This window comes from Cricetulus griseus (assembly GCF_003668045.3).
Source record: "Cricetulus griseus strain 17A/GY chromosome 1 unlocalized genomic scaffold, alternate assembly CriGri-PICRH-1.0 chr1_0, whole genome shotgun sequence".
Lineage (NCBI taxonomy): Eukaryota > Metazoa > Chordata > Mammalia > Rodentia > Cricetidae > Cricetulus > Cricetulus griseus.
Genome location: NW_023276806.1, coordinates 23,670,758 through 23,742,846, shown reverse-complemented (window position 1 = coordinate 23,742,846; position 72,089 = coordinate 23,670,758). Strand labels below are relative to the sequence as shown.

General features: G+C 41.0%; 1 protein-coding gene and 2 pseudogenes across 5 annotated transcripts in view; 2 read left to right on the top strand and 1 right to left on the bottom strand.

Moving 5' to 3' along the window:
- Positions 1 to 2,001: 2,001 nt before the first annotated feature.
- On the bottom strand, positions 2,002 to 2,494 carry LOC100768797 (annotated as a pseudogene).
- A 21,081-nt stretch (positions 2,495 to 23,575) lies between these two features.
- On the top strand, positions 23,576 to 53,788 carry LOC100765107 (annotated as a pseudogene).
- A 12,842-nt stretch (positions 53,789 to 66,630) lies between these two features.
- The window catches only part of Slc39a8 (solute carrier family 39 member 8), a 65,555-nt gene continuing 60,096 nt past the window's right edge, over positions 66,631 to 72,089 (top strand). Inside the window, exons 1-2 of one of the 5 annotated variants that reach the window (XM_035450870.1) lie at positions 66,631 to 66,808; positions 67,636 to 68,089. In XM_035450870.1, coding sequence (XP_035306761.1) covers positions 67,871 to 68,089 — 219 coding nt within the window. In that variant the 5' untranslated portion in view covers positions 66,631 to 66,808; positions 67,636 to 67,870. The other 4 variants (XM_035450867.1, XM_027395770.1, XM_035450869.1 and 1 more) reach the window with 4 other exon arrangements.

Sequence of the window (72,089 nt, the reverse complement as noted above, 5' to 3'; positions counted from 1 at the left end):
AATAGTGCCACTCCTTATGACATTATGGGGTCCAATTACATTCAAACTATTGTGGCATGTAAGTAACATTTATTTCTCATGGTTCTGAAAGATGGGTACTCCAAGATTAAGGTGCTGGTAAAATCCAGTGTCTGTTCAAGATATTTTCTGTTTCACAAATGGGGCCTTTTCAGTGACTCCTCAGGTGGTGTGAGGTCCAGGGGAGAGCTCTGTGTTCCTTATATAAGGGTGTGTTGTGCCCTTATAAGCTGGGTAAATGAATGAATGGATTGGCAAGGCATGAATGACCTAAGCACTTACCAAAGCCCCCTCCATTATTCAGTGCCAATACCATAGCATTGAGAATTATGATTTCAAACTATGAAGCCACAGAGCATGCATCCTACAGCATAGCAGTGTTTTGTCACAAAGCAGACAAGGCAGCATTTGTCCTAGTGACGTTTGTTTTAACTTTTGTCAACCATCTAGTTAATTAACTAAGAATTCTTTTTACTATGTTTATGTATGTACAGCTTGCTTTAATCCCTCTGAAATTAAGATGACTTAGAAAATTCCTTGATATAACTTAATAAGGAGAGGAGAACAAAGAGAAAATAATATATATATATATATATATATATATATATATATAAATATAAAGGGGAAGGTGGAGATGTTATCAGTGTCCAAGAATGCCCAGATAGGTGCTTCTGAGGCAGATCTGGGGGTCAAGTTTGTCAATCTTAATTCTCAAAGACTCTTGAAACTCAGGTCAAGAGCTGGGGGTCTTGCATTTGGAGCCTCTTTGTAGTGCATCTGGACTTGGATTCCCTCTCTTTCTTTCTTTCTTTCTTTCTTTCTTTCTTTCTTTCTTTCTTTTAACTTTAGAAATGGTTTTATTTATGTATAAATAATAGGCAACAGTCTATCCATAAATTCTATTTTCCATAAACAAAGAGTTTTGTTTTGTTTTGAAGACAATAAAAGATGCTGGGTATGATGGCACACACCTTTAATCCCAGCACTCAGGAGACAGAGGCAAGTGGATCTCTGTGAGTTCCAGGCAGCCTGGTCTACAGAGTGAGTTCCACGACAGCTGGAACTACATAATAGAGAGACATGGTCTCAAAAATCCAAAAAAGAAGCCAGGCGTTGGTGGCGCATGCCTTTAATCCCGGCACTGGGGAGGTAGAGGCAGGTGGATCTCTGTAAGTTCGAGGCCAGCCTGGTCTCCAGAGTGAGTGCCTCAAAAAAAAAAAGAAAAGAAAAAAAAGAAAAGAAAATCACATAAAAATTTTTAAAAGGCACCAAGATTTTTTTGCTTCTAGACCATTACTGGGCTGCAGAGAATGGGGGGGGGGGGGGGACGACAGGCGGTTGCTGGACCAGAAGACACAACTTGGAATTGAGCGTTCTCCAAAACTGTAATAAGATACTATTTAGGCAAAGTTTATTCAATCTGTCCCATTCCCCAACACCCACAAGCTGCCTATTAGAATGGCTGAAGCAGGGCAAACAGCCCGGCATAATTAAGCTACATTGTAGCATTGTATACAGCCAGTATGCAACTCTAAGGAGCTACTTAACAGAGGAAACCAAAACAAGAGACTAAGGTTGTCATGAGAACGGTTAGTTCCTTGCTGTGATCTCTGCTTCAATAACCCTAATAAGTAGGCAATTCTAGTACAAGGAAAATATTACATCATAACAAATTTCACACTAGCAAGACAGTCGGGACAGTCATGTCACCTGGTGCCATTAAGCAATGGCTCAACCATGTTATGCCCAGAGTTCATGCTTTCATCTACACACAAACTTTCATGTTTTCTGAGCATAACACAGCGAAACAAAACATTGAGCTGAGCTCTAACTCCCACGACGGATGCTTTTACAGGCTGCAATATTAGAGGGAAACATGTGCATCCCCTTTGTCTGAGGGACCTTATGAAACCAATCAAAAACTTGGGATCAACAGTCTACACTGGTTTCCAGTGTGCCCAGGGCTGGTTGCAGGCGGCACCATTAGGAAGCATCCTGCATGTCCACATCCTCCTGTAACCGCTGTACCATTTTTTCCTCCAGCTGCTTTCCTTTGCCGGCAAGAGGAGCCTGGAGAAGGTGGATGTTCTGCTTGACTTCTTTGATGCCCTGAATCTTTTGCAGCTCTTTGTTTTTCTTCAACCTGTTCATTATAAACTTAGCCTGGCGCTTCTGTTTGATCTCTTCAACTCTCTTCATTGCATCAATAGTTTTATTCCATAGCTCTTGCTGGTAGCTAGCTCTTCACAGGTGCATTTCTACATTTTTCAAATTCAAATGAGTTGTCCCCCGTGAGCTCCTTGCCAGCTGCCTTCCGGAAGGCTTTAGTCCACCTGACCTTGCATGGGTTCGGCTTCTTCTTGAAGTTTTTATGACACTTGGATTTGCAGAATTGGAACACCTTGTAATCCTTGCGGACGAACATCATGCCGTGGCCAGGGTAGATCTGCCCGGAACAAAAATAACATTTCTCCATCCTAGTGTTGACTCCGCGTGGGACCCACCTCCCAGGAGCGAGCTTAAGAGGAAGTTTTTTCTTACAGACAACAAATCATTGCTATCGCAAATCTGAAACATGGAATGGAGTGAGGAACTTGAACAAGACTAAGCAGAGAAAGTTTCCCTTGTACAGCTGGGATGGCTCACTTGGTGGGTTGACTTAAAGACTGCTGTTGGAGGAGTTCTTATTTCAGAAGCCTTCTTCACCAATGGCACCCTTCTGGGATGAGATGGCTGAACCAGGGTTAGCTAGGATGGTGCTTGCCTGTGCCCCTCCAGCACCGTGCCCTCAGGGAAGTCAAAAGTCTTCCATGCTGGCTTAACTGGATCTAACAGAGGGCAAAAGCCATAGTCGCGAGGGGGAATTAATGAATCTTGGAGGTCACGTGGTATCGCTCCCTCTGTATTGCTCCATCCAGGAGATAGGGAGGAAATGAGGGATGGAGGGAGGGAGAGAAAGAGAGGGAGAAAGAGGTAGGAAGGGAGGGAGAGAGAGAAGGGAGGGAGGAAGAGAGAAAGAGGAAGGGAGGGAGAGAAAGAAACAAAGAAAGAAAGGGAGAGAGGGAGAGAGAGAGAGGTTTCATATGTCAGTATGGGGTGATTGAATTTATGGCTTCTTCACAAGAACCCTTATAGGAAATATTTATCTCAGAAGCTCACATTTACAATGTACCACAGAGGAATACCAAAAAGCTAAATTAATGCTATATCAGCCCATAATTTTTAGTAAGTGTTGTTCTTTTAAAAATGATGCTTATTGTATTCTGAGTCTGACAAAAACAAAAAGAATTTTTTTTTATTAAGTACCTCATTCACTGAGAACAGTTGTTCAGCCTCTAACGGCAAAACGTTATTGTACTCAACGTCTCATACTGGGACATAAAATTGAGGATCATTGCTCTAAAAATAGGACTGAGAAAAGCCATTGGAAACGACTAGAGGTCATGTGTGATTTGGACCCCATCATAGACTTAACAGTTGATGCTATGAACTTTCACCCCGAAACCAGCGTCGCTGGGGTGACTCCAGTGAGGTTGACCATCTGCACAAACATTCACGTGTTTACGTTACATACACTCCAGGGTTTTCTGTATCATAAGGTATTTATAGAAAAGCATTGCCAAGCAGAGGGCATGACGTCAGGTGCTGCGCGGGGGTTACACAACAGGGACAAACAAGCTAAGGTAAGATGGCTTTCTTTAAAAGGGCAGGGGAATTGTAACTCAGGATATCACTTTAAAAGGGTTATGTGATGGAAGGGGCTCTTATCTACCAACCTGGGTTCAGCCTGGATAGGCATTTTTTTAATCACTTCCTCTCTCCACCCTTCAGCCTTTTAACCTTATCTCCTATCTGGCCTTTCCTCGTGGCTCTTCTGACACTTCAAACTCAACTATCTCACTGCCTGGGTCTTAATTATTTTGTTTGTTTGTCTAATGACTGGAATTCCTCCATGCCTCCTTCTTTAACACCTCTCTGCTATCTGATCTTGAGCTTGAGGCTGTTTCTTTGCAGGGAAGTTTGAGAGCCAGCAATCTGTAAAAAGAGTAGGGCAGATGTCAGATGCTGAGGATGGAAGAGAAACCAGAGAGCTTAGGGTAAAAGGTAGGAGTCAGCAGCTGTAAGAAGCTCGCCTTGACCACTCATTCCCAACAAAGCGATTCAAAGGACAAGTGATGGGGCAAGCAGAGAAAGGAGATTTATTCAACATGGCCACACTGGGAAAAGAAATAGAAAAAGGAACTTAGTGACCACCAAAGTCCATCTTCAAGGTATCTACATGAGCTGTAGGTTTAAACAGAAGAATTTGGAGAGTGAAACAAGAGGTATACAAAATTAAACAGCCCCCATCAAGGCATATTCTGGTTGATCACTGTCTCCTCCATATAGTTAAATGAAGTCCTTGTCCCCATCATCTGTTGTGGGGATCAACCACAAGATGATTTATCATGGTTTTGGGGAGTATTCATCAAAGAGGAGGTCTATCTTCAGGGATTTTGAAGTTTATGTTCATCTGGGAATCCCAAGGTGAGAGCAGATTTAAGATCACAACATATAGCCTGGCACTAACGAAGCAGAGGCAGGTGGATTTCTGTGAGCTCAAGGCCAGCCTGGTCTGCATAGTGAGTTCCAGGATAGCCAGGGCTACAGAGAAACCCTGTCAAAACCAAAACCAAAACCAAAACAAAAACAAAAACAAAAACACCAGGACATATCTATGTGTCTTCAAAGAAAGTAAAGGAGACTGATGCAAAGTGAAGGCAGATCAGTTATCTTCAATCTAGTCACCCTGTGGCCCAAGTAGAAGTTAATGACCTTTAGCAAAAGCATCTTTTACATGTCTCTTTCATGGGGAGGGGGCATTCTGATAGAGTCTGCAAGAGGGGATGGGATACATTTTGAGGGATGAACACTTGGAAAGCCATCAGTGTGAACAACTTGAAGCATAGTAAGGCCAAGAAGATGAGATAGGCAAGAAGGGGTCATTGGGGAAGTAAGATGATACCAAATTTTGTTTTAGAGACTTGGACACATAAGAGGATATAGTTGGAGACTTCAAGAGAACCCTGCCTAAAAAGGATGAGTAAATGGGATGGAGTCCCAATAGCTGTGGAAGTGGCAGCCTATGAAGAGAAGGACAGGCTAGGCTCCTTGGAGAGGAAGAAATGTCAAATACTGAGGCTATTCCTTGGTGGTTGATGAAATTCTGTGAGAGCTTAGGTCACACATTAGCCTGAGAACTAAGGATAGTGACTGTCAGCCCTGCTGCTTGGAAAGGCACCGTTGACATGGCACTAAAGGTTATACTTGAGTGGTCTCAGGTTGGAGTTAGGATGCCCCTGAGGTGAGCCTCCCTCCTGAGAGTAAATGAAAAGCAGATTCTTGCATCTTGGGAAAGATACTAAGACATTAGCTTTAACTTACGCCAGTCTTTCCATTTCTGTGCTTACATCCCATTTGCCCAGTGGGGTGGCTTGACTGAGAATTGCTTTTGATTCTGACAAGATGCTCCTATGCAGTTAAGGACATGCTTGATTAGATAGACACATTATGTAATCCTATGGTGGAAAATAGCCCAAATTTTCCTAATCGTTTCTTCTCCAAAAAAAAGTTATCAGAATCTTCTCCTTCCTCATTGGACATATATACAGAAGCCATCATAAAGAGAATTTTTGTTAAAATGTTATTAGTTTCTATGGTTCTCTTATTCATTTAACTGCTAATAGAAGGAGTATTAGTTCTGAATGTCCTATTGTTAGTGATGAGTTGTCTAATTTGCACAGCACCTTGCTAGAAGTGTTTGGTATAAAGTGTCTAGTCTTGGTTTAGATGGTGAGTGACACTGGGGTGTGGCGGAGTTAAGTAACACTGATGTTGGCTGAGTGCCGTAGATAGATCATTATACAAGAACTGGCTTAGTTAGGCGGATGAAAGGCCCGATTGTGGACTAAAGTGGGGTGCAGTGACAAGGAGATCTTGAAACGTTAGGAGAAGAAGAAAGTCACCATAAAACCCAACCCAACCAAACCCATAGTCTCCTCTAGGAAAGTTCCTGGGAACAGGCTGAAGGGAGCCTTGGATCCACTCTCAAGATGGTTTCTTCTGCTTCATTAGGAATAGCCTTTCATTTCTCCCAAATGATTAGATCTCTGTGGTGACTCCTTATTTCTCTTCTAAAATTAATCTCTAATCAACAAGTTAATTGAAGCTTTCCTGTTAGGCTTATAAATTAAAGTGCCTATTAAACATTTAAAAAGATTTCTTGCAGATTGTAATCTCCGTTGTGAAATAATAGTGTGAATCATCCATCTGCTTACAAGCTGTACTTTAAAAAATTGACAGTAAGTAACTTGAAGCCAGGAAATGCTAGCTTTTCATCAGTTCATCAGTCCGTCCATTTGTCCATCCATCCATCCATCCATCCATCCATCCGTGCATCCATCCATCCATCCCTTGAGTGTTAGAATCCCAGCATGTTTCAGGTACTATTGAGCTTGGGATGGAAGGCATAGTCTTTCCCTCTAGGACTCAGATCAGTCAGGGCAATGACTCCCACATGTGCTGTGCATAAGAAACACTTGGGGAACCTGTTCCACTTGTAGGAATTTTGTCTTTCCCATGATGGAATCTGATCTAAACACCTGGCATATGGTGTAAGAGTTTTCAAGGTTTGTCTATTGGTAAGCTAAGAGTTACTGAGCTAGGCTAGTGGGACTCTTCTATTTATTTTGCAAAATTCAGATCAAAGAACTGGGGAGATGGTTCAATGGGGAAGAGCATTTGTTGCACAGATGTGAGGGACTGAGCTCAAATCCTCAGGACCCATGTAAAAAGCCACATGTCAACAATAAAGCCTCATGCAGTTTGCAGAAAAAAAAAAAGCCACATGTCAATAGTTCTGTGACCCCTGTACTGTCGGGGAATGAAGACTGGAGGATTTCTGGGACTTGATGGCTACCAGCCTTGCTCCACATTTAGTGAGAGACCCTGTCTCAAGGGAAGGAGATGGGTGGTAGGAGATGGGTGTCATGCATCTGCATATACACATGTGTATACATCATACTTATACACATACAAAAATACATAAAGACAATAAAATGCAGATTAATTATTTGGATTTTCTGGGATACCTTTCTTGATATTCCTGTGTAGAATTATCTGTCCCTCTATGGTTATGCTAACTAGAATTTGTACTTTTCTATTGTAATAATGATACTATCAATGGAATATCTGTTATGAACCATACACTTCAAGTTTATTTTATATACTGTAGGCCACTAAGTTTCATGTTGACTTTATAGTGTGTCTTAACCTCATGCTATAGATGAGGAAATCTGGATTTGGAGAGGAGGCTAGATGGTTTCTCCCTAGTTCATAATGTTACAGAGCACAGATTCAAAACAGGTTTATGTGGTTCTTGTTTCATGTCTTAGCAACTAAGCTTTTATCATGACTTTACATTTGCCTGCTTACATGTACATATTGTCCAGGTATGTGCTGAATTCTTCATCTCCATCTCATTAGGGTTGATCTATAGATTCCTCTTAAATGGATGGGTTTTTCTCACTATTTGCTTTCCAAAGTTATGGTGTAACTCTGGGGGGGAGGATGACAAAAAACCTCTGTGAAAGCCCAAGAGCAAGGACTGACTCTATTTTGTGCTTTGGTTTTTCTTCACATCATACATCTGTAATTGATTGAGTTTTATGTCTTTTAGGCCAACTTTTGTCTCTGCAAGGGCTGCCATAACAAAATAGTAGAAAATGGATGACTTAAAAAAATGTGAGGCCAATCTGGTCAACAAAGTGAGTTCCAGGACAGCCAGAACAATTGCACAAAGAAAACTTGTCTCAAAAAAACAAACATAAATAGGTAAATAAATAAATAATAAAATATATTCCCTCATCATTTAGAGGCTGGAAGTCTATGATCAAGGTAACATCATGGTTGGTTTCTGGTGAGCCCTCTTTTCTTGACTTGTAGATGGCCGTCTCACTTCCCCTGGCTCCTGTGTGGTTATCCCTATTGTTATCCCTATCTCTCTCATAAGGATGCTAATCTTATTAGAGTAGGGTCCACTAAACTTTAATTTCCACTTCAAATGCTCAGTTTCCAAACACAGTTATATGAAAGGTTATAGTCCAACTTAGGAATGTTGGAAGGAGCTATCCGGTAGCTAACTGTCAGCACAATAGGTGATCAGGAGAGAGGCGAATACAGTTTAGTGCCAAGACAAGGCTCCAAAACAGAAATAGCAGACCTGTGTCTGAGAACTTGGTCCTTAGAGTCAAAAGTCTGGATCACAACCAGGGAATGGTGTGGCTAAATATGTCACCTACCCTTTTATCATTTGCCAGAAAAGGGAATATAGTAACAAACTGTTTATGAGAACATAATGAGCAAAAATTGCAGCTGTAATACATTAATATTCGATGCATAGTAATGCCTTATAAGTTTTAGTTTAGCATCCTAACGAATACTTACTACTTTTTTCTGTTCTAAAACCCAGCCCTTTAGCCCCCATAAGTGTGTCTCAATGGACTGCTTTGCAAGTTTCCTTTAGTCTTAAACTTTCCTGAACCTGATGTGGTATTTCAGGCCCACCTGCCTTGCACGCTGCCATTCTCCATCTCACATATTACTGGACTCTTCAGAAAAATTTCCCCAATAGCTGAGTATGTCTCCAGTGTCCTGTTTCTGGTGGTTTGCTTAGATGACTGACATGAACTCAAGGAAGCACGGTGGTTCCCAGAGACTCTCCTCTCAATTAGCGATGAATAAAGAGCAGCTTGCCCTATGTTTTAAAAGTGTTTTACTTCCTTAGCCTTGTTCTACACCTCTAGGAATTCAGCTCAAATATTTGCACTCAGCCCACCTGCCGAGGAACCCTTGTTAAGTAAAAGAATTGGCATGAGACACAGGTGAAAGGTTACTTTCTTGTTGTGTTTGCCCCTGCCTTATGCTGACAGGGTGTGTCACAGTCATACCCACACACATTTGGAGAGAGAACTTTTAACCAAACTTAAAAAGTAGAAATATTATAAACAATAAAGGATACAATAAAATTTAAAACTTGATGCCTACAAATTCTTACTATTCACTGTGCTCCCTCTATTTCTAATATTTCTGTTATTAAAATGGGTGTAATGATGACAGTCCCATTTTTTCTCACCTTTAAATAACTGAGTGTCAAATGTAGTAACATGTAGAAAATTCTATAATACTTGGAGGTGTGTCTGGGTTGTCATTTTTCCCAACTGCTTGGTATCAACTCACTTTTGAGGGTTAGATTAGGCATAACCTCTGTGGCCGTATGATTTCCCTTCATCATAAACATTGACCAGGAGGTGTGTGAAGTTTTTCCTCATCCACCCACCAAGGCTCAAATGTATGGATATTAAAAGAGTTTAGATAATTTGTTCATGTCTTACAGGTAACAGTAAACGTGTGGTTTTTCTAATTTGGGACTACACCCCCCCCCAGGTCCCCTAGGACACAAAGCAGCATTCCTGTTCTTTCCTACTGGCCACACCTCCCTTCAGTGCGTATGGAAAACACAGTGTATGGAGTTTCGGTCTTGATTCTGTAGATATCTACCATCAGTACTTCAACCTGAAAAGCCTTTTTACCACTAGAAATCGAGAATCATGGAATCTGCTGCATGTGGTCAGAAAGGCCAGTGTTGTAGGGTGTCCAACAAGTTATGGGTGCTTAGTGTGGGCCTATTGCTGCGACTGTTGTTATTACTGTCATTTCTGTAGAATGAACAATAAGGCGATCTCTAGCCATGTGGGTTTGGACCAGTGGTCCTTCAGAGCTGCTTTGCTGGCGTGGGCAACCATGTTGGCACAAAATAAAGCAAAGGGGTGAAGGCTGCAGAAAAGCAAAGAGACGAGAGGAGGAAGGAGAAGGCAAGGACATTTGTGCTCTTCCATGGTTTGTTGTTGTTGTTTAAAATTAGATCTGTCCTAAATTGAGCTCTTTCCATAAAGTCTGCAAACTTTTATATTCTTTTTCTAGCAGAGTGAACTCAGGACTCTAAAATGTCTTTTGTGCATGATCTTTGTTTTACGGGCAGACAACAGTGCTTCCAGATATTCTCTGGAGTCAGATAAGGAAGCAGGAGGTGTGGACTGTGAGTGTCCGCCAGGCAAATGACACCTATCAAGTGTGTGTGGAGGCAGGAGATTGATTATCGTGTTCACCTGACCCAGAGTACAATCTAGCCCTGACCCTGGATTCCTTTGGTCTGCTCTTACAGGAGAGAACAAAGCCAGGTGTTGTCTGCACGGGGCTACGCGGAGGCAGGGTGACAGGGAGCAATCTTTGAACAGTTGAATTGAGTCTGCAAGGGTTTTTCTTATAAAATTAATCACTTTGGCTTCTTTAAAATTTTTCTTTTATTATTGTATTATTTAATTAGCTTACAAAGTAACATGTTTCTTTATGACTTCTTTTCATACTTGTTTAGTTTTGCTTGATTATGCCCCAACCCTCTTCCCTGTCATTTCCTTGCCCACTGTGGGCTCCCAGAATCCCCCTTTCACCATTGTCTACAAGCGCTCTCTTACACTCGCCACCCCTTCCCCTGAAGTTTCTTTTTCCCCACCTCGTGGGCCTCTTGAAAATTTCCTGACCTCTACCCACACTTATTCCCACGTAAATACACACATATAACAACCAAAAACCAGAATCCCTGTGTGAGAGGAAACATGTTTTTTTTTTCTAAGTCTGAGTTATCGCACTTAACATCATAATTTTCAGTTTCCTCCATTGTCCTGCAAATTGCATAATTTCAGCTTTCTTATAGTGCAATGGAATTTCATTGTGTAAGTGTATCACATTTTTATGATCCATTCATCTGTTGATGAGCATCTAGGCTGTTTCCATTTCCTTGTTATTGTGAATGGAGCGGAAATAAACATGAACATGCAAGTGTAGCTGTGGCAAGATGCAGAGTTCTTTTAGTTAATGCCAAGGAGTGGTACAGCTGGGTCACATGGTAGTTCTATTCTTAGTCTTTTTGAGAAGACTTCTGACTGATTCCCAGGGTGGCTGCACCAGTTTGTACTTACATCAAGAGTGTGCTAAGGTTCTTTCCCCTCCCCCATTCCCCCCCCCCATCAACTTATTTTATGGATGGTGGCCATTCTAATAGTGTGCCACAGAATCTCTAGTTTTAATTTGCATTTCCCTGAGAAATGTCGAATTGTTCTCCCAGTATTTACTGGTCATTTGTATTTCTTCTTTTGAGCGCTGTCTGTTTGTGGCAGGTGTTCAGACTTAACTTTTCCCAGATTTAATTTTAGATGTTACCTCCTTGTCTGGAATACAGCTGACAAAGGTTTTCTGTCATTCTGTAGACAGTGGAGTCTTCCTGGTGAGAGTTTATTTTGCTGTACAGATGCTTTTTAATTTCAGGTCATCCCATTTGTCAGCTGGGGGAGGGGGCTTTTTCCTGGGCTGCTGAGACTTTCTATTCAGAAATTCATCGCCTATACCTGGAGCTTGAAGTGTGATCCCTGCCCTTCTCTCTACAAGTTTCAGGTCGTCGGTTGAGTTCTTTGGTCCGCTTTGAATTGATTTTTGTGCAGGGTAGAAATGTAGATCTAATTTCTTTCTTCTGCATGTAGATTTCCAGTTTTTGCTTTGTCTTTTTATTTATAATTTTCTTTTTCTGCCTTTGTGGTGTTCTCTCAGGTCTATTTTTGTGATAGGTCAAGTAGAATTTTATTTTGGTTTACTCATCATGGCGCATTTCCCCTTTCAGTTTATGTAGCTGTGACACACCAACTTTTAATTAGGCTTATGTAGGAGACAAAGAACCTCTCTGAGAGACGGGTGGTGTGGTCAGGACTTTGCTAAATTCCGGTGGGATAAATTTACCCCCAGTTTGAAGTGCTTTGCTTCCTGGATTGCTCTCGGAAGCACCATTGCTGGGAAAAAATGCCATCTGGGCTTCAATTTTATGATGCAAATGATTACATTCATGTGTCTCAAGTCAACATGTGACTCCATTAAACAGGATTTCAATGCCTTAGGTGAAAAGAGCACATCACCATCCCCGGTTTGTTCCTTTCTGGTTCAGAGCTGCCCATCTTGGGCAGGTGGCGTGGCCATGGAAAGTTTCTATGGTCTATTCCCACTTGACCTTTGCCCAACTTGTGTTGCAGCTCCAGAAATAATGAATCATTTCCATTCCTTCCCTCACCAATCAATGCTGACTTACAATTCTTCACCACCCTTGGTGATTTGTACTTACAATCACAACAACCTCTTTCTGCTGTTCTGAGCCCCACTTCCACACGGCAAAGTTGTATTGGTTCACACTTTAGATAGACAATACAATTTGTAGGTTTTAAGTATAGAAACTTTTGGAGATCCAGGCAAGCAGGCAATCATTACCACAATTGTGATGTGAAATTTACCCGCCCCCCCATACCTTGCTGTTCTGATAAATCTTTCTGCCAAAAGCCGCCGAACCCCACCACCATGTGTGAGCTCTACGCCAGCCGCCCGCCCAAATCAGGGCCCCAAATAATGCACCACAGAGAGATTTGTATTAGGAACAATGCTGCTTGGCCAATGACTAGGATTCTCATCTGTTAGCTCAGTCTTAATTATCATAAATCTATATATTTATAAGACTTATAGAGGATGCCTTTCGCTGGCGTCCTCTCTTGCCTGTGTTCACATCCTGCTGGTGGAGGAGGCAAAGGGGAAAAGGGGAACACTTTCTGTTTCTCCTTTCTTAAATGAGTCTCCTTGCTATATCACTTCCTGCCTGGAACACCACTTCTCTACTACATTTCCCAGAATTCTCTTTGACTCCTAGTCCTGCCTAACTTGCTGCCATTGGCCAAACAGTATTTTATTCAACAATCAATAAGATAAACATACACAGAAGCACATTCCCCATTACCTTGCTGCCTCTCTCTTCCTTGGTGCTTCCCTTGCCACATCTCCTGACAACCACCAACCCACTTTCTGTCAGCATGGCTAGATAGAATAATTTTATCAAATGGCTTTCTGAAGGACCACGTGAATCTTTTACCTAGCACATTGTGTTTGCAATGTATCCATGTTGCTTCATGCAGTTCCCTCTGACTGCTGAGAAGTACACAGCCGTGTAGGTGTGCTGCATCTGTAATTTTATTAACCCATGCAATGGTTGGTGGGCGGGTAGCTTTCCATCTTTAAGCTTCTCCCAGTTCCTTTCCTGGGTCTCCAGTTCTGTTCCACCAAGCCAGATAAACATAATATTTTACTTTACCTCCAGAAGTGATCGCCTATTTCCCTTGCTTGCGCTTACCCATCCCCGATTGTTGAGCCTTCTAATGGACCTTTATAGCCTGAAGAGCAAAAATGAGCTTCAGTCACCCCATTGTCTTCATTGCCTCCCCTTCTCAAGCTCTCAGTGCAGCAGGGCAGATGTGACCAGGTATACTCTTCCTACCTGGTCTCCAGGGGAAGTAAAAGCAGCAGGGAAGGTGGGAAGTAGAGTCCTCTCCCTATGGAGATGTGAATTTGTGAATTATGACTCAGTGAGGTGAGGAAGGTGACAGAAGAGTGGGAAGAGCTTAAATGTTCTAGGAAAGGAAAAAAAAAAAAAACAAAGCAGCTGGGACTGAATGTAATAAATAACCACCCTGCATAGTTTCAGGTTTGCAGGTCTTGAAGGAATGTGAGAAGGGTGTGGGAATGTCGTAATAGTGCAAGTTCCTAGACCCAAATGGACCAAGCATTTTGAAGTTGGTACAAGTTTTGAATATGAGCCAGCCATTTCCAGTAAATATGTATTATGTTTCTCAATTCTGGGATGACCAAAAAATTGAAGGAAGGGAGAGGGGAAGAGTCAATTTATTAAAAGACAGAAAATGTTTCTAGCATAAAACTGAACAAGTTCTAGTTTGCTCAAAGGTGGCCTTTTACCTTTGGTGTGCTTACTAGTGACTGTTAGACACAAACAAGTCAGTTACTGGAGCCATCTCTCTCCCTCTGTGAACAGCCTTATCCTTCTCCACATTTAGAGATGTGTTTAAACCAGGCAAATGCAAAGTGGTTTGAGAGAAAATGAACTGATATGTAGCTAGTTCTGTACTAGGGAGTGAGTTATGAATCTTTTACCTGGGAATGTGTTTTAGATTTTGGAGAGAGAAGAATGAACACAAGAAGTGGGAGGGATTCTGAATTTCCCTCCAGCCTATGGCCTGAAATAAGCATAACTGAGGACATGTGCCTCAGTGAAAAGAATATGGAATGCTTTTAGGTCAAGAATGTTAGGCCTTGGTCTTTTCTGTCTCTGATTCTTTCTCTGAAAATGGAGCCTTTAGTAATTAGCTATGTCTTATTGCACATGTGCCAAGGATCTCATGTTCAGTGTCTTGGATCTTCTCCAAAATCTTCTAAATGGTGAACTATAGAAGGAATAAGCTACCAAGAGGTTACATAATACACATAGAAGTGTAGCAGTGGCTGAGCTGGAACTGAAGTCACTGGACTCTACAGCCTGCTCTTGTTCCAGAACAACAGCAAGGCCTCCCTGATGCATCCTGCCTGCTGGTGCCACTGCGGGGGATTAGGACTGAGCATGCTCCCTGGAAAGCTGATACATAAGAGGCCAGAACAATGCTAGCCTCTTGCCTAAAGTGCCCAAATGCTGCCCTTAATAATGCATCTCCGGCTTGTGTGTGTGTGTGTGTGTGTGTGTGTGTGAGTGTGCATGTGTGTGAGAGAGTGTGAGTGTGTGTGTATGAGAGAGAGAGAGAGAGAGAGAGAGAGAGAGAGAGAGAGAGAGAGATAGAGATGGGATTTTATTTTGTTTTATTTGTTGTATATTAGGCATAGAAAAGGGAGTAGTAAAAATTGAAGTCTTCAGGATGCTAGCTGGCTGAAAGAAGGCACAGAAGTCAATTAGGGACTGCTTCCATGGGATTCTCTTTGTGGGAGCTCAGAACAAGCTGTGTGCTTCGGGACAAGACTTCCCAGGTCACCTGGCAGCGAGGGTAAACATTTCATTGTAAGGACTGTAAACTTGTAGGTCAGAAGGTTTTAGGGCACCAAGAATTTTAGTTGGAGAAAATGACATATGTTGGAGAACTGGAATTAAGATTCCTGAGAGCCGCTGGGGTAATTTATTCTCTGGAGGGCCTTCAACCAGCTCCGGCTAATGTCCAACTCCCCTAATCTTGAAGTTGAATTTTGACTGATGCTCTCATCCAAAAGAACTTTGAACTGCAGTTTTGAGTTAGAAAAAAAGGAAGAAAGAATGAAAAAAAGAAAAGAAAAGAAACTCAGCCAAAGAAAAGAAAGGTAGACAGCAAACCTGGTTTTAGGGTAGTCTAATGTATTCTGAAGGTATGACAGGAACTCACCCCCCAGGAGTGGATGAGAACCCAAGCCTTCCTGCAGAAGACTTCAATAAACACCTTTGCCTCATTTTATCCTTTTGTTGTAGACCATATCTATTCCTATTTTACCAAACTAAAAACGCACATCATGAGCAGAGACGGCCAGAGTGACAGCTGAGTTTCCTGTTGCACAGTTCACCTTGCCCTGGGGCCTGATAACTTCTGGCCCATGCGCATTTTTTCCTGCCTGTCTGACAGCCCTAGTAATCAAGGGAAGAGAAATCCGTTTTAACAGCTCCCTATCTTCCCTACATTGATTCACCACTGCAAAAACAAAAACAAGTAAAACACAGGAAAGAAAACAAAATCCCACAGTAGACAGCAATTCACCTCCCCAGGGGATTACCCGCTTCCAGGCTGAGCTGGGGAGAAATGCTGGTTTGAGTAACCTTGGTGAGGGTGCTGCCACCTGTGAGTGTGGCCCAGACACGCCACTCAACCAAGAGAGAACTAAATCCAGGGTTTGGCAAGGGGATCAGTGTGAAGCATAATCACTTCCTGAAGCCAGAGTGAGCTGTGCTGTGGGGGTTAGGAGCCTGAATTTTGATTTTTAGCTTCAAGGTTTGCTGTTGAACTCTTGTCTGAGGAGTTTTTCCAGGAGTCTTCTCCAGACATGTCCAGTCTTTTCCCTGCAGGAAGGGAGGAAGGCTTGCATATGAAATTCTTAAGTAGCTTTTTTTTTTTTTAAATGTATATTCTTGTGCCTGTCTCTTAACTGATTTTTATATCTGGTATCTGGTATCTTTTGCATTTTGGATCTTTAATTGCAGCCTCTAGTTGAACATTCTGGTGTGTGTGTGTGTGTGTGTGTGTGTGTGTGTATGTGACTGAAGTCAGGACAGAGATTGTGATTATTTCTTTTTCTCCTTTATAACTCACCAAATTCTTAAAATAATAACACTTTAATCTGGGTGGGGTGGCACACACCTTTAATCTCAGTGGATCTCGATTTTGAGGCCAGCCTGGTCTACACAGCAAGTTCTAGGACAGCCAGGACTACACAGAGAAACCCTGTCTTGAAAAATGAAAAAGAAATAATGACAATAACAACACTTTTGCTTTGCAATGAGAAAACCTTATGTCTAACAGAAACCAAGCTGTCAACTTACGAAATGGCTTGCTACATTATGATATTCCTTTAAAAATATTTTAAAGAATTATGTAATTATGCTAAGACTATTTGAGGAAAAATATATGTACTTTACAATTCTTTCCTTAGTATCTTCATGGTAAAAAAAATGTAGGAGTTAAGGAAAGTTCAATAAATTTCAGCTAAAATACAGATCAGGTATTATTTATAGAGTACCCACAATTTATTAAATGTGATTAATTAATTTAATGTTTACAACAACTCCAAGAAGCAAAAAAAATTTTTTTCTTCCTTTAGTGGTTAATGAACTATTGGGAAGACCATGTTCAAGGTTATGTAGCTATGGGAGGTGTGTTGTAATTTAAGAAAAGCAGTGTGCGAGAAGGAGAGGGAGAGGGAGGGACAGAAAGAAAGAGAGAAGTGGGATGTGGGCAGGACTCTTTTAAAAGGGAACATAGTGAATGTGCACAGGCGGTGCTCTTAGTGGCTGCAGCTGAGGGCGTGTCCTGTCAGAACCCCAAGGACAGGCCAGTGCAGATGCCTGAATACTAACAAGGTGATTCCTGATTGAAGTTTATCTGAAACCTGGGGTTAAGCACCTCTGCTCCTCCAACAGTATTAAATCTTGTTGAATATCATGTGACAACTGTAATAACTAATTTGTCTGCACATTATAGTTTTATGCATAAATGTAGGTAAGTCCACAGCGCTCAGGTATTTAGCCAAATGTGGTAGAGGTTTGCATTTTATGATGTAGTTCCGTCTCATCCAATTAGCTAAGGTCTTAAATGAACTGGATAAACTCTCTGCTTGGAAGAGAGAAAATTCTGGGAGCAGATATCTTGTAGACCTTTAGGTTTCTATCCTGTATACATCGTATTGCTTCTGTTTCTTGGGAGAATGCTAACATACTAGTCAATTGTTTTGTCTTTTAAAACTTTTACTTCAGCCAGGTGTTGGTGGCACATGCCTTTAGTCCCAGCACCCAGGAAGCAGAGGCAGGGGATCTTTGTGAGTTCCAGACCAGCCTGGTCTATAAGAGCTAGTTCCAGGCTCCAAAGCCACAGAGAAACCCTGTCTTGAAAAACCAAAACCAAAACCAAAAACCAAAACAAAACAAAACTTTTACTTCATCAATTTGGCTGGCTAATGTTTCTGCTCCTTCCCATACCTCTGAACTTCAGGAAAAGATTGCTTAATAATAATGTAATAATGTAAGAGAAAATATCAAAGAAGTTTAGAAAAATCCAGTTATTTATATAATCAACTGTTTAACAATTAATACTTCAAAATCTAATTATTGACATTTTCACATATGTATACGATGTATTTTGAGTTTGTTCGGCCCCCCTTTGGTCCCTTTCCATTTCTACAGTCCAGACCCCTTCTTCTTGAGTACTCTGCCTCCACCTTTCATTGCTCACCTTTTAGTGCAGGCAGTCACAGCTTCTGTGAGTCCACGATTACATCAGCGGTGCCATATCCAGAAGAGTGTTTCGCAGTGTCTGAACATTTCACTGGGCTGCTAATGTCTAAATAGTTTAGTGGAATGAAATGGGAAAATAGGACTTGAATAAGACGGGGTGTGGGGGGGTCAGTTATGCCAGCTTTTCTTCTGTAAAAGTTATACAGATAGCAATATTAGAAAACAAAAGACTAAAACTGCACTCATTAGAAAATATGTGTTTGTTTGGTCACTTAATCTTTTGTAGTTGTAGTGGGAACCTCTCTTTTCATCTGGACACATTGCTACAGCCCAACCCTGGGTCTGGTGTTTCTGAGTAGGTTAAATGGCTTCCCTTTGATTATGCAGCTCGCATGAACCCCTTCCCCAGAGCAGTTCACACATCTGACTATGTTTTTAGTCTGTGTCCTTTTAAATTCTTCCAGCAGTGTCTCTATGTGGCAATCATTTTAAAAGAATTATTCTTTTCATTTTTTGAGAGTACAATATAATTACATCATTTCCCCCTTCCCTCCCTCTAATCACTCCTACACCCCACCTGACCCCGCCACCTTGCTCTCTTTCAAACTCTTGATCTATGGCACTCTTATTTAAAACACCCGGACTTTCCAGATTTGGCAGTATTAGAAGAGCTGCAACAATTTGATTGTAAAAGATGAACGTGTTAAAGGAGATCAATACTTCTATAGCTCAAGGAGAATCACAACCCAATATTCTATGAACTGGGCCAACTAGTTTTAATAAATGAGAGAAATTCAGTCATTTCTTTTCTTATAAACAGATTTAAGGCTGTGTGTCTGCTTTTCTTCATGTCTCCTTTCACCCAAGAGTCCCCTTTGTTGGTCCCTTGTTAGATAAGCTTGTTTGACCAGGTGTAGAATTCCTGAGACACTTCAACATCTGAACATCTAAACACCGTCCCTCTTGCATTCCACCAAGTTGCCTGTTGGCTAGGGATAAAAGACAGAGGCCATCTTAGCCATGCCGCTACTCAGTGCTCTAGTGTGGGAATATGGCACACTCTTTTTATAAGAAGATCCCGCCTTCTTGGGTTGCTTTTGTAAGTTTCCACAGCAGCATCAGCCTGCCTCGGCTGACAAAGCAGTTAAATCATCACCAGGTGCCTTTCCACTGTCAGCCATGTGACATGTGCGCCTCTTAAAAGTGCCCTCCAGGGACAGCTGGTGCTCTTTGCCACTTCTTTACCTCTCTTGTCTATTTTGTCTCTTATTCCTCTCTTGGCCCCTCTTCTTCCTCTGGTTTCTTAGTCCTGTCTGTCTGTCTGTCTGTCTGTCTGTCTGTCTGTCTGTCTGTAATGTCCCCACCCCAACAGGGCCTTTTGCTTCCTCCTCCCCCACTAAACCTCTTGCACTAACTTTTTGCCTGTTGTGTGTTTGCCTGTTGTAGTGGCATAACTTGGTGGGGCCCACTGAGAAAACCCATTTCACCTTTTAAAAAATTTATCTTTTTAGCTTTTACTCTGTTTCTAGGTTTCTTTGTGTGGCTCCATGAATACTCTTTTCTACCGTAACACTCATTAAGGTAGATGCTAATTGCTATCCATGTTTTCTTTAAGGGAGGCCCCAAAGAAAGTTACAAATCTGTAATCAGGAAGCCAAGTTCCTTATAACTTGTGAAAACAGAAGCTTTTAGAAGGAAGCTACACCTTCAGTGAACCTTCTGGAAGGTTAAGTAACTGGTTAGAATGCTGCTGATTGTGGAGAGCTTGGAATGTCAGACCCAGAGCCAAATTATCTTGTGCCATCTCTAACCTCCTAATAACTCTATATTACCCTCCGCTGCATCTCACTTAACAGTTTTGTGACCAGGAGGTAAACACCCTTTGGCCCAGCCCCACCAGCTAAAAGGTTGAGGTTTATCATGAGAAACATCTAAGGATTATAATAGATATTTCTGCTTCGATTGAACTCACCTACTATTTCTACCAATATGCTTAAAAGCATATTGATTTATGACTTGCTTTGTTCTGTTACTGTAAAAACTTTATGATACTGCTTCTACATTGGAAAGTGGAATTTAGGGTAACCCAAATCTGTGTTGTTTTTGTCTTTAAAAACCCCTTACTCTAAACACTTGGTACTGTACCCGAGTATAGTCTCAGCTGGCTGGAAGAAAGACTTTCAGCTGGCTAAAACTGTATCTGAGTGGTCATCTCCAATGGCCTCCCTGTAACAAAGAACTTCTGCTTGCAAAATTAATCCTTACTTAGCTTTTCCTTCTGGCTGACATCACTGGAGATTATGCCACTTAGCCTGAGTCATCTTCAGCTCCTTACTAATTCTTGCATGTTACAGGAAAATGCAAATCAACCACAAAGTGGAATTTGAAATCTTGCAAGAAACAGGATTGCATATAGTTGGTGAACACAAAGATGGACTTCCCAACTTAAGAAAAAAGAAAAAAAAAAAAAGCACCTCTAGTGCAATTAAACCAGTTAGTAATGGAGGGTGGCCATGACCTCTGGACAGAGAGTAATCAGTACTTACAAAAGGTGATTTCCCTAGCACAGGATTGAGCCAGGCATCTGGGAAAACAACATAGCAAAAATGACAGGCTTACTTCACCAGCACAAATCAAATGCACAGAGTGTCAAGCTTTGTCAGAAAAGGGCCACTGATGAAACACTCAAAACCAAACAGCGTCTGCCTCATTTTTTTATTCCTTTTTTATCTTCTCTTTTTATTTGACCAAGGTGGAGGAGGTTAAGTGTTTTGGTTTGTGGCGTATCATCCATGGTAGTTTTATCAGCCTCTCTCTCATGTTTATCGGTCTGTCTGTGTATACTATTTTCCTAATCTGTTCTAACCTCATTCCTCTAATGCTGTGTGCTGGGCTGGGCAGAGTGTTCCCTGTGGTCCTAAGTATGCTCTCCTGATGCCACTCCCTGTGTAGGAAATTGCTTCATAGTCACTCTTGCTGGAATCATCTATGTCCAAATGCACGATTCTGTGGATTGTCCTCTTGTCAATCTCAGAGCAGACGAGTCTGCAGGTGGATAAGGATTTGAGTGGTGGGAAATCTTAGGTAAGAGAAAAGACAAAAGTCCTGGTTAAGTCTTTGCTCTCAGTATGAATGTCATTGGCTCTGGTTAAATGAGGTACGGCTTCTGGTTGTCAATACTGCTTTGATTTCTGTCTGAGCTCATTTCTCCCTTCTGTTTTGTTAAGGAAAGGAAAAGGAAATGCGGGGGCTTTTGCTTCTGATGGAGCCAACATACAATTGTCTACGACAAATGAGGTTTATTAGGAGAAAGGGCCTTGAGGTGAAAGAGCATGAGAGAGGGACAGGGACAATATAATAGACACAGGATAGCTGGGGCCCTAAATGGAGGAGAGGTGTTCCTTTGAAAACCGGAGAGGTGCTTTGTTAAAAGGTAAAGCTTAAAGGAAGAGAGAGTCCTCCTGGTGGGGAAGATGGAGGGAGGGGCTGGTACATGAGCACACATCTTTGTGTTTAAATTGTGGTTCAAGAGGGATTTGTGAATCAGCATCTTGATTTTAAAAATTGTTCTAAGAGCAGAGAAGTACCCTATAGTATTAAATTATTCAGTTTAGCATTATTGGCTTATGAGAAAACACTCAGAGGTGTGCAAATGATACTGGTCTCTGATACTTTGATAACATTTAGTCAGATGTATCTGAATGTATCTTTTACATTACGTAAGTTGTTAAATTTTATAATTAAGAGGATATTTTTTGTTAAACAACAGGATTATATACTGTATATAGCCTAGGAGAATTTTTAAATTCATAGACACACATGGACCTCCATTTATATACTTGTCCTAGGCTTTGCATATGTTATGTATGAGCTTTACCCACTTATTCTTGCTATAAATTTAATTACAGAAATGCTATTGTCCCATAGAATTTAATCCCATTTTTTCTTTTAAAGACTTTTTTTTCCCCAGGTTGTTTTCACACTTTTTATTCTCCTTCCTCTGCCTCCTAGTTCTGGAATTGCATACAGGAGGGTGTTTACTACTACCCTCAGCTTAAAACAGTAAACAAACAAACAAAACCCAACCATCTCTAAGATCTGCGGCTTGACATAAGCACTGGCCTTGTGACCTTGTCACCACGAGTACACCTGGGTCTTTCTATTTATGCTGTAGTAGGCCTTGCTGGGCATCTGTGATATTATACTTCTCTGTTCTCCAGGTAGGACATAGTGACATTGTCCTACTTTAAATTCTTCCCCTAGTATATAATCTTCAGTTCTATTTCATTCTTTTATGCTGATTATATTCTTTAGGCAACATAGTCATGTAGGCAGCTATTTAAATTGGAGATATCAGCTATCCCCCTGCTTTTTAATGACACAGTCTCCTGTAGCCCAGACTGGTTATGTCAAATATACTATGTCACTGAGAATAACATTAAAACCTGTGCTTCCTAAGGGTTATGTTTTCTGGTGTGTGCCATCATGACTTCTTGTCTGTGTTTTGTTATGTAGCCCAGCCTGGCCTTGAACTCAGGCTTGCCTCAAACTCCAAATACCATGATCCTCCTGCTCAGATAATATATATGTATCCATCAAGCACCTTTCCAAAAGGAAAATACTGGGAAGGACCATAGAGCTTCTGAAGTTCACACAGAAAGTAATCTCAATGTAGATCAGCTGTGTGCAAGCAAGTCAGCAAGAATACAGGCGACTGGGCACAGCCATATTTATTAATGGATATGTCACTGCCTGTCTGAGTGAATACAATGACCAAAGAAGTAAGAAAGACGAAAACTAAGAAGAGCTAGGAGTATTCCAGAGAGAAGCAATGCCTATGCAGAGCTCTGATGACAAACTGGCTTGGTCGTACTTGGAGAACAGACAGAAGACTGAGACTCCAGGAACACATTTGGGATTATAACAGAGACCAAGAGGGCCTGGGAGGCCTGTGCACCAGGAATTTGTGCTTTATTCCCAGTTGAATTCCACAGATTTCTAAATAATGAATGGTATGATTTCATACCTTTACTCATGTGTTTTATTATGGTAATTTTATTTTTATTGTTTATTTCATATATATTTGTGTGTGTGTGTGTGTGTGTGTGTGTTTGTGCACATGTGTGTGTGTACACACTTGTGGTGGTTTGGATCTGGAGGTCAGAGGGTAATGTTTTCGAGTCAATTGGTTCTTTCTACCTTGTGGATTCTAGAGATCTCACCCAGGCCATCCTGCTTGTCAGCAAGAACAATCTTCCCAGCCCATAATCATTTTAAACATATAATCAAGTTGAAAGTTCCCAGTTAGTCTGTGTGCTGTCCATCTGAGTGTTTACATTTCACCCAATTTGTCTGTTTCACCTCTCTATTGATTGGTCTGTTAGTCTTTTAGATTTTCAGATATTGTTTCATAACAATCCATAGATCCCTTAAAATTTACTCATAAGCAATTTAATATGTATGCCACTATCTAGAGTTTGTGGACTCCTTTCATTCTGATGACAATTTTATTAAAATGCAATGCACTAATTGTACATTTTGACACACACTGGTACTTGTGCAATTAAGGCTTCTTTCAAAATACAGCCCTTTTGCCTGCAAGGTGGTAGGGGTGAGGGTAGGAATGGCGAAATGATCCCCGGTAAAGCTGGTGCCTGGTGTGTGCAAATCTTCAGAGAAACACAAGCAGATAAGTATCAACCTCACCCATCGAATCTCACTTGGCCACATCCCACCTGCACACAGTACACGTAGTACTTGCTCCTGTGAGTCTCTTTACCACTGCCCAAAAGGCAACACCTGTGTTCATTTCTCCACTTTCAGTTATTGTATTTTGTTGTAAGCGTCTCACAAGTATGTTCATAGGATACATGTTCTTTGTTGAGTACAGTGCTTTTCAGTTAGCATAATCTGATTGAAATTCTTTCATGTTGTTCCATGTTTTAGTTATCCGTCCCCTTTTTAAAAAGATTGTGGGTCAGCATTCAATTACATAAACATATTACATAGTCTCTTCTCTACTGATGGAAATTTGGACTGTCTCTAGTTTTGGGCTACTTGAATAAAGTTGCAAAGAACATTCTTGTATTTTTTTTTTTTTTTGCAAGCATATACTTTCTTTTCTCTTGGTAAATATATGGGAATAGAATTGGGTCACAGAGTAGACATCTACTTCAGAAGGTGTAGATCTTTCCAAAGTGCACACACCTTTCTCATTTGTTAAAAAAAAAGTGAGGGTTTTGATGGAAATTGGAGAGGATAGTAGGGTAACAAGAATAAAGGCTGAGAAACCAGGATATTATCAGCATGTAGATTTGTATGTAGGCTGTAGCCGGAACTCCCGTAAAATATTTGGATAATTTTAATTGCATGGAAAGCTGACATCTGACTCAGAACAAGATAAGCAACAGTGGTGCACTTGAGAGGTATGAGAAGCATTTAACCAGTTTTACTTTCAGGAAGGACCCTTCAGCTTAGAGGAAGGTATTTACAGTAACACTCAAAGGAGAAACACCATAGACCTCAGTCCTGTTTCCCACATGGGTGATGAGCAGGTCAGGTAACAGCTGTATAGTTTTTATTATAAGGTCAATATGGATCTAGAAAAATTTCATAGAACAAATGGTATAGCATGGAACTACTATATGTCAAACCCTTTCTACATCCTCAGGCCAACATGTAAAGATTCATCCTCTTTCCAGAAGCCCCTTCTGTTGATCTGTCCTTTTTTTTTTTTTTTTTTTTTTGGTTTTTTTGAGACAGGGTTTCTCTGTGTAGCTTTGGAGCCTATCCTGGCACTCGCTCTGGAGACCAGGCTGGCCTCGAACTCACAGAGATCTGCCTGCCTCTGCCTCCCGAGTGCTGGGATTAAAGGTGTTCGCCACCAACGTCCGGCTGATCTGTCCAACTTTTATCTGCCCTGTTCTGGAGAGAAAGATGGTTCATGTGTGTAATCTCAGTACCAAGGAGGCTTGAGTGTGGTACTGCTGAGAGCTGAAGGGCAACCTGGGATATTTATGATTTCCAGGTTATCTTAAGATATAGAGTGAGATCTTGTCTCAAAAGAACTAAAAAGCTTTCTCCCTCTCTCTCTCTCTCTCTCTCTTACTCTTTTTTTGAGCAGTATGTGTTTTATGTCTTAGCATATGGCTTTATCCTCCATTTCATTCTTTACCTTACAGTCTATCTGTTGACAAATCTTACACATTTAACATAAGGCGTACCACAGGCTTGGGCATTTTGAGGGTCTTATGATAGAGTTCACCAACAGACTCTTTTGTTCTCTGGGTTTCCTGAAAACAGGGGCTTGGCTGGCTTCTATTCTTCCCTAAGGCCCGGCTATTTGTCTCTTTATGATGGGGGGAGATGCTGCTGTTCATTGTCTCAGTTCATTTATTCACTCAGACATTCAAAATGGTGATTTTATGATGTAATCATTTGATTTTCCATTATTAATTGAAATAGTGTTTAAAAGAAAATTCTTCAGGAGAGGGATAAAGTTCAGAGTTACAGCATTTACCTGAAATCCCCATGTTTATCTGTAGTGTCACAAAAGGGGGGCTGAGGACTGAGTGAATAGATATTTATTTTAGCAATTAGTTACCCGGTAGTGCAGCCTATATAGAAAAAGCAAGATGGATATTTGACTATAGTCCTTTATTTGTTTTTTAAGTAATCAATTAGTTACAAGGTGAAGCAATATGGGTAGGTGAGAAAAAATATATGCGCACATGTGTTTTTTAAAGAGATCATGAGTTTAAAATATATTCTAATCTGCCTGGAATGCTGGCAAGTGCACTATTGACATCAAAGTTTGGGATGAAAGCCCAGGCTCCAGGGGTCCCTACAGGTTGTATTTAGCCACCAGGTTTTGGAGATCCCAAAAGGCTGGGCTCAACAAATCCCCAAATGCCATTTGTGTTAAAGAGAAGAATAAGAAGATTGCAAAGGGGTTGAGTGGTCCTGCAAGACTGTCTTCAAGGAACTGGCAGGAGATTTGGGTTTAAACAGAGGTAAAACAGGGTCACAGGGCAAGAGGTACATATAACTGAGCAGTGCTGGTTAAATCATGGTTTGATGGTAATCACCTCAACTCTGGTTCAGGTAGGCAATGGGAAGAAGTTCTTACTGCTTCCGAGGAGCAATCTGGTTCCTTAAAACTCCTGTTTCAGTTTCAATCCCGTCATCATAGTAATTGCTCTCACCTTGGCAGATCATCCGTGATCCTGCACACGCTTGTCTTTGTGTGTGTGTGATCCCTCATCATAAAGGTGTGCATTGATCAGTCTTGTTCTCAGAATCCACAATGGCTACAGAGTGAAGACACAGACTGGACACCACACAGTAGCTTTTTCTGGCCTTTAGTCACTTGCTGGGCTCAAGTAAGCAGTCAATGCTTTTAAGCAAAAGCAATTTCTAAGTGATCGTTACACTACCATTCAAAAGAAAGTGGCTTTGTTGTCAAGTTGCACATAGTATATACAACCATGCCAAAGGGGAAACATACTGACACAATAAAAACACTGTCAAATAATTGTTCTTCAGTTAGCATGGGTAGTGCTTTTCATGTTGCATGAAGCAATTTTCCTGTAAATGAGACAAATATTGTGTCATTGTGCTGTCTGTCTGCGCAATGACACAATAGCCTGTATTAGATTATTCCTTGTTATTTGTCTCCATGCTGGAATTCAACACCAGAGCCTTGCATGTGCTAAGCAAGATCTCTACCCTCAAGTCACAGCACTGTGGGTTCATCTCACCTTCACGGGAGTTTCCACCTTTTGTTTATGTAAGAGATGTCAACTAGCTTTTTCCTCATTCCACAATTTCTGCAGCAATAGGATTTCACAGGATAAATCAAGTCTGGGAGTCAGTTGCTTACTCTAGAGTCAGGCTCTGGAGTTGAATATATATTCTCACCTCACTTCTTTCACTCAGGAAGAACAATTGTACTTCCAACAGTGAGAGAAATAGCTGGTTTCCAGGAAGACATTGTTCTTCATTGCCCCTACGCCAAGGCAAGGAATCGAAGCCCTAACCTTTGTGGAGCTACACCCAGGTGAGTTAACAACTCCATTGCTATAGCCAAATACTGCTTTACCTTTCAACACAGCACTCAGATTAAGGTGCTTAGGTTCATTCTCCTCAGTGACACCCTCGGATCTCCAGGGCTCAAGGAAATAAGCCATTCTTTTTCAAGCCTTAAGTAGGTCAGCCAACAAAACAACACAACAGTGCAATTTTGTCACTAGGAACTTTTTAGCTGAACGTCTCCTTAAACTGGCTCATGGGATTTATAGAGATTTAAAATAATTGCTCAACTTGGTTTTATTCCCCAAAACAGTAAAGGAGTAGTCAGGACATCTGTTTTGGTACTCAGTCCCGTGGGCTTTGTCAAATCCTTCTCATGCTCTTGTTCATGAAGGTATCTAGTAGCTACATGCATAATTGCTAGTCTTTTAGATACGGGAGCTTCGGAAAATATTATTTAAGTTCCTTCCGCACTTACCCTGAAAAACAAAACCAAAAGAAACCCCCAAACAGGACTTTGAAGAGCCCTGCTTCACGTCAGCAATATTTTGTAAACATTGTAAACCTACAGGTAGTGCATCAAAGTTCGACACTGAAACTCTTTCTGATTTTTGACTTAAAATTATTCCTGTCCCTACTCTTGGCTTTGTCTTGGTTATGTGTTAGTTACTTCCTAAGTGATATATTCTGTTTAATGGAGTTGAAGAATAAGCACAGTAGCAGCATAATTGATATTTAATGTAGAAGAATACAAAATGACATTTTATGGTCTTGTGGCTGCTGAAAACTACTGTTCAGGGTTAAGCTGATCTAGGCCTGAATTCTCTATTGAGTGATTTAGTGTTGAAGTTGCTATTGGTGAATAGACTGACTGATTTAGCTTAGCCCAAAGTCAATCTGTTGTCTATACCTGCTCTGGGGTGACGAGAAAAAACTGGTGTCCCTATCCTTGAGGGACACAGAGTTGAAAATAGTGTCATCCAAAGTATGGACTATGGATGAGTGTTAATCCAAAAATGGTCTCCTACTCAATAAATAATTATGGCAACTGAAATTAAGCTTTCCCAAAGGATAATAGTGATTGATAAACAATTTATGTGTTTATTCCATCTGATAATAACTTCTTTTTATGGATTTTTTAAAACCCATGGTTGCACAAGATGCCAGGAATAAAGAACTGATGCGTGCTCAGCCCCAGACAAGAGATTTACACCACCCCTTCAAAGCTCAGGGAACTTTGTGGAGGACAGAGAGAGATGCTGCTAAGGCAGGACACTGATGGGAACTTACGGCAACTTTGCATACTGACACCGGGTCCACAGAAGCCAGGCCATCCAAATAGTCAACTATGGTGGGGGAAGGACTCATGGAGCCTTACTGCATACTTTTGATCTGGGAGAAGAAGTGTGGTATCCAGTTGTGTACCCCTGGGTGAAGCCATCAGGCTCTGATGGTTAGTTACAAACTTAAGATTGTACAGACAGACACCCCTGATTAGACTCCTCAGAACACCAAACAAAACTCAAAGTAGCAAAAAGGGGAAAGAGATTTCTAGAGATGATGGTGGTGGCTGGTGGGGATAGGATGGGAATGAGAGAGAGAAGCCAAGATCCATAGTGTACCTGTATGGAATTGTGAAAGAGAACAGCGACTCACTGATAGAAAACGAAGTATGGGTTAGAGGCTGACAAGAAATCAGTGGTTAAAGACAAGAAACAGTCACAAATTTATTAGTAGCTTTAGGTAATTGGAAGGTATAATCATGAACCATAAATGCTTAACTGATCACTTGTCTCTTGTCATCAAAATTAATCTCTGATTTAAATTTTCTTAATAGCCCAAAAGACTTAGTTTTCTATTTATTGTCTTAAAATTGAGATACAATTTAAATGTCAGAAAATTTGTGTTTTTAAGTGAAGTTGGGTGGGTGTTATCTAACTTCTAACATCCTAAAGCGTTGTAAAAAAACTGAATGACAACAACTGACTATTTAAAAATAACGATTCGTAAGGATTGTGAGTGTCCCCCAATTTAAAAAAAATGGCAAATGTTTGAAGTTAAGAATCATAAGCTACTGTGATCACATATTTACTGATCTACTTAAATGTCACAAGGACCCCTGCAAATGCTTAAAAATTAAAAGTATAAAAAATATTGACTAACTTTCATTTTAGATAGTGATACTATAGATGGAAATAAAAAAAATTAATTACATTGTATTGTAATGTGAGGCTTTTTCTGGCCCAGCTGGGTCCCGCTGCCCTTCTCAACCCCAAAGAAAACACAGGGACTCTATATTAATATAAATCTGTTGGCTGGCGACTTGGGCTTCTTATTCTTAACCCATAACTACTAATGTAAGTATTTCCACATGGTCTTGGTTTACCTGCAACTCCTTTGCCTGCTACCTGATGACGGCTGGCTCAGTGTCTCTGCAGAGAAGAAAAGGGAAGAGAGGAATTTTGTGGGGGACCAAATAATTCCGATATGAGATATTTTGAGATCCTGCCTCCAGTTTCACTAAACAGGAGCACCCGGAAGCTCCAGCCCACCATTGTATTGCTAATTTCGAGCAAGTCTACTATTGTTTACCATAGCCTCAGTATGGGATGTCTCCTAGTTTGCATCTATCTGTATGGGCTAAGCATCTGAATAGACCTGCACCTGGGCGGAGGGGCGAGGTATGTGAGTAACAAGTGAGGACAGGAGTGAGGGGCAGAGAGGAGAAGAGGGACAGGAATGATCTCATGGTCAAGGCAGGACGGTTAAGAAACAGCAGAAAAGATGGCAAATAAGGAAAAGATGATGGGGGAAGTACTTCTGTGTATGTTTATCTTATTGATTGTTAAATAAAATACTGTTTGGCCAATGAGACAGCAAGTTAGACGGGACTAGAAGTCAAAGAGGATTCTAGGAAATGTAGTAGAGAAGTGGTGATCCAGGCAGGAAATGACTAACAAGGAGACTCATATTTAAGCGAAGGAGAAACAGGAAGGGTCCCTTTTTCCCGTTCACCTCCTCCAGCGGCAGGATGTGAGCCACTGGCAAGGAGGGATGCCAATAAGGCGTCCGATAAGATAGTCTTATAACATATATAGATTTATGATAATTAAGACTGAGCTAACAGATGAAAAGTCCTAGTCATTGGCCAAGCAGCTTTGAACCCAATACAGGTTTCTGTGTATTCATTTGGGCCTAACTCAGGTGGGCGGCTGGCGTAAAGCTCACATGTGGCAATGGGGCTCAGGCAGCTTTTGGCGGAAAGATTCATCGTAACAAAAAGACTCTAGTTTTACAACATGGAACTGAGAGCTCTCTAAACATGACAAGATGCCTGTGTTTGGTCTTTATCGCCACTGGGTTGCTAGGAGTTTCCAGGTCCACACACACCCACTCAGGCTGAACTTCATGAGTTAAGGCTGAGACATGTCGGGTCACGACAGGATTTCCTGTTTGTCCCTGCTTATATTCTGATTCTGCCCTGAATCTTCCTTGTCTCCTAGTCCCACCTAACTTGCTTCCTCATTGACCAACAGTGCTTTATTCATCAACTGATAAGACAAACGTATACACAGAAGACCATTCCCCATTATTGTATTTTTCTAAAAGAATGGTCAAATGCTAAACTATAAGGTCATGGTAATCTTAGTACAGGAGAAATCCATCATTAAGCTAGTGCATAAAGGTCTTCAACTGTCAGTGCTGTGGGTAGCAAGAGAAACTGAAGCATCTTTCAAAAAGAGCTTATGATCTCCATGAAAAGGTAAGACAAAAAAGGTGGGAAACGAAACGTGAAGGATGAGGGCAGCAGCAATGTGGGTCCATGGGAGGGAAATGGTACTGTACCAAGGTTTCCCAAAAGGAAGAGGGAGGATGGGAGCCAACAAGTTTCCTGGGATGGACAGTGGAAGAAGTATGCGGTACCTAGAAGGGAGTGTGGTTCAGGGGATTGCTAGGATGCCTGGTGGGCAGGCTGAGGGGGTGCTGCCTCAGACTGCAGTTGAAGGAAAGCAAGGCCTGAGCCACACCAGAGGCAGAGTGACAGAAATAAGAGACTGGAGGCAAAAAGCGAGCAACCCCAGGGTGCTGCCATCCTGTCAGATGGTGGAAGGCAGCTTGCTCATAAAAGTTTGGGAGCTAAAGAAGGAGTTTGACCAAGGAAGGATGCTCTCTGGAAACTGTCAGGATCCCCAGTGAGGACATGGGCTGAGGTTATGTTGGCCTTTGATTTTCTGAAAACTGACCTAGGGTGGCAACGGCGAGGGTTGGGCTAGATGTTAATGAACTAACAGAAGAGCCACAGGCTCTGGGCAGCTCAGCCTCTGTGTTGGAGTATTTGAGCCCAGAACTTTGGTATGCTGATAATTAGCAGAAATGTATTTGTAATTTTCATGCAAACACACACACATACACACACACACACACACACACACACACACACACACACACACACACAGAGTCATCCTAGCTTTCCGAAGGCAAAAGATATATGGAAGTCCAGGGCCAAACTGGTCTATAGAGTAAATGCCATGTTAGCTATGTTATATGGCAAGAATCCAACTCAATAAAACAAAAAGCAATCTGCATATATGCATGTATGTGTTGTATATAACAGAAAGCAAATGAAAATTCAAGGAAACATGCTTAATTTTTTTCAATTTTATTTATTAAAAGATAAATTGGTATTTACCCACTAAAATCCATGAATAGACTGCCACCTTAATTTGAACACAGTGTTTAGACCATTTCATATTTAAATTATTATAATTACATAAACTTAGGCAGTGAAGGCATTAGGAAGCTATGCTTCTCCAAGACCCTTTCTTAGTGTTGCCTTCCAGCACTAGGAAATGGAAATTTTGCGGTTCTGCTACGTAAGTGTCTTTGAAAGAGGATAAACTCAGGAACCTTTTTTACCCCCAAAGTGAGTAATTTATTATCTTCTTTTGGAAAGCAAGTCGTGTTAGAGCAGAGGTGATCCAGTAAGTTGCAATGAGTACCTCACAGCCCACAGTCTAAGACAGATGTCAGGAGAAAAATGTCCCCTTCGCCAAGTGGCCTGGGGGTCATTACAGTGAGGACAGGAGAAAACTAACGTTTACTACTGCTAAGGCAAGTGGCTCATTTCCTGAGTGAGGAAGAAAGACCCAGGGAATTCGAAGCCAGGACTAGAGAAAGCTCTGACCAGTGGATCTGAGCAATGTGGACCTAACATGAAAGGCTGAAAGTGCCAGGAACAGCAAAGAAGGGAAGGTGCTGGACTCAGCTCTCTCTCTCTCTCTCTCTCTCTCTCTCTCTCTCTCTCTCTCTCTCTCTCCCTCTCTCTCTCTCTCTCTCTCTCTCTTCAGTCAGACATGTCAGCAGGTCACAGTGGATGTGACTCTGGTCCTCAGGTTTGTTGAGTTGTGTGGTTTAGTCCTCTGTCTTTTGTTAGTGCCACTAAATTCTACTAGAAAAACCTGTTCAAATTGAGCAGTTTGTGGAGAACTAGGGAAAACAGTTCCAGGGGCACCTGTGGTCTTGTTGGGATATGAGGAGAGTATTCTCCCAGCAGACTGTTAGATGTGGAAATATCTAGTGAAAAAGGCCTGAGGGCATAGTATGGTGGTGTCTATGTATGACAGTTTGTACGTATGACATATGAATGGCGGTATATAGTATGGCAGTGTGTATGTACGGTGGTATATATGCATTCTGTATGTATGACTTACGAATGGTGGTTTGTGGAGAAGGATTTTTTTTAGCTTGTTTGGTCAGTTTGGTTTTCTCAACAGTTATGATGTTTCAAGGTACAATGTGGCTTGCTTCTCTTTGATCTCATCTGGGCTGGAGGGGCAGGATTATTTTGTATGCGTTCGTTTTGTTAGTATGTACAACATGGAATTTCATCCTCAGGTCTGAATGTCATTAGAACCCCAGGCAGTCAGAGAGCCAAAGAAATGCAGTACAATAAGCATCTAATCCTCAGCTCTGGTTAGTTTTATTGGTCTCTTTTGTTCTCCAAAGACCTATACGTGTGGAAGAAAGATTAACTTCTCTTATTTAGTAAGTGGGGGCATTGCTCTCAAATATGTGCAATCCAACCCTCAAATCATTCCCTTAAAGCAGTTTGTTGTTATTTCAGGGGCATAGTCAGACAAGCTCACCTAGTTTTTTCTTCCAGAATGTATAGAGGCAGAGAACTGGATGATAGGAGGCACCCGGCCCCTTTCAGCGGCTCCTGTGCTTGAGGCAAAGCCCAAGGCAGTGTTCAAAGTCTGAGTCTTTAATCTCTGGTGGGAACTTGAGAGACCCATGTGAACTTCTCTCACCAGCTTGAAACAAAGAGGAAGGGGTGAGAGAATATGACCCACCTCCTCCTCCTCACTTCTAGCGACTTTGCTCACAGAGCCTATCTTGCCCCAGGAGTTGCCACTCGATGGCCACAGGTAGGAGGAGAATTTGGCAGCATGGAAACCAGGCATCCTCTCCAAATATTGTGTGCAAAGAAAACCGTGTTTCCAGTCTTCAGGTAAAACAATCCACAAATACCAGATGAGTCTGAACCTTGGAGAATCACACAAATTCCCTGCATTTCTACCCCACAGAGATGCAGGTAGATTCTATTTAATCCAAACCTTAGGATGCTGTTGGCCTGGGGGCAGGCATGCGCACCTGCCGAGGAGGCGGTAGACTGCCTGCGGGGCTGGATCTGGAAGTCCTGAGCCTGATCGGTGGAAGAGCACTGAGTACCTATTTGCACTTCTCAGGGCGTTAGGCACCTGTTTTCCTTGGCAGCACTCCACAGTCAAACAGTTTCTCAAGTGCTTTCTTAAGGGCTCACAGACAGTATGGTTCGTGAACACAGGCTCTTAGTTCTGGCTCACAGGGACACAGAGGAGACTTCCAAGGAAATAAATCACATGCCCGCCCCCCCCCCGGAAAACTGATTCATCATCCAAACTCTATGCTAAGTCCATAGAGTCCAAACTCTATGCTTCACACGGCTTTGTAACCACAGCCAACGATGGCAATAGGATCCATGAGTCAAATACTCTAAGTACAGGAAAAGGGGCAGGAGTGAGGAGTCCTTTCCCAGCAAGCCCCCTTCTGTCCCTGGGCTGGAATGGAAAAGCACCAGGCAACCAGTGAGTTTCAGATCCTGGGGTTCAGGTATCAGATTGTATGTTCACGGTGGTGGCATCACAAATACCACAAAACTGAATGAGATCAAGCTCATTAGGTTCAAAGGAATTTTCCCTTTTTAGAGATTACACTTGTGCTTTCTGAGAATAAAGTGCCCTTTTCTTATTTATAGGAGATGTAGAGAGTGCACTTGAGGCAAAGCCCAAGGCCCTGTTCAAAGTCTGTGTCTTTAATCTCTGTTGATAGCTTGAGAAGAAACCTGTGGGTTTATTTTGCCAGCTTGAAACAAAGAGGAGGGGGTGGGAGAGTGTGTCCCTTTGCCCGTCCCTCCTCAAAATCATTACAAATTCTAAGAGATTGAAGTAGCTCTTTGTATCCTATTGGACCACAATGCAAGAAAACTTAAAACTGATGTTTGTCTTAGTTAGGGTTTCTATTGCTTTGATGAGACACCAAGTACATGACAACTCATATAAAGAAAAGCATTTAACGGGGGTGGCTTACATTTTCCCTTCTACCTGGTCCTGCAGCTGTTTGGACCCAAATAAACACACAGAGGCTTATATTAATTATAAACTGTTTGGCTGATGGCTAAGGCTTCTTATTGGCTAGCTCTCTCTTAATGATTAACCCATTTCTATTAAACTATGTATTGCCACAAGGTTGTGGCTTACCAGTAATGCTCTGGCATGTTACTCCTTTTGTGGCTGCATGGTGTCTCTCCGTCTGGCCACTGCTTCCCTGCCTTTCCTCTTCCCAGAGTTCTCCTAATCTGGTAGCCTTATCTATACTCCCTACCAGCCAATCAGCATTTTCAATATATGTTTCAAGAGAAACATATATTCACAGCACATAGAAGGACCTCCCCTGTCTGTGGTGTGAAGGCAGACATGGTACTGCAGAAGGAGATGAGAGTCCTCCATCTTGACTTACAGGCAACAGGAAGTGGTGTGGGACAATGGGATGGCTTGAACATGTATGAGACCTCAAAGCCCAGTCCCACAGTGACACACTTTGTCCAACAAGACCATACCTACTGCAACAAAGCCACACCTCCCAATAGTGCCACCACTGGGGGCCAATTACATTCAAGCTACCACAGTAGTAAAGCAAATTTCTAGTAAACATACAAACTCATGGAGATTAAACAATTCATCAGTGAGTGATGTATGGATCAAAGAAAAACATTAAGAAAGAAATAAACAGTCTCCTGAACTAAATGAAAATAAAAACACAACATAACAAAACCTCTGGGACACACTGAAAGTAGTTCTACAAGGGAAATCGACAGCTCTAAGTGCTGTTTTCTGTTGAAAAATCAGAAATAACACAAATAAACTACCTACTTATTCCACTAAAAAAACTTGGAAAAATAAGCACAAACCAAAGCCAGACCCAGTTGATGGCAAGAAACAATAAAAATCAGAGAAGAAATTAATGAAATAGAAACAAAACAATACAAAGAATCAATGAACCAACCAAAGAGTAGGTTCTTTGAAAAGATAAGAAAGATTGACAGACCCTTGACCCAACTGACCAAAATAAAGAGTAGACCTAAATGAACAGAATCATAAATGAACAAGAAAACAAATAAACATTACAAACATCAAAGAAATTCAGAATATTATAAGAAAATACTTCAAAAATCGGTATTCCACTAAGCTGGAAAATGTAAAAAAATGGATTTCTAGATTCCACCAACTCACTGAAATTAAGCCAAGAATAGCCAACAACCTAAACAGACCATAACAAATGAAATTGAAGTAGTAATGAAATGCTTCTCAGCTTAAAAAAAGATTCAGAGGCTGATGGATTCACTGCAGCATTCTATAAGAGTTTCAAAGGAGATGTTCAGCCAGACCTTCTTAAGCTATTAGAAAGGAAGAAAGAAAGAGAGAAAGAGAAAGAAAGAGAAAGAAAGAACACTCCCAAACTACAGCTACAAAGCCAATATGATTCTAATACTAAAACCAGGTAAATATACAACCACAACAAAAAAGAGAAAACTATAGTACAATATCCATAATAAACATAGATTCAAAAGTGCCCAAGAAAAACACTTGGAAACAGAATACATACATATATACATCACAAAGATTATTTACCATGACCAAGTTGGGTTTATCCCTGATATTCAGGGATAGTTCCACATGTATAAGTCAATAAATGTAATAAACTGCACAAATGGACTTGAAGACAAAAAACACATGATCATCTCAATAGATACAGCAAAAGTCCTTGTCAAAACCTAACATACTTTAATAATAAAAATCTGTAGACAATGTAGGACTAGAAGGAACATATTTCAATGAAAGCTATATATGAGAAATTTACAGCCAACATCGTCTTAAATGGAGAAAAACTTGAAACAATCCCACTGAAGTCAGGAATGAGATGGGGCTGTCTACTGTCCCCACTCCTTTTCAACAGTGTGCCTGAAGCACTGGCTGAAGCAATAACACAAGAAAAAGAATTAAAGGGATACAAATTGGAAAAGAAGTCAACCTATCTCAATTAAATATTAGAGATGTCCAAAATTCTATCAGAAAATTTCTAGAAATGAGAATCAAATTAAACACTGTGGGAGTATATAACTTGTACAAATCAGTAGCATTTCTATACTTCAATAGCAAGCATACAGAGAAAAAGATCAAGTACATACTTCTGTTCACAATAGCCTCAAAATAACATAAAATAGGAATAAACCTAACCAAGGAGTTGAAGGACCTTTATAATGAAGAAATATAAAGAGGAAGATATCAAAAATGGAAAGACAGACTGTGCTCATGGATTGGTAGGGTTAATATTGTGAAAAATGACTATTTTACCAGAAGTCATTTACAGATTCAATGCAATCCCAATCAAAATCCCAATTTCAATCTTCAAAGAAATAGAAAAAGACTATCCTAAAATTAATATGGAACCAGAAAAGACCCCAGAGAGCCAAAAAAAAAATTTCCCCAACAAAAAGAACACAACTGGAGGAATTAGCAATCCAGATTACAAGTTACATTGCAGAAACATAGTAGTAAAACCAATGTGATAATGGCACAAAAACCAACATGTAGACCAATGTAGCAAGGCCAAAGACCTAAACACAAATACATGTAACTTCAGCCATTAAATATTTGACAAAAAATGTCAAAAGACATGGGCTAGAGACAGGAAAGCATCTTTAACAAATGTTTCTGGGAAAACTTTTTTTTTCCACATACCAAAAAAAAAAAAAAAATGAAATTAGACCCATATCTATTTCCTTACACAAAAATCTAATTTTAAAAATAAAAGTTTTTGCATAGCTAAAGTAAGAATCAGTTGTGTGAAGAGGAAGCCCACAGCATGAGAGAGAATCTTTAATAGTTATACATGTAACAGAGGATTAACACCTAGAATATATAAAGAAATCAAAAACAAAACAAACAACCCCAAAGAGTCAAAACTACAAATGACTTGTTCAAAAAGTGAGTTTGGAAGCTGAACCAAGAGTTCCAAAAGAAGAAATCAAATTAGCTAAGAAATATCTTTAAAAAATGTTCACTGCCCCTAGCAAACAGACCACACTCATTAGACACAGGGTCCAAAGGCCCCTGGGCTGGAGCTCACCTGTTGCCCCCTCCCTGCGGACTTGCTTTCATGATACAAGAAGACACCATGCATGTTTCCAAAGGAGAACAGCAAACAGTCCTATCCAGCTGTGACACCCATGAACCTCAACAATGACCAGCATGGCACAATAACCCTGAAGGTGCTGTAGCAGCTTGCATACTTTGGTGGTAAGCTACAGTATCTAATTGGATTAAGATCTGCACAACTGGAAGGAAATCATGGCTGGTATTGGAAACCTCACTAACTACCCAGTGCCAGTGAAGTCATGATCTTGGAGGAGAACCTACAACCACCAATTTACTAAACCAGCAGACTTCCTCACTATATTCTGAATATTTGCCCTTATACCCACAGGTAAGTGTATTCCTCTCCTCTCGGCAAGGAAACTTCTCTTTGCAACAGATGAGATATTACAAAAACACAAACAATCAAAATGCAGATCTGTAGAGCTCAGCTTCAGCTTACTCAGGTATAAAATACTCCCATACTGAAGGCTCAGGAATCATTGCAGGAGAGGGTGTGGACAGATGATAAGAGCCAGAGAAACAGGGAGTTTCCTGTGAGCCTATGCTTCCTAGCTACACCCATGGAGTCACACTAACTTGAGACTCCAGAAGGCTCCTAAACATGAACTGAGCAAGAACAGCAATAGACATGCTAATGCAAATGGGAGAAAGCTCAAGAGGCCTCAGCATTACACAAAGAATTACAGGCAACCAAGGAACGCTAAGAGGGGGAGAAATAGTTTCACCCAGCGAAGAATGCACCAATTGGTTATCTTTTATCAAATGGTCAGCTCTTAAAATGTACTTACAAGTAGCATTATGCAGATTGAGCAGGTTATATTTATGTATTTAGGAACACACACATATACACACAAAGACACAGACACACACACACACATACCACCACCACCAACAACAATAACAACTAATAAAAAAAATGAGCCCATGAACTTGAAAGAGAACAAGGAAGGGTATATGGGAGGGCTTGGAAGGAGGAAAGGGGAGGGGAGAATGTATGTAATTATGTTATAAATTAAAAAAGAAATTATAATAAAGCACTTGGTGCTTCCTGACAAAAAGCCAGCAGTAGATGACTAGCTGTGAAGAGTAGCCATGTGAGCAGTACATGCATTTTCTCTGCCCCAGTGATTCTGTGACTGTCAGTGTTCTCAGTCTTCCTTAGCTGCCTGGAAGTGTGACTCACAATCATCCATGTGTGTAATATGTAAAACAAAGAACAAAACAAAACAAAACTAAAAAAAAAAAAAAAACCAAACGGGAAATGGCACAAGACTACTTCTCTAAAAATATATTACTTACTGGTTACTGGTATAATTACTTACGTAACAAACAGCAATGTACCCTGTACATTTTCTCCATCTGTCAGTTTTAGAAAATTACTTAAGGACAATAATCAACCATTTAAATTTCACAAAATTAATATTTTAGGACAGCATTAAAATTGGTTTAAAAAGGTCAGAAACTACAAAGATATAATCAACCTGTTCTATCCAAGTTTTACTACTCTGACATATAATTACAATTTATGAACCAGTACTTGTGTACTAAGCTTTGATTTATTATTATTATTATTATTTGTGTGTGTGTGTGTGTGTGTGTGTGTGTGTGTGTGTGTGTGTGTGTGTGTGTGTGTGTGAGAATACCTGTATTTCTTAGGCTGGCCTTGAACTGAACCCTCTTACTTCAGCTTTCTCCTAAGCAATCAAGTTATAGGTGTGTGTTCCCATGGTCAGTTAGATGTATTGCTATTAATTAAAGTCTATAGTTTACATTAAAGGTCATATTTCACATTAAACATTAGGGTTTGGATTATCTGTGACAGTAGTCTTCAGCAGTACAGTATCATGTTGAATGATTTCACAAAGCCTCTACACTGTATTTACGCCTCCCAATCCCTCTCCCTTGTTCCTCCTCCTCTTTAGACTTCCAATTTAGTTTTATCTTCCTCAGGATGGGAATTCTTCAGTAGTTAAGATACCATAGTTAGAATTGCCACTAGTTAGAATTGTGCAGTATGTAGGCTTTTCTTTCCTTTCCATTTTTAGTGTGTGTGTGTGTGTGTGTGTGTGTGTGTGTGTGTGTGTGTGTGTGTGTGTGTGTGTGCTGCAGTGCTCATATGGAGGTCAGAAGTCAACCTATGGGAGTTGGTTTTCTCTCTTTCCACTGTGTGGGATCTAGTGATGGAACTCAGATCATCTGGCTTGGGACAAGTTCATGTGCTGTTGAACTATCTTGCTGGCTTGATATGTAACCTTTTCAAATGGGCTTTTTTCTCTTGTTAGCTAATGTTCCTTAAGTTTCCTCAGTGACTTTTTTGTGACTTGATAATTCATTTTTCTTTTTTTCTTTTTTCTTTTTTTGTTTTTAGAGACAGGGTTTCTCTGTGGCTTTGGAGGCTGTCCTGGAACTAGCTCTTGTAGACCAGGCTAGTCTCGAACTCACAGAGATCCACCTGCCTCTGCCTCCCGAGTGCTGAGATTAAAGGCGTGTGCCACCACTGCCCGGCTGATAATTCATTTTTAATCACCAATAATATCCCACTTAATAGCTATTTTCTATTTATCTATTGAAGAACATCTCAATTGTCTCCAGGTTCCATCAATTATGAATAAAACTTCACCTCAGCTATTTTGTCTTGCATTTAAAAACTACAGAGTAGTATCCATCTGCTATCGATAATGTGTTCATTGTGAAGTTCTAGGAAGAACAGAAAAGATTTAAAAAGGAAATAAGTACTACTAGTAATCTCACCTTAAGGATAATACTGGTAATCATTAGTGTACATCTAGATGCTCTGTGTTCCTCATTTCTGTCTGTCTGTAGATGGACGTTTCTGTCTTGCCCAGTCCCACAGTTGTTCAATCCCAAATACACACAAAGGCTTCTATTAATTATAAACTGTTTGGCCTGTTGCTCAGGCTTATTACTAACAAGATCTTACAACTTAAATTAACCCATAATTCTTATCTATGTTTAGCCACATGGGCTTGGTACCTTTTCTCAGTGAGGCATTCTCCATCTTGCTTCCTCTGCATCTGGCTGAGACTCATCTCTGCTTTTTCTTTCCCCAGAATTCTCCTAGTCCGGTGGGGCCCCGCCTATACTTCCTGCCTGGCTATTGACTAATCAGCATTTTATTAAATCAATATAAGTGACAAATGTTTACAGTGTACAAGAGCATGATCCCACATCATCTGTCCATCTTTCTATTTATCTATTTGTTAGCTGTGTCTGTGTTGGTGTAAGCTTCGGTTGTGTCTGTTTTTTACAAACTTGGGTATCATACTGTATATGTAATTTTGTCTTCTAGTTTTTCCACATTTAACATCACATCTGCACATTTCTAATTGTGTAAATTTTGCTTTTTTGAAGAATGTGGTATTTAATAAGTACACAGTGACTGATTGTATTAACTGCTTTGAAAATGAGCTGTTAATGCTATTTCATTCACTCTTGATAAAATACGAGTCTAGAAAGACAAGATTTTAATCTCTTTATGTCCTCAGACAACCTCCTCAGTATATACAAGACAGCATGACTGGCATCCTAAAACTATTTGTTAAATAAACGAAAAATACTACATTTCTGAAGCTGTGATTTTATCAGTTACTTTGGGGATCAAGCTAGACCGTCCTTATGGTGAAATGCCTGCTGGCTAACTGGAGAACCAAAACAACTGCGCCCTAGCACAGTATTCAAGAGAATGACTACTGTTATTTTTGTGTAGAGAGAAGGTACTGGCTTTCTTTGTAGTGATATTACAAAAACCATCATACCATCATTTAAGAGGTGGAGGGACCTTCAAGAAGTGGGGTCATTCGGTGAGGTCAGAAATTACAACAATTTCATTAAAAGGTCTCATTAAAATATTCATCAATGGCAGGGCATTGGTGGCGTGCGCTTTTAATCCCAGCACTCTCAAGACAGAAGCCGGAAGATCTCTTTGAGTTCGAGGCCAGCCTGGTCTCCAGAGTGAGTGCCAGGATAGGCTCCAAAGCTACACAGAAAAACCCTGTCTCGAAAAAAAATTCATCAATGTATGGGGTTGAATTAATATTTTTTTGTATTTGAAAACAACTGTTTTGTAGCATAACTTTAAAGACTGCTTTCTAAGGAATAGCATCTTTCTAAGAACCCTGAGTAGGTATGTATCCATGGTTATGGTGACAATGTTAGGGAAGATTTCCTAGGATAGAATTTTTTTTTGTCCTATATTTTTATGTTAGCTTTGTTTTGGTTTGCCTTAAGTCCTTGCAGTTTGAAAGATTGCCATTAAACATAATCAATAACACTAAAGTTTTTTCATTCTTCTAGAATTTCTTGGATTTTTTAAATATGTGAAATATTTTAGGTAAGATATGAAACAGAGCTGTAGGGGAACCGGTAGCCACGCCTGCTTAGGGGCTGGCTACAGGTCTGTCTACACAGAGCCTTAAGTTATAACTAAATGACAACACACAAGCATAAACACATTGCTAAAACAGCTTAATATACCTGAAGAACACATAAGGGGGGCACACATAGGCAAAAGTTAATATTAAGGAAGGTTTTTAACAGTATGTACCATCTAGACTAAAAGTAGTAAAGATGAGAGGTACAGTGCTGGGCCTTGGTGAAGGTGTCTCAGGAGAAGGAAATATCAATCAAACAGAGACCACATGGCTGATTGGAGACTGAAAGTGACTCCAATGACTAGTTCATCCTGTAAGAAGTTGAAATGGGGGAGAGATGAGACTCGTGTGGGACAAGTTGGTCTTAGGGAAGACACTGACAATCATGCTAACTACATCATGTGGACGATACTGGGGAATAAATGAAGGATTTTACGAGTGAGTAAGTAGGCTCAGGGAGTCCATTTGGAAAGTACATGATGCCTTTGCTGGTAGAACAATTTGGTCAGGGGCAATATGCAAGGCGTGGAGATCAATGGAGGGCAACAAATTAACCAGATGAGAGCTGATTGTGGCTTTAGGCACTTGAATATCACAGTACCACAGAAAGACAGGGAAGCTTTTTTGTCCTTAATTTCCAAATCTGTAAGACAAACGTTAAACGGCATCATTTCTTAATACGTATTATATATATTAAGATCAACAGTTAAGGCTTAAAGGCATTCCAGCTTACCTTGGAATAGAATATTTTCAATGATATATAGGATATTTTCAACACAAACTTTTATTTCATAGCCCTCATATTCTTGAAAAGTTACAGCAAGATCTTGTAAGACTTTTTAGCATCCTTAAACAGACTTAAACTAAATGGAAATCAAATTTGCTGCTTGTAACAAGAATTCTCAAAGCAAATGCATTTTTTTTTGTCAATTCTTATGGGGCACATAATGAATACTAGAGCCTGGCATACGGTGGAGAAGCACACTGTGGTGGGGACGTCCTTCTGTGTATATGTTTGTCTTATTGGTTGATGAATAAAGCACTGTTGGCCAATAGGAAAACAAGACAGGTGAGATTAGGAGTTGAGGAGGATTCTGGGAGAGTTGCCATGTGAGCCTGGGAAGACAGTATCCTTCCTGCTGGCATCCTCAATAAGATAAATTTATAAAATATATAGTTTAATAGTTATGGTTGATAATTAAGACTGAGCTAGCAGATAAGAAATCCTAGTTATTGGCCAGCAGCATTGCACCTAATAAAAGTCTCTGTGTGTTATTTGGGGCCTTGACACAGTGGGAGGAACTTGGGCGGTTGGCAGAAAGATTTATCATTACAACACTGTCTTGCCTGCCTTTTTGGAACTTGGTTTCATTACACCAAGAATGAAACATACAGTATTGCCATAGAGAAAATTGATGTAGGGGGCAGAGAGATGGCTGAATAGTTAGTGCAGCTCTTGTTGCTCTTGCAGAGGACACGGCTTCAGTTCCCAGAATCTAATGACAGCTAATAATCATCTGTAACTCTAGTTCCAGAAGATACAACACTCTCTCAAGGTCTCTGAGGGTACTGCATACTCGTGGTACACACACACACACACACACACACACACACACACACACACACACACACAGTGCAGCAAAAACAAAACAAACCCATGCACACATTAAAAAGAATATCTTTAGAAAAAAGGAAAATTGACCTATAGTAGGTCACCTGGACAAAAGGAGCTTTTGGAGAATGAAGAGAGGTGGGCAACTGTATTAGGGTGGAAGTGTTAGAGAATGGTGAGGGTGTAAGCTGTGAAGACAATCCTGGGGTTACTCTTCCATGGACTTTGTTTTTAAAAGGAAGCTGAGTGATGGATTAAGAGCAATGTCAGGCTAAGGCTAATAATAATTGTATTCCAAGTCATAAAAGAATACATTGTCTCATCACTGAAATAGCCTGCTATTCAAGAACAACTGGTGATGTTTTAGTTTCTAGGGTTGCTGTGACAAGCAGATATAAAGTACTAGGTAGTAGTTCAGCCCAGTGGCCATATTACCATTATGTACATAATCAGATGCCTCAAACCTAGTAGTTGCTAAGGCCCTGTTTGCTCTGGGGATCCTGCTGGTCCCTACTTAGCTTTGACTGGGTGACCCCAACCCTTAGCATTTCTTGGCTTGAAGTTGCCTCCCTCCATTTCTACCTCCATCTTCACACGGTGTTCACATCTTTTGTTCCCTGTGTCTTCACTTACCTTTTTCACGACACCAATCCCATTGTGTCAGGATCCAGCCTATTCCATTATGACCTCTTCTTAACTAATTCCATCTACGTTGACCATATTTCCAAATGGGTCAATTGTAGTTTAACCTATAACAAATAGAGTGGTATCTTGAGGGAGATAAAGGGTAGAAAAATTGGTAAAGGACGTTTTCTGCTATTGAGAATGATCTGCTACATAGATGAAAATGGATGATTAATGTTGTAAGAAGACCTTGAGTAGAATCAAGAGGAAGGGTCCATTGTATCAATACTGGGGGGTGGTTGCTTAGAGAGAAACTGGAATTCAGGAAAGAGTGGTCTGCATACTCATTAACAGGAAGCAAATATTTCTTTTCTCAGTATATATACAACTGAGTGCTGTAAATGAGTTTTGGCCAATTATGGATGACATATATGACATATGAATGAGAATGGCCTCCATAGGCTCATATGTTTGAATGCTTGGCCCTCAGTTAGTGAAACTGTTTGGGAAGGATTAGGAGGTGTGGCCTTGTTGGAGGATGAACATCACTGGGGTTAGGCTTTGATGTTTCAAAAGCCCATTCCAGTCTCAGTGTTTCTCTATGGCATTGTGGTTTTGGGAAGAGGAAAATAGCTGAGAGTAGAGTGTGTCAATTGAGATGTACACACACACACACACACACACACACACACACACACACAATGTTGTAGATTGACTAAGCATATTAGTGTTCCTTCATACCTGGTATTTTATATATAATCTACTTGAATTCTCGTACTAGTTTTCATGGTTGTCTTTGTTAGAGTTTTTGTTGCTGTGATAAAACACTATGACCAGAATAAGTGTACACATTATAGTCTACCACTGAGGGAAGCCAGGCATGAACTCAGTATGGTAGGAACCTGGAGGCAGGAGCTAATGCAGAGGCCTCAGAGGAGTCTGCTCACTGGCTTGCTTCTCATAGAATGGTCAGCCTTTTGATAGCATTCAAAACCCTCTGTCTGGACTAGCACCACCTACAACGAGCTGGGCCCTCCCACAATAATCATCAGTCCAGACAACACCTCATAGATTTGTCTACAGGCCAATCTTATGAGGAATTTTTTTTCAGTTAACATTCACTCTGCCCAGGTATGTCTAGGTTTGTGTCAAGTTGACAAAAACCAACCAGCACAAAGGTATTTCCTGGTCAAAGAAACTCTTTTGTTATGTACTAATGTAGGCTAAGAGCCTGTGGTTGTGAACAGGTCTTTTTGAATGCAGTTAATTCAAAATTGAGGGTAAAAGTTTAGCATTTTAACTAGGCTTAGTGGCACATGCCTGCTAAGTAACTCAGCTGCTTGAGAGGCTGAGAGAGAGGATTCCAAGTAGAGGCCTTTCTAACACCTAGTGAGACTGTGGGTCAAAAACGAATACAAAGAACAACTGGGGGCATAGCACAGTGGTAAAGGCCCAGCCTCGCATATGTAAGGCCCTCGGCTCCATGCTAAGAGCTCAGAAACAAACCAAAAGATCCAATGAGGCTTGGGGAGTGTAGTTAGTTCAGCCACACAGTGAGTGTTGTGCATACAGGAGGTACTGTAGGGGGCATTTGCAACATAACACAACACACACACACACACACACACACACACACACACACACCACACACACACACACAGAGAGAGAGAGAGAGAGAGAGAGAGAGACAGAGAGAGAGACAGAGAGAGAGACAGAGAGAGACAGAGACAGAGACAGAGACAGAGACAGAGACGGGTAGGGAAGGAGAGAGAGGGAGTGTGTGTGTGTGAGAGAGAATTAAACATCAATGAAAAAAAAAAAACCAAGAACACAATGATTGAAACAGGTTTAAAATAGCAAAGGTAGTAACACAGTGACCATCACACTGAGTTGGTCACAGGAGCTTCAGGGCTGATCAAATACTGTGGCCTCTTTGTACTTTAACCTGGCCTTGTTGGCAAGAATCCCAGTCAGCATGGACATTCTTCCAGTTTGTTGGTTTGTCAAACATAGATCAGTTTTTCAGTTGGTGCTGGTAGTTACTATCTGTATCAATATTTATATCTAAAGGGGGGAAATACAAACTCAAAATGGTATTGTTTATAATATTAAATTTTAGCCTGTGTTTTAAATGCGTCAAAACTAAAACTAAAAAAAAAATTTTTCTTAATTGTGCCTACCTTTGACTTAAATTTACCCCTAAAACTTACGAATATAGACTCTGTGCAAACTATTCTTGTTTGGTTAGACCAATAAGTTAACTTTCCAAATGTTAGAATTGGAATTTATGCTAACAATTCACGTAAAGGCTCTTTGAGGAAAATAGCATGTCAGCAGTTGGTGATAGTTGGCCAAGACTGCATTAATCTGAATGATATGGTGAGAATATTGCTTACTCTAATTTTTTAAAAAAGATTTTATTTATTTTTATGTATACAACATTCTGCTTCCATGTATATCTGTACACCAGAAGAGGGCACCAGATCTCATAATGGGTGGTTGTGAGCCACTATGTAGTTGCTGGGAATTGAACTCATGACCTCTGGAAGAGCAGCCAGTGCTCTTAACTTCTGAGCCATCTCTCCAGCCCTGTTTACTATAATTTTGACCAGACCTGTTCCACAGGCAAATTACCCCAGAGGTATGATGTCATTATACTTAATGTGGAGTCAGGAAAATAAATATAGATAGTATTTTTGTTCATAGTATTGGTTTTATCTCCATAAACATTGAATTTTAAAGTATTTGCAGAAAACAGATGTGTAAAAACCATGATGACATCAAGGTGCTTAATTATCTGAAAGCCTAGATCCTGAGTGTAGTAGCATGTGGCTGTGTCATTTGGTTCTAGGCAGACCTCAAGACTAGGGGCAATGCATGCAGATTGGAATGTCCCATATTTCTCTTCCTTTCTTAATCATTGTAATTTCTGGCATTTCTTTCCAGCCTTGGTTAAGATGTAGGTATTGAATATATTATTAGGCTACATGTGAATATATTGATGAATTATATAATTAATTATATAATCAATACCTTACAAATCTTTCTGGTGACAAAACAGAATACAAACATTCATCATCACTGAAATTCTATTCATAATATATATATATATTATATATATATATATATATATATATACTCAATTCTGTATAGGCTGAATTCATTCTGTATCCATTTGTCTTAAAATTTTTTGGAGTCTTTTAAAAAAAGTTCTAGAATCATAAAATCACAAAGAACAAAATGAGAATAATGTTGGCAAAAGTTCTTTTTAATAATTAAGTTTCTATGCATTAAACAGTAAGAAACAGCTTAGAGACAGTTCCTATCTTTCAATTTCAGATGAGAGGTTTTGGACAACTTTATTTTTGATTGAATCCTTAGTATTTTGATAACATATTTAGTATTATTTAAACAGTGATATTTTAGATTAAAACTGTCCAAGATGGTGACACTTTCTTAGTATTATTCTGCAAAATAGTGACTCCCCAGAGGTCATTGAGTTGTTCATTATCCTGTACTCACTTGGATGTTAATATTTTAGTTCAGATTTTCCTGTTAAAGGTGGGAGGGTGCAATTGCAGTAGGAAAATTTTGTGAAGCATAACAGTTCTAGCCTTGAGGGAATCCTGTTCCTTAATAAATATAGAACTTACAGACTCAGTTCTTCTTGTCATGAATTAAGAGCTTAGATGGATAGCAAATCCTCAAGTTAGCTCAAAAACAAAAATTTAGCTCAGGAACATGTCAAAGGAAACAAGAACTTAATTCAGTGAATTATATATAGTTCCAAACTCACATCAAGCCCTTCCTTTTTGTTTTCTCTTACCCCAAATTTACAAATGATAGACAATGGAACATTGAAAGAGAGTGCATTTAAACTCCAAGATTTTCTGGAGTGAATGTTATTATAGCAGTTCATTCAAATTTAGATGGGAGAAATCTAGGTAATAGACAATGAGACTTTGGAACACAATACCCACTTTTCCTTGTTTTTTTGCTAAACTTAAGAATTATACTTTTTTTCTGGGTCTGATACTCACTTATAAGTGGAGACCAGAAATAAAGCAAAAGATACCCAGCCTATAACCCACAACCCCAGAGACAGATGGAAGCAGACGCAGAAATCCACAACTAACCAATGGGTCAAGCTCCTGTAGTACAGTCAAAGTGAGGGAAGAATGATACTATGAACAATGGAGTCAAGACCTTGATGGGGAAGCCCACAGAATCAGCTGACTAGAGCTAGTGCGAGATCACTGACTCCAGTCTGACAAATGGGGAACCTGCATAAGATCGAACTAGACTCCCTTATTATAGGTGACAGATGTGTGGCTGGGACAATATATGAGGCCATTGGCAGTGGGTCCAAGAACTAACTCTAATGTACAAACTGACTCAGTGGATCCCATTCTATATGGAGCGGTATCTTTTTCAGCCTAGACAAAAGGGTGTGGGGGTGGAGAGATGACTTGGTCCTGCCTCAACAAGATGACGGGACAGACTTAGTAGACTTCCTAGGGGAGGCCTTTCCCTCTTGGAGAAGCAGATGGGTGGTTGTCCCGCGCGCTGTATGTTCTCGCCGGCAAGAAATACACGCAGGACACTCGGATCCTTCTGCAGACAAGCGTTGATGCATCTTGAGAGAGGAGAGCATAAGCTTACCAGAGCGGAGACCCTGAACCAAGAAACCCATCCCTTAATAAAGGCTGGCAAGCAGCCGCCTGGGACGTGTTACCCTATGAATGGCTTCAGCTCCTCAGGCCAAATGAGCCACGGGATAGGCAGAGATCAAAGGAATGGAGATTACCCAGCGCCTGTGAAGTAATTTACATTTTGGTGTCTGCAGGCACCATCATTGTAATGGATAATGCAGGAACGGCTCCCTACAGGTGGTGGTGGGGAGAAAGTAGGGGGATTGGAAGGAGAGGAAGGAGTGGGAACTGGGATTGGAATGTAAAAATAAATGAATTAAAAAGAAGAAGAAAAAGAACTGTGAAAAATAAAAGAATTATACTTTTTCCCTGAGTAAACATTTGGACTTCTTTTAGCATGAAAAAAAGAAAATTCCATCTAATTTAGTTCCCAGACCTCAATGTTAAGTAAAATTTTCACATTGAGAAAGAGAATAACCATGTTTGGGATATCTTGAATGAAGAACTGTACTGTAAGTTTCTACAAGACAGTCCAGGGCATCAGACTTGAAGAAATATATATGCCCATTGGACTTTATGGAGATGGAGCCATTTCTATGGGGCCTGACATGAATCCTGGCATGAAAGATATGCACCACTATGCCTAGCCCTAACTTTATTCTTTTAAATGTAGAAATTTTATACATGCTTAACCCGAAAGATGCCCACAAAAGGTAAAAGGTCTTCCGGTCCCTTTCATCATTAGAGGGTACAATGAGGTAACCATAACTCTCATGGAGTTGCCATAGGGAACTCCTCAGAACATAAAGTGATTTCACAGGGAAAGGTCCAACATAGGATTCTTCTTTCCTGGGCCAGAGGAACTTTATGGGTTTATCCAGGAGTTCAGCCTTAAGGGGTCCAAAGCCATTGCTGTCATTCTCATCACATTCCACAAAACACGCAGGATAAAGTTCACGCACATTGGGAAGAGATGACCTTAAGTGGGACCAAGGTGGTTACACCTGTAAGAGGCACATATGTTGATCTGAAAGAGGAACCTACTGGTTAAAATAGTAAGGTTCAGATGTTAGGGAATGGGAGCCTTTGACAAAATAGGGAACAGAAATTCAAGAAAGAAGAAACTGCTTTGGGAGAAAGCAATACTTTACATCCTTGTTACCTTCCTATTTTATAATTAGAAGAGTGGAGAAATCAAACCAAGGATGACTCAGATTTAAATCTTCCTCAATGGGGGAACATTTAGTATCCCTAAGTGTTCTTTCTCTCCTCTTCCCTCCCATGCTCTCTAGGGTTCCATGCACCGCAGGTGCCTTGGACTTTACACATAGGTAAAGATAATCTTGAACTTCTGAACCTTCTGGCTTTACTTCCTGAGTGCTGGGATTATAGATGTTCATCATCATGCCCTATGTTACCATGGGGACTCAACCCAGGGCTTTGTGTATACTAGGGAAACACTCTACCCATTGAGTTACATCATTAGCTGTTACGAGCATTCTTCCTGATAGCCTGGTCCCCGAGCCTTGTCAGTCCCAAATGAACACACAAACACTATATTAATTATAAAGCTGTTGTCCTTTGGCTATGGTTTCTTATTGGCTAATCTGACTTAATTATTAACCCATAACTACTAATCTAAGTATTTCCATGTGGTCTTGGCTTACCAGACCTGCAATTCCTTTGCCTGCTACATGATGACAGCTCAGCGTCTTCACAGAGAAGAGCGCAATTTCCTGTTTGTTTCTGCTTATATTCTGATTTTGCCCAGCTACGTCACTTCCTGCCTGGCCAATCAGCCAATCAGTGTTTTATTCATTAACCAATAAGAGAAACATATACAAAGAAGGACTTCCTCCATCATCTCCTCTTCTCTGTCTAAATAAAAGAAGGGTTTCAACATTAACATAGTAAAATTATATATAACAAAACAATTATCAAGTAAGAATTATAGTTACAACATTTAGTCCATTAACATTTGGCAAAATTTATAGAAAATATTCTGTCATCTATCCTATCTTTGTGAGTCTAGAGTCTAATATGTAACTTATCTTTAATCCTAACTAAGGAAAACTATAACCATAAATATCTGTCTTTAACTCCATCAAAGACCACAGAAGGATAGTATATAAACTCTAGAATTGACAGAGACATCTCAGTACCTGGACAGTCACCCAAAGTTCTTCTGAAATGTTGGGGCATTCATCTTCAGCCCATAGGCCACAGTGTGTCTGGCAGACTTCTCACTGAAGCAGGAAATTTTAAACTGTCCCCTGCATTGGCAGTTTGTCAGCCAGTTTCCTTTATGTCCTGCAGAATGTCTGGCAGACTCCTCCATGAAGCAGGAACCCTTTAGGACTGTCCAGCTGTTACTTTTCTGTGGCTCCTGCATGTCTAGTTTATCGAACAGTCCAGGCAAGAGCAGTTTCTTGCCCAATGGTTAATCTTGTTATGTTGAAGGCAAACTCCATATTGAGTTTCTTCGATGCCCATCCTCCTTTCTGAAGTAATTGGTGTGCCAGGAGCTGTTGTGTCTCACTGTCATGAAAAACCCTAAATCATTTTAAATGTCATATTCTGACAATCTCTTTCAGGGTGCCTCTTTGTATCCCGTGACTGAAGTGCCTTTACTACTTTCTCAAAACTCCTCTCTGCTGCTTGCTTCGACACTCTGCTGCCAAGATGCCCTGGATTATGATCAAGGGGGGGGGTGTGGAGAAATACCCAGGATGAGATTCTGAAAGCAGCGGTAAAGAAACATGGGAAAAAACAGTGGTCTAGGATTGCCTCATTGCTGCATAGGAAACTGGTAAAACAGTGCAAAGTCGGACGGTATGAATGGCTGGATCCAAGCATTAAAAAAACAGAGTGGTCTAGAGAAGAGGAAGAAAAACTGTTACACTTGGCCAAGCTGATGCCAACACAATGGAGGACCATCACTCCAATCATTGAAAGAACAGCAGCCCAGGGCTTGGAACTCTATGGATTCCTCCTAGACAAAACTGCCCAGTGGGACAATGAAGAGTAAACAATGGATGACCCCTGAAAGCTTAAACCTGGAGAAATAGACTCAAATCCAGAGACAAAACGAGCTCGGCCTGATGGATGAGGATGTACTTGAAATGCTTTCTGAGGTTTGAGCCCAACTGGCTAATACTAAAGGAAAGAAGGCTAAAGAGGAAAGCAAGAGAGAAGCAGCTAGAAGAAGCCAGGCACCTTGCTGCCCTCAAAAAAAAGACAAGAACTTCCAGCAGCTGGCATAGAAATTCAGAAGAAAAGGAAAAAAGAAGAGAGGAGTTGATTACAATCCCATTTGCAACAAAGCCAGGTCTTGATCTTTATGATACTTCTGAGGAAAATTACCAAGGCCTTGATGCAGACTTCAGGAAGTTACGACAGCAGGATCTTGATGGGGAGCTAAGATCTGAGAAAGAAGGAAGAGAAAGAAAAAAAAAAAGACAAGCAGCATGTAAAAAAGGAAAAAGGAATCCGATTTACCATCAGCTATCTTCAAACTAGTGGTGTCTCCGAGTTTACTAAAAAGAGAAGCAAGTTAGTGCTGCCTGCTCCTCAGATTTCAGATGCAGAGCTCCAAGAAGTTGTCAAGGTAGGCCAGGCCAGTGAAGTTGCTCTGCAGACTGCGGAGTCTGGAATCACAAACTCTACTTCCAGCACTCTCCTGTCTGAGTGCAATGTCACAAACAACAGCACCGCTCTGAAAACACCACGGACACCGGCCTCCAAGACAGGATTCTGCAGGAAGCTCAGAATCTCATGGCTTTGACCAATGTGGACACTCCATTGAAAGGTGGGCTTAATACCCAACTGTATGAGAATTGCTTCTCTGGTGTGACTTCACAATGGCAGGTTGTGCAGACTGTTTATCCCTTTCAGGACTCCTTCTAATGGAGTTGAAGGGCTGACTCCCCAAAGTGGAACAACCCTCAAACCAGTCCCTAATGCTACCCCAGGTAGAACACCACTTAGAGATAAGTTAAATATTAATCCAGAGGATGGAATGGCAGACTACAGTGACCCCTCTTATGTGAAGCAGATGGAAAGAGAATCTCATGAACACCTCTGTGTGGGGTTGTTGGGCCTCCCTGCACCTAAGAATGAGTTTGAAATCCTACCGGAAAATGCCGAGAAGGAACAGGAAGAACGCAAAATAGATGATACCTCCATTGAAGATGCTGCTGCTGTGGATGCCGGAAAGCAGGCCATCCCAGACGCGGAGTGTGTAAAGGAAATGAAACGAATGCACAACGCTGTTCAGAAGGATCGACCCAGACCGTCTGAAGTCAATGAACCTACTTTAAGACCTTTAAATGTAGAACCACCTCTAACAGATTTACAGAAAAGTGAAGAACTGATCTAAAAAACCATTACTATGCTTCATTATGACCTTCTTTATCACCCCTTTGAACATCTGTAAATAAAAAAGGAAAAGCTGTTGGGCTCATTACCAGTAATTCAGATCACATTTCCTATCTTGAGCAAAGCCCTTATGAGAAGTTCTCCAGAGAAGAACCCAGGATGTGCTGGTACAAGCGATGGGAGTGATGAAACAAGGAATAAGCCCCGGAGAACTCTCCAGTGAGGCCCATACCCAGGTGTGGGAAGAATGCTGCGGGCAAGTCCTGTATCTTCCTGGTCAGAGCCGCCACACAAGGGCTCATCTTGCTAGGAAGAAGGACAGAATTGAATCACTTGAAAAGAGACTTGAGATAAACCAGGGCCACACGACAACATGGCCTTTTTCAATCATCCAATTTTAAGATTAAAGTATATCTAACTAGATATACTCTAGAACCTAGAGCTCAGTAATTGAACTAGGACGGTTGGCCAGCAAGCCTCAGGGATCGTCCTGTTTCTGCCTCCTTAGTACTGGGATTTCAGACTTGTTTCACGGCCTCAGCCCTTTATATAGGTGTTAGGGATTCAAACTCAGGTCCCCAGGACTGTGCAGCAAGCCCCTTGTTGACTGAGCCATCTCGCCAGCCTCTAGGTTATTTATACCTAAGTTAAAATTCTTAATAAACATGTTTAAAATCTTTGGCATTTTTGTCTGTGTATGTCATAAAGTGAAAATGATAAATTTATTTGGAGCTATTTTCACACTTAAATGTTTTTAATGAACCAGGCTCAGTGAGTATGCCTGCAGTTAATGAGGCAGGAGGACCCTTTGAGTCCAGGATTTAAGACCAGCCTAGTAAATACAGTGAGAATACAGATATATATATATATATATATATATATATATATTATATATATATTTGGTTTTTCGAGACAGGGTTTCTCTGTGTAGCTTTGGAGCCTATCCTGGCACTCGCTCTGGAGACCAGGCTGGCCTTGAACTCACAGAGATCCACCTGCCTCTGTCTCCTGAGTGCTGGGATTAAAGGTGTGCGCCACCAACGGGTTTAAAAAATATTTTATGAACAAATATTTATTTAAAAACATTCTTAGTCCACATTTCAGTGGCGGCAAAGGTGCAGACATTGCTTCGTCCCACTACCCTCTATGTAAGCACTTAGCTTACACTTTAGTCCCTGACTGCTACAAAAAGAATTTCAGAAGGAGCCAGCATGCAAGAGGGTTGGAGTTTATTAGAAGGAGACATAAAAACAAAACAAAACAGTTTAATCACAGGGGTTGAGAGGAAAGAGAGGCAAAAGCATAAGGAGCTCTGAGGAGCATGGTGTGGGCTTCCCAAAGAACAGAGAGAGGAGCCTGGACAAGGGTCTGTGCAGTAGCTGGAAGTACTGTTTCTGAAGTTACATCTCAAAGGGTTGCTAAGGAACCGTTTTTGTTTCTTTGTAAATGGATCATGGAACGGTTCCTGACATGAATCAGATGTGATTACAGCCTGTGAGGTAAGACCACAGCTCACAAGCAGGACCGGGGAAAGGTCAGATTTTTTACTGCAAACAAAAGTTTATTCTCATGTTGGTGAGATTCCCAGGAAATATCTGAGGAAGGAGTAAACTATCTCTCTAGAAAAGGAATGCTGTCTCTGTTTTAGTAACCCTCAAGGCAGTACTGTCAACTGTGCTATAATTCTTGGTTCTCAGCGGGCTTGGACCAGATTTCTCTTCCCATTTCCCTTTACTTTTCTCTGTCTGTCTAGTCTTCCTCATAGGCATCTGCTAAATACTAGTGAAAAGTAGGAAGTGGGCAACTGGGCCTGTGAGGAAGATGACGTATGCATGTGTAAAAGGGAAGTCAGAGTGTATGACAACGTCTTAGGGAAAGTGAAGGTTAACCGTCACGGGCATGGTAGCCCACATGCCAGCAACCAGGAGGCTGAGGAAGTAGGACTGTGAATTTGAGGCCAGTCTGGCCTACAAAGCAAAACTCTTCCTCCGGATGCACGCGTGTGCGCACTCACATACACACACACTCACATACACACTCACACACACTCACATATATTCACACACACACGCTCACATACACACTCTCACACACACTCACATACACACATACTCACACACACACTCACATACACACATACTCACACACACACTCACATACACTCAAAATACACACACTCACATACACACTCTCACACACACATATATTCACACACACGCTCACATACACTCACACACACATACACACACACACACACATACACACACACACTCACACACACTCACACTCACATACACACACACACTCTCAAAAAGAGAACATTCTTTTGTGTCCTAAAAATGATTATGATTTCAACATGGGAAGGAAGAGTATAGAGTAGATCCAATAGTCAAAAGTTACGGAAGGCTTGAGAGAATTGTTAATGGGCTTAGAAAGGAGTGGACAAAAAATGCTAGGACATTTTTGCCCATACAGGACTATTCCCAAATTTATTTATTTATTTATTTATTTATTTATTTATTTATTTATCTATTATGTATACAACATTCTGCTTCCATGTATATCTGCACACCAGAAGAGGGCACCAGATCTCATAACAGATGGTTGTGAGCCACCATGTGGTTGCTGGGAATTGAACTCAGGACCTCTGGAAGAGCAGTCAGTGCTCTAACCTCTGAGCCATTTCTCCAGCCTGACGATTCCCAAATTTAATGGTGTGCAGAACCCATGTTTTAATTCAATAATGGGGACTGGCAATACTGATGCAGACAGAATTAGAAGTAGTTATGGGACAATGGTCAAAATTTGTTATTGCAGAACCTAGTGTGAATGTTGAAGACATCTGAAAAGTAGCAATTATGGAAAGAAAGAGAATACTTGCAACAAAACACTCTCTCTACCTTTGGGTATGTGTTCAAAAGCTAAATGTGCTGGCTCGGTCTAGGAAGCTACTAATGCGTGAACATATTCTCCCAGTGTAAAGTTGATGACAATACTTACAAAATGCTTATTGGAGTCTTGTTTCTGTGTAATAAGCCTTCTATAAATTAAGAAGAAAAATTTGCCTGTGCTCACAAAACTTAGTGAAAGTTGGATTTCTTACATGTTTGGTCTTTAGTATTTAATATTTAGTATTACATGTTTAGTATTTAGTATTACTTTAGTATTTAGTATTACAAATACATTACTAAAAGTATTTGTGACAGGGGATAGGGTCATTTTGTTGAGAAGAAATGTGGACAGATAGCTGTGTTACTATCCAAAGATAACTGTGTTTGTAGTGTGACGGAGCATTTATTTTCCTCAGCTGGAATCTCGTATAACATTAAAGGAACATGGTAAATCAAATAATTAGCAATGAATGAGAGTTACCATCAACCTTTCTTAGAAATGTAGTCAGTCATATCAAGGTTAGAGCTGAAAAGTCAAATTGGTGAGAAGAAAAAAATAGAATTTAAAGAAAGATATTTCAAATACAAACACAAGCAATACTTTATTATAAAGTACAGATGGGGGTAACTACAATGGGAAGATACATTGTTAGTCTGACTGAAGAGGAGGAGAGCACACACACGGAGGACTGTTTGGTGGTGAGGATGCCTGCTTCCCTCCTCTTCTACTGTTTTCTTCTTTAGGCTACACTACGCTTTGCGTTATTGTAACTTGAGGTATCTAACCCCTATATGTGTTGTATGTAAGCATTACATCAGATGCCCAGGACCCAGAAAGAGGAAAATAGAGAACAGAATCCTGACAGCTAAAATACTAACTCAATCCGGAGACTTCTTCCTTACCTACATTGCTGACAGCTTTGTCCCAAAGACCCTTTTCTTTTATCCATCCTCATCTTCTTTAGATCTTAAGGATGGGCTGTCCCAGTCCCATGGGACATTAAACATTTGGCTTCCGCGTGGACCCCATGTGGTGCTTGGCCAACAGGACAAACTGAGGAGCTGAAGTTCTCCGATGATGCCTTACTTGTGTTGAATGAAGCTGCTGCAGACTGATCTTGGCTGAGTAAGAGTACGGTGACTGTGGAGAAGTGAAATGTTGCAAGCTGAGAGTCCAATTTTCCTCGATCTGTCTTACTTCCTCCAATAGTCATTTACTTTCACACCTCTGTATGTGACCTAGCACCCTTGGGATTGTTTAGTGAAGCTCTCAGAGCTTGTCTCCACCCTCAGCAGAACTCTGGCCTCCTCCAGCCTTAACAGTAATAACACCAGAGAATCTCTGAGTCCTGTAGAAAACATTTCCATTCTTGGCTGTAGCTGACTGCCTGATACTTCCATTAAAGTATTTGGTGAATATCCTGATTATAACCCCTTGTTACATGAGGTCCATGTACCCTTTTCTAAGGAAAAACAGGTCATCCAGGATAACTTGAATCAGTTTTCTTGGCCACTGTCAACCATTAACTCATAACAAACTTTTTTTTCCTTAAGTAGAGTTATTCTAATTTGACGTTTCATTCTACAAAGTTGTTTGTGACTAAGCATAGACATGATATGTGTTTTCTTATCTTAAAAGCAAAATTTTAAACTACTGTCACATGATTACATTTCAAGAAGATCAATTTCAACCAAACTTTGGGACCTGATCCTGGAGAGCTGAGATGTAGGATGCATGCCTTCCATGGAGAAATAATCTTATCCATTGTTCAACTTATCACATTCTTCATCAAAGACCAGGGGTTATTCAGGGCTCACAGGACGAAAGGACTTGGATGCTTTTAGCCAGTATTTTTTGTTTTGTTTTGTTTTGTTTTTTAATAAAACAAATCTTTGCTATTTTTGTCAACTGATAAGAAAGCATACCAGCTACACAGCCCGAGGATTTCCTGTTTGCTACTCAGAGAAGTGTGGGCACGTGTAGACACACGGACTTATTCTTAACTTTCCTGCCATCTTGATAACATTTTATTCCTTTAATTACAAGAATGAGACATAGATGCTGACCCTTTTGTGGTTCTGGGGACTGAACCTGAGGCCTTGTGCATGCTAAGCAAGAGCTCTACCACTGGGCAACATCTATCTTCCTACAGCAGAGGAAATGCTACAGAAGCATTTAAAGAAGAAGAAGGGCACCTTTCAGAGAAAGGTGTAATTCTTCCTCTTCAAATTCCCCATCCTCAAGCCAACTCCATAGTAGGACAACATTGTATCCAACTTGGTGTATATTCCCTAGACCTTTAACAATAAGAGTACAAGTGTGCACACTCACAGGTTCACATAGAATTGTTAATATTATCCACAGCACAGTCTACCTCTTATTTTTTTCAATAATTCTTCCAACCTTTTCCATGTATATGACATTTTGCACACACTGTACGAATGTCTTAGACAATTTATAGATAATCCCCAGACACTGTGGTGAGACAATGCTGAGTAAACTGGACAAGGGATATAAGTTTATTGTAAAGAATTAATGAAGAAGGATGAAGAACAGCTAGGGGTGCTAGAGGTCAGTATAGGTTCCCATTTCATTTATTTAAGCAAATTGATTCACAATTACATCACAAGGATATGAAGGATCAGACAAACTGAAAGGCAAAATGTACCAAGACCTAAAATACCATTCCAATAGTGTGACACTATTGGTAGAAAATTTCATATCATGCCAATTCATTTCATGCACGAATTCAGAATATTGTATAAAAAAAGACCCATGTTTTAGGTGTAAATAAAATTAAATTTTGTATTTAAACTTGGAAATTTTGATTAATATACATAAGTATTTCAAAACTTAAATATATAAAATATCAAATATTTCTGATGTTAAGCATTTCAGATAAGGGATCCTCAACCAATATTATCTTAGAAACATGGATTTTTTAAAAATGGTAAGATGGAGAAGATTGGACTTGTGTTCAGCCCTAAAAGTATTAGTTCACCAAGTCATTTAATTCTCTGTTATCTGTGGTTCTATCTCTGTTTAATACAATGATTTCCTAGAAAAAAAAAAAACCTTCAAGAATTTTTTAGGTACAAAGTGGTCTTTGTGCTGTGATATCCTTGTTGATTCCTGCCTCCTTCCCATGTGAGTTTGCTAGGTCTGTTTCACAGGTCACATTACGCCATCACTTTAATTTAGGAGATTGCCTGCACTTCTCCGTGCAACTGCCTTTTCATACCTTATCACATCAGTTTTTCCACAGTTATACAGAGATGAAAATGGGAGAGATATTATGTTAATCTCTATTTCGTAAATCAAGAATTAAGTTTACAGAGCTCTTGCAAAAATCTGATGTTTGTGTTATCTCTGGAATTGATGGGTGAGTTGACATGCTTGGATGACCTGTAGTCATAACTGTATCCTATTTGGGCATTTTAGGTGTGGTATATTTTTAACATTAAGGAACTGATTCTTGATATTAAGAAATATGTTTCTATGTAGGCAGGCTGGCCTTGGACTTCTGATCCTCCTGTCTCTACTCCTGAGTGCTAGGATGACAGATACATGCCACTACCTCTAATGTGAAGACTTTGTTTTAGCTGAAGGCAATAATAAATAATGCTCTTTGTACAACCAGCATCTTCCAGTGGAAGCTGGAGGCTCCCCTGACTCAGATATTACCTCTATTCTCCAGAATCTGCAGACAAGAAAGTCCTGCAGTTCTTGGTCTCCTAGGGCTCTAAGGATTTCTTACAATGTCTATCCACTTCTTGTCTTTTTGTCAAAGTTTTACTTGTCCTTTAAGCTCAAGGGTTACCTGCCCTGTTAATTATTTGCTTACAATCATCCACAGACATAGGTGGCCCTATCTTTGTTCACTGAAACTTTTCCTCTGCCCCTCCCTCCTTCCTTTCTTCCCTTCTCTCTTTCTTCCCTTCTCTCTTTCTTTCCTTCTCCCTCCCTCCCTCCCTCCCTTCCTCCCTCCCTCCCTCCTCCTCCTCCTCTTTCTTTCTTTCTTTCTTTCTTTCTTTCTTTCTTTCTTTCTTTCTTTCTTTCTTTCTTTCTTTCTTTCTTGTAGTTCTAGGGATTGAACCCAAGCCATTGCTCACGCAATGTTACATTGTGACCTTTATAGTCTCCATTAGAGCACACTTTTCCTTTCTTTCTAACCTGTAACCAGCTAGTGCTGGGAGTGGATACTGTAGTCTCAATGGATACTGTAGTGTCAATTCATGCTGTGCAAAACTCTCCACCATGAGTAACATCTCAGGGGCCTCTGGTCACTTTTGTAGTCTGAGATAGCATAGATCCTGATACAAATGCTGAAAATATGAATTAATTAAATTAGCTTCATTGAAGATCTTTAAGTTAACATTTTAACAAAATTTTAGTCTTACTTCCAATGTAATTTGTTGCAGGAATTTTCCCCCTTCCTTATTAGTCCTCAGTGTTTTATGTTTGAAAATTGAAAGCACTCATAAAATTATATGAGGACAATGAAAGCCTTTCTTCCTCCAGGGAACGATGTGAAATGATGACCTGCTGCCTCAGCACCTGCGATGATTTAATACAGATCTCTTGCATTATTTGAGCGTGCTCCTTTCCAGGATTTAAAGCGCAAGAAGGTGTTCCAGGTTCATCTTTCTTTGTTGCCTTCATAGCCTGGAAACCATCCATTTCCACAAGTAGCCCTGGTTTCATATGGGGGAGAAAAGTACTTAGAAATCAAGCTTGGTGCTTTAGCTGTGCTCACAGATGCTACTGTTTCCAGGCCCTCTCAATGGATAAGGCAGGAGCTAATCGCAATGATAACCTCTATCTGCCTGTTTCAATACTAGAAACCAGCAGTTAACACTGATATTTCAACTTTAGCTCCAAGCCACTAGCTCACTCTAGTTCCCACCCCCTCCATATTTGTAAGTACCTTCTTGGACAGTGAGTGAATCAGCAGATGACACAGAACATAGTCATATTTACTTAATTCACAGATCGATTGCATGAGGCCCTAACTGACCATTCTGACCGTCTCTCTTTCTTTTCCAGACTCATGGATATTTTTTTCTCCCATTATGTTTGGGCTCTGCAGGCCACATTAGGCCACTGCTTTGTTTGGATACCCTCCTCTTCCATGTGGGCTCTGGCAAAGCACACTGAGAAGGATGCTTCCTGCATCATCTTTGAAATCCCACACCCTGCCTGTGTGCATGAATATAGCACATTCATTAGGAACATACAGTGTGACTTTGTCTGTCTCTTCCTCTACTTAGACACATTCATGTCCTTGTTTAGGTTCTAGTCCAGGCCCTTCTCCCTTAGTGAAGCTCTGCCATGTCACTACAGATCCTCTCCATGCAGGTGTTATTTGTTGGTACTCCTTGGGAGGAAAGGCAGGTGAGCATACGGGAAGGAAGGGGAGGCAAGTAAATGGGGGTTTGCTTTTCTCAAGAGCAGTGGCTCTCAACCTGTGGGTCAAGAACCTTTTGAAAATCCCCATCTTCAAAAATACTTTCCTTATGATTTATAATGGTAGAAACGAAAATAATGTTATGGTCGGGGTCACCATAACACAAGGAAATGTATTAAAGGGCCACAGAATTAGGAAGATTGAGAACCACTGCTTTAGAGTTCTTAGTGTTTCTGAAGAGAGACACACAGTTCAAAGATGTAAATTTTCTTCACATGTGGTAAAAGTAACAAAGGATTTGAGCCGAGAAAAAATTGGAGTTATTAAGAAAAAGTGGGCTGGGGTTATAGCTCAATTGGTAGGGTGTTTGCCTAGCATAAGACTTAGGTTTGACTTTCACTATATACAGATGATATGATAGTTTACATAAGTGACCAAAAAAAACTCTACCAGGGAACTCCTACAGCTAATAAACACTTTCAGCAACGTGACAGGATACAAGATTAATTAAAAAAAAATCAGTAGCTCTACTACGTATGGATGATAAATGCACTGAGAAAGAAGTCAGAGAAACATCACCCTTTAAGATTGCCACAAACAACATAAAATATCTTGGGGTAATGCTAACCAAACAAGTGAAAGACCTGTATAACAAGAACTTTGAGTCTTTAAAGAAAGAAATTAAAGAAGATACCAGAAAATGGAAAGATCTCCCATGCTCTTGGATAGCTAGAATCAACCTAGTAAAATGACAATCTTGCCAAAAGCAATCTACAGATTCAATGCAATCCCCAACAAAATTCCAGCACAATTCTTTGCAGACCTTGAAGGGACAATACTCAACTTTATATGGAAAAACAAAAGGCCCAGGATAGCCAAAACAACCCTGCACAATAAAGAAACTTCCAGAGGTATCACCATCCCAGACTTCAAGCTCTGTTATAGAGATATAGTAATGAAAACAGCTTGGTATTAGCACAAACATAGACAAGTAGACCAATAGAATCAAACTGAAAATCCCGATATGGACCCACCCATCTATGAACACCCAATTTTTGACAAAGAAGCTAAAATTATATAATGGAAAAAAGAAAGCATCTTCAACAAATGGTGCTGGCATAACTGTATGCTGGCATGAAGAAGACTACAGATAGATCCATATCTATCACCATGCACAAAACTTAAGTCCAAATTGGATCAAAGACCTCAACATAAATCCAGCCACACTGAACCTCTTAGAAGAGAAAGTAGGTGGTACCTTTGAACCAATTGGTACAGGAGACCACTTCCTGAACGTAACACCAGTAGCACAGACACAGAGATCAACAATTAATAAATGGGACCTCCTGAAACTGAGAAGCTTCTGCAAGGCAAAGGACACAGTCAACAAGACAAAATGGCAGTCCACAGAATGGGAAAAGATATTCACCAACCCCACATCTGAAAGAGGGCTGATCTCCAAATATACAAAAAACTCAAGAAGCTAGTCACCAAAATACCAATTAATCCAATTAAAAAGTGGGGTACAGAAGTACATAGAGAATTCTCAATAGAGGAATCTAAAATGGCTGAAAGACACATAAGAAAGTGCTCAACATTCTTAGCCATCAGGGAAATGCAAATCAAAACAACTCTGAGATACCATCTTGCTACTGTCAAAATGGCTAAAATCATAAACACCAATGACAGTTTATGCTGGAGAGGATGTGTGGAAAGGGGAACACTCCTCCACTGCTGGTCGGAATGCAAACTCTAATAGTCACTTTGGAAGTCAGTATGGAGATTCCTCAGGAAAATGGGAATCAGTCTACCACAAGATCCAGCAATTCCATTCTTAGGCATATACCCAAAAGAAGCACATTCATACAACAAGGACATCTGTTCAACTATATTCACTATTATTTTTAATAGCCAGAACCTGGAAGTAACCTAGATGCCCCTCAACTGAAGAATGGATAGAGAAAATGTGGTCCATTTACACAATGGAGTATTACTCAGTGGAAAAAAAAAAAAAACAATGAAATCTTGAAATTCAAAGGCAAATGAATGGAACTAGAAGAAACCATCCCGAGTGAGGTAACCCAGTCACAAAAAGACAAATATGATATGTACTCACTCATAAATGGAATTTAGACATAGAGCAAAGGATTACCAGTCTACAATCCACACCACCAGAGAAGCTAGGAAACAAGGAGGACCCTAAGAGAGACACACATGGTCCTCAGGAAAAGGGGAAAGGGACAAGATCTCCTGGGTGCATGGGGGCGGAGAGAGGGAGTTAGGGGAAAGAGAAGTGGAGAAGAGAGGAGAGAAGGACATGAGGGAGCAGGAAGATTTAGTCAGGGGAAGAATAGAGGAGAGCAAGTTAAGAGATGCCATAATAGAGGGAGCCATTATAGGTTTAAAGAGAAATCTGGCACCAGGGAAATGTCCAGAAATCTACAAGATTGACCCCAACTAATAATCTAAGCGATAGTGGAGAGGCTACCTTAAATGCCTTCCTCCGATAATGAGATTGATGACTACCTTATATGCCATCCTAGAGCCTTAATCCAGTAGCTGATGGAAGCAGAAGCAGACACCCACAGCTAAACACTGAGCTGAACTGGAATCCAGTTGCAGAGAGGGAGGAGTGATGAGCAAAGGGGTCAAGACCAGGGTGGTGAAACCCATAGGAACAGCTGACCTGAACAAGGGGAGCTCATGGACCCCAGACTAATAGCTGGGAAACCCCAAATGTGGATGTCAGTTAGGAGGACTGGGCAATCTATGGGGCTTCTGGTAGTGGATCAGTATTTATCCCTAGTACATGAATGGACTTTGGTAGCCCACTCCACATAGAGGGATATGCTCTTAGCCTACACACATGGGGGAGGGCCTAGGCCCTGATCCAAATGATATGACAGACTTTGATGATCCCCCATGAAAGACCTCACTCTCCCACAGGAGCAGAAAGGGGATGGGGTAGGGAGTCAATGGGGGGGGGGGCAGGGGAGGACAGGAGGGAGAAGGAACTGGGATTAACATGTAAAACAACTTGTTTGTAATTTAAATAAAAATAAAGGGAAAAATTACAGTTAGTATATGCTACTAAAACTATAAAAATTATATTAAATTGAAGGACTTCTATGAAAACAGGCAATAAGGCAAAGGGAATTTGAATTAAAAAAAAAAAGACTTAGGTTTGAGCCCCACCATCAATAGGAGTGGTAGCACAAGCCTAAAACCCTAGCATTGGGAGGTAGAGGCAGGGAGACCAGAATTCAAAGGTCATTTTCAGCTATATGCATAGTGAGTGTGATGCCAATCTGCCCTATATGCGACCATGTCTTAAAAAAACAAAACAAACAAAAACCTCTAAAAATTGACATTAGCTGTCCTTTCAATTGCAGAATTAAATTCTTAATTCTCTTCTTTGTGTTCTCATATTTCATATTCTAAGTGACTTTTAAATTAGATACTTAGAAACAAAAAGTCTGGGTTCTCAACTTTGCTAATTGTTTCTAGATGAGAGAAGGATGCTCTTGTTTTTATCTTTTAAAACTATTTGAACATCAAAGTACATGTCTAAAAAAGAGGATGTATTTTGTGGATTGTACCTCATGTTTTAAACTGGTAGCCTTTTTCATTACTAGTTATATTGCTGATAAAATGCCACATTCTGGGAACCAAACAGAATCTGAATAGTTCTGTCATGTTGAAAATTTACTAACGTAGAAGAATGAGAAATTAGTCCTAATTATCTGTTAATTTGCAATTTTATGAGTATTTTCTCTTAATCGAATACTTACATTGTATGAACTGTACTTACATTTTCAAGCAGCTTGTTATTTATTTTATTATTTTATAGGGTTTGATTGGCTGGCAAATACGTGCCTAGACGTTAATGACTGCCAAAAAATTCCACAGAGTAACATTTGTGTTATTGAAATCTATCCATTGCACTTGTCCCCTGACCCAACAGCTCAGCACACATTGTATCCACAAAGTTAGTTGTGGACACACCTGGAAGAAAAGGACATCTTATTGGATGGAGACTGGTTTTTTAAAGCATTCATGTGCAGAGGCCACTTGCTAGTCACCCAAGCAAATAACCTCATAAAAAGCCTGAAGAGTCAGCTAAAAAAAGCTGGATCATGTAAGAGTTCCTTTGTATTATCAACTTACTTTTGGTTCCTAGGTAAGAAGTTTGCCCACTGAGCACCGGTGCCATTCTGTAAATTAATACCAACAAATGGATAGTGGGTTTTTTTTTTTTTTTTTTAAAGAATTCACCTTCAAGATCCTTTAGTTCGAGGCCTTTCCAGGCAGGGCTTTTTGTGTCATGTATATGCGAATGCTCACCCAGCATCTGTTGATCTGAATTGCTCCCAGTCGTGAAGAAATTGCTCTCCACATTAAGGCTTGGCATACTTATGCAGAAAACCTCCTTCTGGCAACTGCCCTGGTACAGCAGCCTATTGCCCCTGCTGTGAGACAGCTCACGACCCCGCCTTCCTTCTCAGGACGGTCCTTTGTTGTTCTCACCTAGGCCCGCATTTTGCTGCAATTTCCCCTCCTCCCATATACACTCTCGGGGCGGGGGTGGGGGGGAGTGGGGACGCCCGAATTTCTTATGAGTAATAGTTTTTTTTTCCCCTTCCACCTCCTTGCTCTTCTGTTAGCTGTGTGTCTGTTTTTGAACTTGCTGTTCTTCAGAGGGTAAAGCATACCCAGTCTGAAAGGCATGAAGAACGCTTTGAATTTTTTTTAAGCCATCTGACAGCCAAGCCGGTTTCACTTTATTTCTTTATTTCTGGATCGTTTCATCCACCGGATATAACCTTTGTCCCCAAACACCACATTCACTTTACACAAACTTGTTGACCTCACACCCAAGTCAGCTTTTCTTGAACCTTCATCTGAACAAATAAACATTCCTTGTGATCTGCGGATATCCCGAGCGGCGTCAGGAAGGGCTGGCAAGGACCATGCTGGCTCAGCTAGCCCACCAACAAGCGACTGATTCGGTTTCCTCTTTCTTCTCTGATTTTAAGAAGTGAGGCAAAAAGCCAATTCCTGTTAATTTCTTAGACAATGCAAGGGGCTCTAGACTCCGTTCCAGGAAGCTGATTCCTTGGAGGTAACAAAAGTGGGACCTGACACCAGAAAGGGGGCTAGGGACCCCATCCTGGAGGTGGGTTCCAGGGAGGCAGAACTAGAGAGAGGTTAGCGCCCTAGGCTCTGCGCCCCGGCGTGGACACACTCGGGAGCTCAGCCTAGAGAACTGTGACACCACGTGCTGCAGAGGCGGGGACAGTACCCCCCCTCCCCCTCTTATCTCTAAAGGGTGCAGGGCAGGATCCCAGAGTTTCCCAGAGATAGGGGGGAAGAGAGAGAGAAAGGGAGAGAGAGAGAGAGGGAGAGGAGAGAGAGAGAGAGAGAGAGAGAGAGAGAGAGAGAGAGAGAGAGAGAGAGAGAGAGAATATATATGTATTTTGAACCTCAGAGTCCGACATAGACACCAGAGGTGAGAGGCTACTGTCTCCTTCCTATCAGCTTGCCAAGTCCACAGCCAGTAGAGAGAGCGTCCCGAGTAGACGTGGGAAGCTCAGAACCCCGAAGGCGCGTTTCTCTGCAGCGGCTTGGGGGAGAGGGGAGGTAAACAGTCGCTACCCTTCCACGTCTGCCGCGGGAAAATAAAGCCTCAAGACAGGAAGAGGAGTTGGGGTTGCACAGTCAGAGAGGATTTAGTTCTCCGAAGTGTGGCGCGGTTGGGGCTTTATATCCGGGACAAGCGAGTGTCACCACATTGTAAGCAAATCCTGGGGCCTCAGCGAACCAAGCTCGGGGCAGCTGGCCCCACGCCCGGCTTGGAGTTCGAGACTCTGACCACGCTGTGCTCTGGGGCCTGCAGGCTGCTGACCCGGTGGCCTTTATCTCTGTCCCCCTTTGTTCCTTTTATCTCAGGCTCCGCAGGAGGCCCGGAGGGGCCACGCTGCCTATCGCCTCCTGGCTGTGCTAGCTCTTCAATGCCCTGAAGGTCTGAGGCTGCAGAGGACGGGGGCACCGAGTGTCTCGCTAACTGGGCCAGGCAGTGACGCGGGACGGGCAGCCCTCCCACCCCAGGGGCACTGACACCCGGGCACCCGCGCGGGTCTCTGCATCCTCCAGCTCCGCTGCTGCGCGCTCCAAGCGTTCCACGATGACTCCCGGCCGGGCAGTGGCCGGGTGGTTGCTCCTGGCGGCCACCAGCCTGGGACACCCTGCGGAGGGGCCGGAGCTAGCGTTCAGCGAGGACGTGCTGAGCGTGTTCGGCGCCAACCGGAGCCTATCGGCGGAGCAGCTGGGGCGCCTGCTGGAGCGGTTGGGGGCTGCAGCCCACCAGGGAGCGCTGGAGCTGGGACAGCTGCACTTCAACCAGGTAAGGGGCAGCCCCGTGGTCCACGATTTCCATCCCCAGAGCAGCCTTTTCTAGGAGGAAGAAGCGCCAGAGAAAGGATTTCGTGAAGTTTTTAAGTTTGAGGCGGTAACTGATGAATGGCACTTGACTCAGCAGGGATCTGGAACTAGGCAGATTCTGGATCTGGCAGCCAGAATGATAAACTGAGCCACCAGAGGCTTGCTGGTCTATAGAAAAGTTGATAGAAAGGTTTATGAAGTAGTCGAGGGAGGGAAGCCACCCCAAGACTTGCATCTTAGAAAGAACGGCACTTTTCAATCTTGCAGAAAGAGAGCTATTTACTTAACTTACACAGTCAGCAGAAGGAACCTGTCACATGTGGTGCTTATCACCTTCAGGGTGAGTGACCACTCCCACTTAAAAAGTGCTCTTGTGTATATTGCGTAAGGGCCCTCATAGCTGAAATGGTACACCGTACAGATGGGGAAACTGAGGACACCTTAAACTCAGATCACAGCGTGGTTGGTGTCTCAGTCGGTGGCAGGCTGGGGTTAGAGTTCATCTCTAGTCATTGTCGTGTCTGTAACGTGTTTGATTCTAGAATTCATTCAAAATAATAAAAAAAACACGGTTCTCATACTTGGGTTTGAGGACGGGCCTGAACTTCAGAGAGTAATTAAAAATCACACTTGCCACAGAGCTGGGCCTATGGCTTGATGACGGAGGCGCGGAGTTCTGTTCCCCAGCACTGCAAGCCAAGGGAGGGGGCAGTTAAATCAAAGCTTCAGGCCCCAATTCCTGCTTACCAACTCCTGTTAAACAGCAGACGAAGCAGTTCGTACATCCTTTATCATTTCGGGGCGGTGGTGGTTAGCCAGAAAGCCTTCTATTTTGGGAAATTCTACCTTCTACAAAATCTGCTTTTGGAAACATGGGGTTTTCCAATGAGCCTGATCTTTGATATTAATTAAGGAAACTTTACTCCAATCAATTCCTTGGCATTCATCAGTACTATTGTTAGGTTGCCTCCTCCCTCCCTCCCTCCCTCCCTCCCTCCCTCCCTCCCTCCCTCCCTCCCTCCCTCCCTCTAATTCCTCCTTCCTAGGGATTAGAATTAGACATATTGTGTCTAGCATACAAGTCAAGTGCTCTAGTACTATCTATAGCCCCGGCCCTGTGATTTTGTTTCTGTTAGTAATGTCTTTCATCAGTTAAAATGTATATAACTCACTATGTAGGGTTTTCTGATGCTGTTACATATGGCCTTTCTTTGACCTAGAAGGATTTTGTGATGCCCTTATGCAGGATTTTTAAACATAAATGATCTCTAGTTCCAGTTCTTGCATGCTTTTTATATTTCACTCAATGTTTGAGAAATTACAAGTTGCGAAGACTGAAATATCCGCATTTTTTAATGACATATTTTGAAATAAAGCAGATACCAGTGTAGGTGTTTTCTGGGCTGACTGTATTATCTTCTTTTAAAGAAAAAAAAAAGCAGAGCTGACTAGTTTCTAGGTAGGTGTGGTCATTTGCTTGGAATGAAGTTTAGGGACTGGACTTGAACTGTATCTGTAGGTCACATACTATGCTGACTTAAAGGATAGCCTTATCTGGCAGTGTCTGGAGGTGAATTTTAAAGGGGCCAAAGACCCTAGGCTACCCTTGCCAAGATAGTAGAGGGTATGCCTAAACTATTTAGGAAAATTGGTTAAATTTACTAGTAATACAATTCTTAGTTTATAAGCAGGTAGGGTGTCTCAATAGGTAAATTGTATGTTGATAGCTTTATTTTCTCTCTCAAGTTTGCATGTAAACTCTCATTATGAGCATCAAAAAGAGACAGGAAGAAGCCCATAATTAGCTTGGAAACACCGAGAAGCCAAGAAAAACTCCTGCACTAATCAGGCTTAACAAATATCTATTTGCAGTTCTGTGAAGTCTCAATGAAAACAGCAATCATTGGTGGAATGATGGCAATGCTAATCTAGAAGAATCCATTAATTCACTGGTAATTGATAGATAGACTTGCCAAGGCACTTAGATGTGCCCCAGTGAAATTTAGGACCTTTAACGTCGTCATACTCAAAAGAATGCAACTTCAGTTCTCTGTCCACCACTGAGAGAACAATGCAAAGTTTATTGTGAGAAATTAAATTATCTGACTTTGAAAGAGTCTGAGAAAGTAGAAGGGTTCCAAGGGCCAAAAATTTCTGAACCTTCTACAAGGTCTGTCAAGAAAATTGTACTTTTGAATGAGAGCTTTGATAACAGTTGAATCAACTTCTCTCAGGTAATAGACTATTGAGCGTAGCAGGTTTGTTTGTTAAATTTGGAATTTTTGTGGGGTGGTGGTTATTATAGGTACTATTACCTTGCTGCTTTGGGAAACAGAAATGACTTGTATTCATAGTGGAGGCAGTCAAACAATTCAGTTTACTACTTTGCTTTTTAATGGCTAATGAGGACAAAAAGAGTTAATTAAGAGAGCAACCCAAACTGTGTGACAAAGAGGGCCTTGGTAGCCAGACGGCTCTGGAGTGCCCCTTGAGTGACGTAGAGACTGATTTGTCCAGGAAAATGCTTACAAACACAAGAAAGGCCCAGAGGTCGGAATAGCTGGGAAGGAAGGATCTGCCTCTGTTTGTCCCCATGTTGTTTTCCCATTCTCTCCCTTTCTTTTCCCTTCATTTCTTCTTTTCAGGAACCTTATATCCACATTCTCTCATGTGGACATGGGTTAAACAGCTTGACAAAAGGGAATCCTCATTTTCTAGATTACTCTGCTCTCTCTGGGAACACCTCCAAACCCTCAGTAGCAGCTAGGCGGCACTAGGTTTCCCCTGGTCCCCCGGTACCCAGCTCCTTCCCTGTGTATCTTGCAGCCTTCTCAGGCATCAGATGCTTTCCTTTCGCATTGCTATTGTTATCAGGTTGCCTATTCTTAGACATGGTGTCTATTTTTAGACTATTTTAGTTTATAAACCATCTTTCTAAAGCAACGTGGTAGTCTTTCTTTGAATAACCTTCCATAAACTCCTTTCCACCAGTGAAGTCCAAATCCTGAGCCTGGTGTTCGAGGCCCTGCTTCCCTTTTGCCTACCTTCCTCTCTAGACTTGGCTCCCATGGAACTGAACTCAATGCACACTTCTGTGAATTTCTGTATGCTTTCGGGCAGTATTGTCCCAGAACCTTCCTGCCTCCAACCAGAAAGACCTGATTTCCCTTGAGTTCTCCAATCAAAATAAACATCTTAGAAGAGCCTAGTTAATCTTGTCCTAAAATCCAGGTAACCCACAATTTCTCTATTTTCTGACATCCTGCAAGATTTTTATTATTATGCTACTATCAGTTGCCTATGTATGTGTTCAACAGATGCCTCTAGTAACTTCTATAAACGGCAGTGCTCAGTTTAAATACAGAGTGTATTATATCACTCCTCTAAGCAATTCGATCCCTTTAAAGTCAACTATAAATACATTATTAGTGTTATTATCATTGTTGTTGTTATTACTGTTACTATTATTTTGAAGTGCTGGTAGTGGAACCCAGTGACTCTTAGGAGCTAGGTTCATGCTCTACTGTTTAGCTAGTCATAATCCCTAAACTTCAAGTGCTTTAAGGTAGTTGTATGTCTTTCAAGTTGTCCTCTGGTACCATATATGCTCACTTATGTTGAGGTATCTGTGTAGGCATCACATTCTGAGAAGTTTTGTTAGAGCTGGCCAAGCGTTTAGGAGGGATTCCTGAGGGATTCCTTCCTTCTGTGTGGTGCTGCATTAGTTGGTGCAATTGTTACCTACCATCTATGGGTCTTGATTGGGTTCATCTTCTCTGACAGTTAAAAAATTAAGTCAGAAATAATCTTGAGAGCAACAGGTAGAGCCATGGGAAATCTAAGACACAGCAGACAGAATCAACCAGTAAAGAAAGACTTATTATGGGTGAGGAAACACACACACTACAGTAAGGCACACAGAGAGAGAGACACTCTGCCATGTGGAGTAGGGCTAAGGGTGG